The sequence below is a fragment of the Vicugna pacos genome, chromosome 36, assembly GCF_048564905.1.
Source record: "Vicugna pacos chromosome 36, VicPac4, whole genome shotgun sequence".
Classification (NCBI taxonomy): domain Eukaryota; kingdom Metazoa; phylum Chordata; class Mammalia; order Artiodactyla; family Camelidae; genus Vicugna; species Vicugna pacos.
In genome coordinates, this window is record NC_133022.1 from 2,277,850 (window position 1) to 2,349,938 (window position 72,089).

Below are 72,089 nucleotides of genomic sequence, written 5' to 3' on the forward strand. Positions count from 1 at the left end.
ATTTAGGCTGTTTCCATGTCTTGGCTATTGTAAATACTGCTGCTATGAACACTGGGGTGCAGGTGTCATCCTGAAGTAGGGTTCCTTCTGAATACATGCCCAGGAGTGAGATTCCTGGGTCATATGGTAAATTTATTTCTAGTCTTTTGAGGAATCTCCACACTGTTTTCCACAGTGGCTGCACCAAACTGCATTCCCACCAGCAGTGTAGGAGGGTAACCCTTTCTCCACAGCCTCTCCAGCATTTGTCATTTGTGGATTTTTGAATGACGGCCATTCTGACTGGTGTGAGGTGATACCTCATTGTAGTTTTGATTTGCATTTCTCTGATAATTAGTGACATTGAGCATTTTTTCATGTGCCTATTGATCATTTGTATGTCTTCCTTGGAGCATTGCTTGTTTAGGTCTTCTGCCCATTTTTGGATTGGGTTGTTTATTTTTTTCTTATTGAGTCGTATGAGCTGCTTATATATTTTGGAGATCAAGCCTTTGTCGGTTTCACTTGCAAAAATTTTCTCCCATTCTGTAGGTTTTCTTCTTGTTTTATTTCTGGTTTCCTTTGCTGTGCAGAAGCTTGTAAGTTTCATTAGGTCCCATTTGTTTATTCTTGCTTTTATTTCTTCTAGGAGAAAATTTTTGAAATGTATGTCAGATAATATTTTGCCTGTATTTTCCTCTAGGAGGTTTATTGTATCTTGCCTTATGTTTATGTCTTTAATCCATTTTGAGTTGATTTTTGTATATGGTGTAAGGGTGTGTTCTAGCTTCATTGTTTTACATGCTGCTGTCCAGTTTTCCCAACACCATTTGCTGAAGAGACTGTCTTTATTCCATTGTATATTCTTGCCTCCTTTGTCGAAGATGAGTTGACCAAAAGTTTGTGGGTTCATTTCTGGGCTCTCTATTCTGTTCCATTGGTCTATATGTCTGTTTTGGTACCAATACCATGCTGTCTTGATGACTGTAGCTCTATGGTATTGTCTGAAGTCTGGGAGAGTAATTCCTCCAGCCTCTATCTTTCTCTTCAGTAATGCGTTGGCAATTCTAGGTCTTTGATGGTTCCATATAAATTTTATTATGATTTTACAATGATTTAAGGTATCTATTTTGTTGATGTCTTGAGTTACATTTCTGTGAGTGGAATTCACCATGAGAGGGACAAGGATGAGAGAAGCAAAGGAGAAGAAAGGTTCAGACAAATGTTTTCTGTGTGCACAGGGGGTGGGGGTGGCAGGTAACTATGTTTATATATTTCACATAGTTTGAAGCCATGTTTTTGAAAACTGTGGTCTTTAACAATGAGAGTTAGTTCCAGAAATCTAGAACTCTAGAGCTGTGAAGCTAGAAGTCTTAACAAGTTCTCTTCTCCTCTAAGAAAGGAGGAAAAATCACCTGACTTAAACGTGAACAAAAGAAAAGGTGACAGTCAGATTCCACAAACACTTTAAGAAAAATATGCAAATGGTAAGGAGTCCATGAAACGAGGATGCCAACCAGAAAGACGAGCCCTGAGCGCAGTTACAATCTGCAGCCTAATATTTCAAAATGAGCTAAACCTAATTATGGGAGCAATGAAATTTATGTAAGCAAGGCACACATTCGAATCACAAATAGGTACTGAGAAATAAAGTGATTGGAGAAAAGGGAGGTTGAAAGAGAGAGGGGTGACAGAACTTGGAAAGAGTTACTATATGAAATAAATAAAAGCTATTTGTGTGAAGAAGATGGAAGTAGAAGGTGCGAAAGAGAGAATTAACACTGGGAATAATGTCACAAGGGAAACCAAATAATTAAAAATGCAATTTGACAGAACGTGAGAGCCGTGCGAGACGGCCATGTGTGAGAGGACACACCAAAAAGGGAAACCAAAGCAACAGAATGGACTATCATCCAAGAAATAATTCCTGAAATAAAGTCAGCTTTGGATTCCGTATTGAAAGAGGACACTGCATTCTTAGGAAAATCCTCTCCAAGTGGCCAATGCTGAAACATATTTCAGTAAAACTTCTGATTCTAAATAAGAAAAGATTTTTTAAAAACTCTCTGTGCATCGAAGAAAAAGGACTAAGTTGCCTTTAATTCGAGACCAGGTGTTTCATCATCCAGACCAGGAGACTTTTGAGAGTAGACGGTGTGTTATTAACAATTGTGATGGGACACATTACAAACCAGGAGTTTTTTAGGGGAAAGGGACATTTGATCCTTCTGTTTAGAAAGGAAAGAAAATCAAATTGACGTCAGACTTTCGACAGCTGCAGACACAACAGGGTAGCAGATTTAAGTTCATCAAGGAAAGAAAATGGGAACCAAAGATTTTATAAATGTGGCTAATCCATCAGATGGCCAGGAAGACCGTAGTGAAAATGCAGGAATTCATGTTGTCATGCTGTCCCACACTCCCAGAGTCACCTGTCCTCAGGACCATGTTATCCACTGTACATTCAGCGCCACTCTGTCCAGAAATGGTTTTGGGGCAACATTAGTGGCATCGTTTGGTGCAGCCTAGAATCCACAGATTTAAGGACAGGTGCAGGGATCCAGCTCCCCATGGAGGGGTCCATATGGTCTGGGAGAAGGCTAGAGACATGGTGGTTCTGTGCTGCAGACATAGATCATGCAGACCAGGTGAGTATCTTTGCTGAATGTGCATCTTACTCTCAAATTCCGTATTTTGACGTCTTTGAGGATCATTTTTTTGTGAACATAGTGGCTCCTGCTCAGATGCTAACACAGCTTCCTTAGTCTGTTGCTAACACTTTGATAATGTCCTCGTTAATATAAACCTTTATTGTGACTCATAAAATTACTGAGAGTCAATATTTATTTAGCCATCTTACTGCGGTCATGCGTTCCACAAAGCAACGATCTGTTGCGTAAAGAAATATTTATTTTATTATGCTCTGAATGAGTTTTCCTCTTAATTTCTCTTAGTGTCTCTGTGACCAACTTTATGATCAGGTGATTGCAAAGTCAGTCATCCCATTGCTCACAACTCTTTAAGAACTGAAATAACATATGTCATCTTCCTGTCGCTGGAGCGCTGCCCGGACCTGAACAGGTATAAAGGCTGAGTTTTAAAAACCACAATTAAAATATTTCATCACCTCACGAGGCTGAACAGTTCCCTTTCTCCATGAGTGCTTTCCACACTGCGTCTTTTTTGCCATCTTCCACGACTCTGCTTAAGCACACTAACGCGTACGATGATTCGAATAATCGTTCATTTAGAGGTGAAATTATGCTTAAAATAACCAAAGTAAACAGATTTACACTACATTTAAAAATGCATCTGTGCAATTTACATCAGCTCAGCTCGTTTGAGCTTCATTATAAAAAATTATCTTGACTCAGTAGAGAATAAAAAGTGAGACTGTAAAATTTGTGGCTATTTCTTGATGGTAATTTTTTTTCGTCAATTATTTTCAAATACTCCTCTGTCTTCTTCATTCTTATAATTTTCTTATGAAGTTAAAGTATTTATAAAGACTATTTTTTATAACTTGTACATTATAAATAAATGAAAAATAAATTAAGAAGTACAGTTTTGTGAAAATGCCATATTGTAGAAACTGATATCCATTTGTGTTTCTTTATCGGAGGATCTTGTGCATGTCGCACTGCCCTTGTGTTTTGTGCATCTTTTTAACAGCCTTATTGAGATAACGATTCACATAACCAACTATCCCCTCATCTAAGGCCAACAGTTCAATTGATTTTAGTGCATTCACAGGGCTGCACAATCATTGCGGAAATCAATTTGAGAAACATTTCATCACCTTTAAAAAGAAACCCCATAGCTAAGAAATCAATCATTCCTTATTCTCCAGGCTCCCAGAGGGAAAGGCAATGTGATGACAGGGGCACAGGTTGGAATGACATCAGGAAGGGCCAGCAGTCGAGGACTATGTTCCACATGTAGGATTGTTAAGGACAAGGGAATAAATCCTCCCCTAAAGCTTCCAGAAAAAAATGCAGCCCAGCTGACCCCTGGGGGTTAGCCCGTTGAGATTCACGTCAGACTTCTGACCTACAGAACTGGAAGATGATACATTTATTTGGTGTTTAAGCCACAGCATTTGCAGTAACTTGTTACAGCAGGAATAGAAAAACTGCTACGCTGGTGTATTAGGAACAAAATCGATTTTTGTGTATTGCTCCTGTATCTTGCAACCTTCCGGTGCTCGCTTATTCATTCCAATAGATTTTTTAGTGAATTCCTTAGAATTTTCTGTATGCAAGATAATATCACCTTCCGGTAGACATAGTTATAGTCTGCCTTTCCAGTCTGGATACTGTTTCCTTTTTTTTAATCTGTAATTATCCTGTCTAAACCCTCCAGTATAATTTTGAATAGAAGTGGCAAGGATGAATTATTCACCTCATTCCTGTTCTTAGGGACAAGATGATGCTAACTTTGGATTTTCGAAAATGCTCTGTATCAGATCAAGGAAGTTCCCTTCTGTACCTAGTTTTTTTTATCATGATGAGGTGGGAAGCCCCAGGAAAAGACCAGCAGGACCCCCCAGGCATGGCCCCTACTTTCCTGCCAGCGCCATCCGTCCCCTGGCCCGGGGGCATTATCTCACTTTTGTTTCTGTAAAACGGCTTGCTTCTAGGAGAATGAAACTTACCCCTAAGATCCTATTGGTTCCCTGAGCTTACTCCTGATTGATCCATTTGTAACACCTACTCTGCATATGGCACAAACCTAGCTCACTCCTGATTGGTCCATTTGTATCACTCCTGATTGGTCCATTTGTATCACTCCTGATTGGTCTATTTCTAACACCTCATTTGCATAAAGCTCATTCCTGATTGGTCCACTTTGTTACACCTTATTTGCATACGATGTTGCAAAATGTTCCAAACTCTTGACTGGTAGCCTATAAAAGCCTGTGTAAACCCCCAGACGGGGTCCAAAGCTTGGAGTGTTAATTCCTCTGGGCTTGCTGGTGTGATAAACCTGAGTTCTCCAACCCTCCGAGTGCTGCTTGGTCTCTTGCCAGGACCCAGATTGCTGTCACACTGAGCTGTCACACACTTTGCTGTAACAATGAAAGAGTTATCGGATTTTGCCAAATGTCCTTTCCTGTCTATTGAGAGGATCGTTTGGTTTCGCCCTGTGTTGTGGGGATGACCAGGATTTGTTGGAATCAGGTATGGTAGGACTGGCAGACATGGAAATGACTGTCATAAAATAATAAGTTTACTTATGGTTTCTGCAGGTTTAGGATGGGCTAATTTGGATCATTTCAGCAGAGTCTAGGGCATGGGGACTGACCCTTGCCGTCTGGAAGCTGGTCCTGGGGTGATTAGTAGCCCTTAGTGTGACAGGCAGATGGAGGTGTCTGGGGTGTCGGCTTTGGTTTGGCTGGTTGGCATATGGAAGGTGCACTTATGGGCAAGCTGTTTGCTGTCTCTAGAAACTGGCTCACCCTGGGAGGGGCAGTCCCTCTAGGGTCAGCCTGGCCCCAGATGTCAAAGCATCTGAAAACAGAAGAATAAAAAGGCATGCTTAGTACAACAGGATTCAATTGAAATGATCTATTGCATTAATTGATGTTTAGATATTAAACCACCTTTGTATCCCTGGATAAATTCCATTTTATCATGACATAGAATCCTTCATGTGTTGGTAATTTGATTTGCAAGTATTGTGTTAAGAATTTCTGTGTCTATATTTATAAAAGATGTCAGTCCATCACTTTGTTTCTTTTTTTTTTTTTTCCTTCTTATGCCTTTGTCTGGTTTAGGGTAAGGATAACCTCACAGAATGAGTTGGGAAGTGTTCCCTCCTCTACAATTTGGGGGTGTGGGAGACACTGTGAAGGACTCGTATCAGTTCTGTCAATGTTTCATAGAATTGATCCGGGAAATCACCTGAGTCTAAGCTTTTCTTTATGGGACGTTTTAAATTAACAGTTCACTCTTCTTTCTTGTTATAGGTCCACTGAGGTTTTCCTGTGCATTCGTGAGTCAATTTCAGTAGTTTGTTTTGTTTAGGAGTTTTGTTTTGTTTTGTTTTCATTCTAAAATAGTTGGAGCCAATTTTTAAATGCATAACTTTAGGGACTTTGTGAATTTAGTAATAGATATAGAGATAGATAGGTAGGATGGGCGGATAGAATGGATGGATGGATAGATAGGTAGATAGATGATAGATAGATAGATGATAGATAGATAGATAGATAGATAGATAGATAGATAGATAGATAGGATGGATGAATGATAGAATGATGGATGGATGATAGATGGATAGATAGATAGATAGATAGATAGGATGGATGAATGATAGAATGATGGATGGATGATAGATGGATGGATAGATAGATAGATAGATAGATAGATAGATAGAATGGATGAATGATAGAATGATGGATGGATGGATAGATGGATAGATAGATAGATAGATAGATAGATAGATAGATAGATAGATAGATAGATAGATTGGATGGATGGATAGATAGGTAGATAGATGATAGATAGATAGATAGATAGATAGATAGATAGATAGATAGATAGATAGAATGGATGAATGATAGAATGATGGATGGATGGATAGATGGATAGATAGATAGATAGATAGATAGATAGATAGATAGATAGATAGAATGGATGAATGATAGAATGATGGATGGATGGATAGATGGATAGATAGATACATAGATAGATAGATAGATAGATAGATAGATAGATAGATAGATAGATAGATAGAATGGATGAATGATAGAATGATGGATGGATGGATAGATGGATAGATAGATAGATAGATAGATAGATAGATAGATAGATAGATAGATAGATAGAATGGATGAATGATAGAATGATGGATGGATGGATAGATGGATAGATAGATAGATAGATAGATAGATAGATAGATAGATAGATAGATAGATAGATAGAATGGATGGATGGATAGATAGGTAGATAGATGATAGATAGATAGATAGATAGATAGATAGATAGATAGATAGATAGATAGAATGGATGAATGATAGAATGATGGATGGATGGATAGATGGATAGATAGACAGATAGATAGATAGATAGATAGATAGATAGATAGATAGATAGATAGATAGAATGGATGAATGATAGAATGATGGATGGATGGATGGATAGATAGATAGATAGATAGATAGATAGATAGATAGATAGGATGGATGAATGATAGAATGATGGATGGATGATAGATGGATAGATAGATAGATAGGATGGATGAATGATAGAATGATGGATGGATGATAGATGGATAGATAGATAGATAGATAGATACATAGATAGATAGACAGACAGACAGACAGACAGGCAGGCAGACACGTATATACATTGAGCTGTATCTAGTTTGTTTGATACTATGTCTCCTGCAGGTAAAACTTAGAGGAAGACGAGGCCAAGGGTAGCACTGAGCTTGTGGGCTCCCTCAGAACAGAAATGCAAGCACTTATTAGGTTATTCCCGTACCCAATTGCTCTTTGTAAAAGTCCCAAATGGTCAACTATTGTCCATTTCAGATGGTTCAACTTTGTGAGTTTCCAAAAAAAAAAAAAGCATCTCAATCTTTATCAGTTTAAAACTGACTTCGTCATCTTTCCCTGCATCCTGGCTGCTCTGTTCTATTTCCTGCCTCAATCCGCTAAGGCAGGCAAACATCGCAGCAAAAACAGTGTCACTTCTGCCACCTTAAACCCTCCGCCTGTTTCACCCCCCTGTCCTAAGTCAGTGTTTACTCAGTGTGGACTCTGACCCTTAGTGTGCCCCTATGTGTGAATCCAGTCCCTCTGCATCCCCACGACGTGATTTTTGTTGAAGTTCACACTTTTTCTCACTTGGGTTATTACCCCTGATCACTCCCTCTTCCCCCTCCTAAATCCTCCTCCTACTCTGCTAAAAAAAAAAAAAAAAAAAAAAAGGATTCTCTTTTCTCTTAATATAAAATGTATGGTTTCTTCTGCTGTAAAGGTCTTTCTGTGACCACAGGACAAAGTCCACATTGACTTGCAATGCCCTGCATTCCTCATGAATGCTTTTTGTGAACCTTCAAAGAGATTTCTTCCTGTGCTGTTTTCTATTCTCTGCATCCCAGTGATGACAAGCTACTTCCAGTGACTGACTCCTTTTTTGTACGGCTCCTCTGCCTGCTGCACTTGAATGCTTGGAACCTTCTTCATCCTTTAGAAATCCAGTGAACACGTGCTCATATTTTAATTCTCACCTGAAATGTCTACAACTGTACGTAAGTCTTTCTTGCCGCAAACTACTAAAATTTACCAGTCTCCATCCCACCCTGTACAGATCCTATTATTAAAAATTACACGTTGTTTATGAAAGAATATGAGCACACGCACACGCGCGCGTGCACACACACACACACTATGCTTATTCCTTTATTATTTTATCAGATGATAAGTTTCTTAAAGGCAGTGACATGCCCTGTTGGCAGCGTTATCTCCACTGTTTATTTTTTGTTTGGGCTCATTTGTGTAAGAGCTGCCATAAAAGTAAGAGAAGACAGATCTACATTGATGACGGTGGCCAGCTGGAAGCATTGTTTAACAAGTAAAAAGCTTCAACAAACAAATATGTTGATTTGGACGTGGGTTTCTCAGGACACAGAGAAAGAAGCAAACAGACAATTAGGCATATGCCGTCAGGAAAGGAAGGAGTGATGAGCGTGAAGACACAGGAATATGTCAGTGACAATCGGTGACTCAGGTTATTTATCACGTTAATTCATAGTTTTCACCAGGAGGAGTGGAGTGGGTCAGGGTTTGAAGAGGATCTGTGTTTATTTTGTTCTTAATATGTTCCAGGTACTTTAGGGTTTTTGTTCATTTACATTTAATACAATTCCTATAGGATGGGTAGATTTTTCTCAGTCTAGCTCTAAGGCATAATAATTAATAATAATTCAGGGATTACTTTATTTCAGTATTTTAAAAAAATTTTTTTAATTGCAGTACAGTCAGTTCCAATGTGCCCATTTCTGGTGCACAGCATGATGTCCCAGCCATGCATATATATATACATATATTCGTTTTCAAATTCTTTTTCATTAAAGGTTATTATGAGATATGGAATATAGTTCCCTGTGCTGGACAGAAAAGGATGACTGTGTTTTTTAAACCTTGTCTTGGTCCTCATTTGTGTTTTAATGAGGCTTCTCAGTCATACAACATCTTAAAGCAGAAATTCTTGAAAAGTTTTAAGTAGCACTTTTTTTTTCATATTCCTAAGTTACGAAAGCTCTGAAACATCATGAGAAAAATCAGAATTCATTCAGATGAGTGACTTTCCCAAAGTCAGTGATTTGATCGGAGGAGAAGCCAAGTGCGTCTCATTGCAGATTCTGCGTGACCTGCCCTGCGTGGCCGGCTTCCCCGTGGCTAAGTGGGCAAGATTTCCTCGTGTGTCACAGAAGGAGGGGATTGGGGGGGGTGAGATTCTGTTGAAGTAACCGTCAAGTGTGAACTTGTCACACGGATTGGGTTCACTTAAGATTAACATCACGTCCATATGGTAGAAGCATTTGCATTGATGTGGAGTTGATGATACTGCTTCTACCAGTGGGTGGGCCTGGAGGAACCCTTCAAAGCTTGGTTAGAGTGGACAGTGGTCCTAACAGCATCTCAGAGCTGCCTTCCCAGGTTCCAGGTCAGGTAAGATTCTCCACCTTCGTTGAGTGGAGAAGTAGGATTTAAGCGTCCTCCTTAGACCGAGAGACGCCCTTCTCTCTGTTCCATACTTTTGTCTCCAAAGGACTTTAGGAAGGTTGCACTGGAGTGGTGCAAATCTCATGACAGTTTGCAAGGTGGAGAGGACACCATCCTTGACGTGGAGACCTGAGTGGTCTGGGTCCTCCCGAGTGATAATTACCACACGTCCTTGAGGCTTTTCAACTCTCTCTCTTGGTTTGACGTCTTCATCTCAAAATCAGTGAGAGTTCATGCCCACTTGATCGATTTCTCAGGATAGCTGTGAAGATTAAATGGGAAGTTACACGTAAGCATCTTGTCAACCAAAATGGGAAATCACCATTAGGTGTTACTTTATCAAATAGCTGAATAGAAGAAAACAAATTTCGCTAAAACCAAAGTCAGTCGCACAGCATGGAAGAAGCTGCAGCTGTAACATTATTATCAGAAAAAGAAGACACGAAATACGTTCTCTAGATTAGATGTAAATCATTTTTTAAACCCCTTAATCCATCCCTATTTTAAATAACTGAGTCATTTTTAAAATGATTGTTCATTGTTGAGACTGTGAAAAATACAAAAAGTTTACATAAGAAAAAAACACCTATATTTAAATGCTAAGGCTACGCACAATTTATACGAGTATGTTTTTCACATCTACGTACTCAATATTCAGCTTTTTTTCTGGTCTTTTGAACATATGTTTATGTGCCTTCAAAATCCTTAATGGATCCATAAAAGTCTTATGATGTATGTTTTATTTCTTTTCTCATGCTTTCTGTTTGATACCAGCCCCCTCTCACCTGAGCGGGCATCGCTGTTGGACAACTCCACGCGGCCTCAGCTCCCTGGTTTCCATCCATCCCAATCTCTCCTCTTCTCCTGGCTCCTCATTATTCACTGGTGAAGAAATGCATTCCTGTTAAGTCCCCAGCTCCTGCCTGGATTCTCTGTTGACTTAAATAGGAGATTAAAACCAGTGGGAAAATGTCTCCACCAACACACACACACACACACACACACACACACACACACCCCTTGTTCAGCCTCAGGTGCCCACTGCCCTCTCCCAGGTGTCCACATGCTTCAGCGGAGGGTCCATTTTGCTCGGTCCCCTTCTTCATCCTTGGACTTGCATTTCCCTTGGATGTGGGAAGACCGGACTTGGGACTCTGGGCATCCAAAGGCAGGAAGGGTACAGCTGTCTCATTTTAGAACCATTCAGGGTAGAAGACAGTGAGACCAACATCCTGCCTGTTTCCAGGACTAGAAACTTGCTTTCTGAGACTCCAGTGTCTTAGCCGACTGCATTTTTTTCCTCCCTCCTTCTTCACCAGGCCTTTGTTTGATGGAAATCGTCTCCAGACTCTGGAGCTAAGTATACTGGTAATCTTTGCATTCTTTGTTGTTGTAACATCACAGTGTTTTTCTATCCCTTTGTTACAGAAACCTGAATCCCGTTGAAGGACCAGGTGACACTTGGAGGGTTAGAGAACTCAGGTTTATCATGCCGGTGGGCCCAGAGGAGTTAACACTCCAAGCTCTGGACCCCATCTGTAGGTTTACGCAGGCTTTCATTAGAGCTTAGATTTTGATTACATTTGTGCTGTATGCAAATGAGGTGTTAGAAATGGACCAATCAAGAGTGAGCTTTTGGCAACCAATGAAATCTTAGGGATAAACGCAAATGAGGTGTTAGAAATGGACCAATCAGGAGTGAGATTTCAGGAACCAGTGGAATTTTAGGAGTAAGTTTCATTTTCCTAGAAGCAAGCCATTTTACAGAAGCACAAAAGCAAGAAGGCAGTGGCCCTGCCTGGGAGGTCTTGCTGGTCCCTGTGTGGGTTTTGCCCCTTCACCTTCACGGGTTGAAATACATTTTGAGAACCCGTGGCTAGCCACATACATTTTACCCTGGAGTCTAAGTCACTTCACGTCTGGAGGAAAAAAAATCTTGACTTTGTCTGAGAGAGAAGGTAAACATATTTGTGCACATATTAATGGCAAAATGAGTAATTTCTTATAATTGTTTTTGCCATGTCACAAGGATACATTAGTATTCTGGGGCTGATATAAAAGTCCCACAGACTGAGTGGCTTTAAGCAAAATAAATTAATTTTCTGACAATTCTACTGGCTAGAAGTCCAAGATCAAGGTGTTTTCCTGAGGCCACGCTTCTTGGCTTGCAGATGGAGATCTTTTCTTGTCTACACAGAGAAGCATGTTCTAATCTACTCTTTTTATAAGGACGCCAGGCGTATTGGACTACAGCCCACCCATATGAACTCAGTTTAACTTAGTTTAATGTAGTAACTTCTTTAAAGACCTTATACCCCCACATTTGGTTACATCCTGAGGTCCTGAGGCTTAAGACTTCAGCCTATAAATTTAGAGGGGACACAGTTTAGCCCATAACAGACAGAATGATCACATATAGAACTACATATGATTACCAAATAGTATTATATTATCTGCTTTAAACCGCCATTAATTTATTTTAAATGTAAATTCATACATCAGACTGTAATTCTTATTAATTCACGTAATATTTAAGCTATGCACGCAAGTGCTGTGGTTGAAGTTCATAGTAACAGAATGACCATTTGTTGCCAAGTCAAAATAAAATAAATCTGTACCAGGAAAAAAAAAAAAGTCTTCTAGTGGGTTTCATAAAAATTGCTTTAAAATTTCCCTCATGTGTTTGAAACGTGGACAGATAAAATACTTTTAAGGAAATGTCTGTAATTTTTGTACTAACAGGCTTCAGTGTTCTGCCTGTTCAGGAAATGCAAGAAAATCTGAAGCAATAGAGTTTCAAAATCAAAGTTATTCTTCCATCATTATCAGCATTGAATGGTCCCTCGCCAACAATGTACCAGGACATTTTAAAAAGCTTTGCAAACAGTAATAAGAAATGAATTCTTTTTATCCCTGCACAAAGAAAATCCACCAAAAGAAGTTTAAATATTCAAACTAATATATATATAACAATCCTGACTTTTACAATAACTCTCTTTATTTCAAGAGCTTATTAAGAACAAATCTATTTGTAGTTTAGGAATAAAGTTCTGGTGTAGGGGGTGGATATAGCTCAGTGGTAGAATATGCACTGAGCATGCATGAGGTCCTGGGTTCAATCCCCAGTGCCTCCATTAAGTAAATAAATAAACCTAATTACCTCCCCCTGCAGAAAAACAAAAACAAAAAAGTTCAGCCAATTTTTCGAATTTGAAAATAAAATATGCCCTTTAAAGGCATGTAAAAGCTTTCCAATATGTGATTTTTTTTAAATTATAGATTCTTTAATATTTATTAGATGAATGACATGTGTCTAATATACCTATATGCAACTATACTGAGCAGATCAGAAATATTTCAAAATACATAAGCATTTATGGTTAAAGGTTAAAATGTATTTCTTTCTGCTAAACTGTGCTTTGCAACACAGGGGTGAAAAGTTGAAATTTATCCTATTTGCAATCAATATAGTCTATTATTCAGTCACAGTATTAATTGCTGTCACTGAAAATTTGAAATATTTAATTTTGTGTATGGCCTGATATGAACAAAATGGGTGTATGTGCTGTTTTCTGTTATGATATCTGCCCCAACCATCTGTGCCTCCTTTTGTTGTGCTGGTTGAGAAGGTTGAAGAAAAGGGAATATTGTAACAGCAAAGCAGAAAACGTTCAAAATGGCACCTTTTTTAATATATTCCACATATGAGTGATATCATGTTGTACTTTTCTTTCTCTTTCTGGCTTACTTCACTTTGAATGACAATCTCCAGGTCCATCCATGTTGCTGCAAATGGCATTAATTTATCCTTTTTAATGGCTGAGTAGTATTCCATTGTGTATGCATATAGCGCAACTTCTTTATCCAGTCATCTGTTGATCTGTGCCCCAGAAATTGACACATTGTAACTGACCATACTTCAATTTACAAAAGGCGTTCATTGAAAGTAGACAGTAAAATTTGACTAAATGCTTTCAAAGAAGAAACGGAGTCATGTTCCCTTACATTTTCCATTACTTACACCTTTGATCAGGTCAGAAAACACATAATATAAATCCAGTGCCTTAACAGAGCTTCCCTTTTGTTTCCTCAGACCAGCTTTCTGCCTTCACCCCTCATTCTTGAACCAGCACATCTTCCTACCCAGTTTCTTCCACATTCACAGCATAATATTCGTAACACCTCCTAATGTATGTTTTCTTTATTGCACCCTTCTCTTCCCTGCTGAAAAAATTTATGACTCCTCTCAATGAATTATTTTTATTAATAAGACCAAACAAAAATTTTAACCTAGGTGTGATCCAAACCCAGGTCTACCTAACCCCAGATTCCTTGATTTTTTTTTAACCCTATGTTTATGTCAGTGTTTCTCAGTTCTAAGTAATGTATGGGAGATTTTTACATGAAACACTGAATTATTGTGAAACCTATTTAAGTCACCTATTGTGATTTAAATTATCTTTATTTTGATGTTACTTGAATATCTAGGATATTAAACTGAGTGTGAATTTCTCATGCCTAGAATTTCTATGCGTCGATAAAACCAAAACAAATTTGTAAAGTAAATGCAAACAAAATGAAAATCATACTAAATCAAAAAAACAAAGATGCTTAAAATCACCATGGCAACCCCCATTTTCCTTAAAATACTAGGAAATGAAATATGATATATTTCAAGGAAAAAGAAGATATGTAAAAAAGTCAATGTAAAAGGGGAAAACTATTATTAAAAGCAAGTGGTTTGACCGTTGGCTTGGGAAAATCAACTAGCAAATTACTTAAAATATTAAGAGCCCAACCAGGGGGCAAGGAAAAGGGAAAGTTTGAAAAATGAATGGGTTTCACCATAGATCAGAAATGACTAGTTTGAATAATTACCATAAGAAGAAAATGCCATACATAATGGAAACAAATATTGTAATTGAACTGGATGTTAACTTTGTTTTTTAGGATTTTTTAAGGGAGGATGTAATTAGGTTTGTTTATTTATTTAATGGAAGTACCGGGGGTTGAACCCAGTACCGCTTGAGCTCTACCCTCCTCGCTCCTGGATGTTAACTTGAAATGCATCAGCTTTTGTGGAGAGAAATATTTTAAAGGAATAATGTACTTAAGGGATCATCTGCATAAATGTTTCCTATTTCTATGCATGTTTACAGCTGGAAAACAAAATGCAAACACTCAATTCTCCCAAAATTAATCTACAAATTCAATTCAATAGCAGTGAAGATTTCAACAGGATTTTTGATAAAAGATGCAAACTGATTCTAAATTGATAGAGAAGATTATATATGAAACATAACATATACATTCATATAGGTAAAATGAGTGTGGGTAAAATATAAATTAATAGAGAAACATAGATTAGTTACATAGTACATAAATATAGGACCTCCAAGATAGGGAAAATTATTCTGAAATCGAAAAAGGAAAGCCTTAATGAAAAACAATTAGTGATTTAGCTAAATTAAGAAATTCATGTAACAAATGACTTCACAAATCCAAAACAAGTGAAACATTTTGAGATCTACATTTAAAATATACAATAGGTGTTAAATATTTAGTGATAAATATTCAGATTATATAAATGATTTCTATAAACTAATATCAAAGACGGAGCTACAAAATATGGGATATGAATACATAGAAAACCATGTATTAAGAAGTTTATAAATAGAATTAATATTAATACGGTTTAATTTTAATGGAAAATTATCTCAACCACTCTTGAAACCGAAGACAAAGAAATCCGACCGACAATGAAATGAAACGTTATTTTCCATTGATAAAAACAGGACAACTTAAAGTTTGATAATAAGTTTTGATTTATGCAATAGTAAATTGCCTCTCTGAAGAGCCATTTGGAATGAGAGTATAGATGAGTTTGCCCCACAATTGAATTTCTAGCTATCCATCCTACAGAAAGTCACACGACCATGCAGAGAAACAGAAACAGGAACATCCACTGAAGAGTTCCAATAGCAAAGAAGGTAACTTACAAAAAGTGAATGGCGTCAGAAATCCAAAATAGTTTGGAATATATTCCCACAGTTGAAAAAAAAAAAAGATACCTTGATCCTTGATCCATATAACTCTGGATAACGCATCAAGATACATCACGAAACAAAACGAATAATACAACACAAGCTATAAGACATGATTTTAAAAAACCCTTAAACACAATGCCATGTGCTTCGCACAAGTACGCGTATGTATAGAAATAGGGCTGAAAATATCGCTTGATTGATTTGTATGATCAAACTCAGAGCATAGACATGAGGCTGGAAGCCCAAAAAGATTTCATCATCTTCTATTGCGAGTTTTATGTTTGCTTTGCGGTGTTTTTTTCTTTTGTTTCTGCTTTATGTCCTTAAAAAGTAATTTAAAAATGAACGTTTGTAACCTGGATTTAACTTCACACACTGCATGGGGCTGAAACCAAACTTAGCTCCTCTATTGTTGTATTCTTAGTATTGCCTCCAGTTTAAGTAAGATTCCCTGGCTTGGGAATATACCGAGGAGGCGACACAGAAGTATACCGTTGGCGACACACCTACCTGGTTAGGGCAGGCAGACTGGCCCCGTGAAGTGAGCTTGACCAGAGATGGGAGCAAAGGATGCCAGACACACAGCCTTGTCAGGGACAGGGTTTCCCACTGCCCCTGGCTGGTACCAGCACCGCTTCCTCCCCCAGGCTGCACAAGGAAGCCGGGGTTGCGTCCTGTCTGTGTGTCGTGGACACAGAAAACCCTTGCTCCACGCTCCCTATGAGATGCTGCAGGGTTGGTACTTCGTCAGTGATCGGCGATGGCTGGCCAAGCTTTTCTCCTGAACTCCCACCCAGGAACCTTGAGCTCCAGCAGCCAGGCGCCTGCTCGCAGATCCCATCCAGAGCATCCTTCTGTCCGCTTTCTTTCAAACACAAGCAACTTGTCCACATTGTTTTACGTAAATAGTAACACAACGAAAAGTATATCCTTCTTAATAACTAAATTATAACAGGACTAAAATTAAAGTTTGAAAAACAAAGGGGACACATTTGAATACGAATGAAATGCCCTGATAACTCAAAGACGATTTTGATAGAGTCACACCACGTAGGTTTATTGGCCAAATTAATCAACCTTGAAAAGATACTGACTGGCCTCAAATATATATATATAAATTAAAAATAGTTCTTAGAAAAATGTCATTAATTTCTTCCACTTTTGCATGTATTTTTCCTTCTTGTGCTTTTTGGAAATTTTACGATGTTTTGCATTTCCAGAGCACTTGACAGGTGCTTATGAGGGATGGAACTTTGTTTATAGATGCTTTCTAGTGTTAGAGAAGACAATTATCTGGTTCTGTGTTTAATGGAGCCCATGGTTAGTTTGGGACAGAAAGATTATATAATTAGTATTCTCTGTTCTTATCATCTGGACAGTCCACTATATTTTTATATAAATATAAAGTATGTTTATATATACATATATAAAATCCAGATCACCTGTATAACTTGGAAAAATTAAAGAAAAAATCCAATTTGTTATAAACTGCATTGTTTTGGTAAAAGCACTGTAATTGACTGAGAGCATATGTTTGTTTCAAATACACATATTGGATGTGTTATGCAAATAAAAATAATCATCTAATCAAATGTCACTGTGGAATAGGATATGTATGTCTGCAAAAGAAAATTATGAAGCAAAAGCAAACAAATAGAGAAATATTCTTGACCAATTCTGAATTCCCAAATTCTTCTGTTGAATGTTTACGACTATGACTGACATGTTAATTTCCGAATGCGTTAGCCAAATTATCTAAGGTGCGAAAATTTGTATTATGCAAAATTTGTCATATAATTATGCTACCTTTGTAAAAGTCAAAATAATTCTTCGACTCAGCCATCACACTTCATTGAATCTAGCAATGATAATGATAAAGTGAAGTTACTGCACGCCGTAAGATCTTAACCCATTACCTCTTACAGGCATTGGCAGAATCAAGAATGATATATTCAAAGGTTTTAAAAGTTTTCCACTTACTGAAACATCAGAGTGAATACAAAGCCAAAATCAATTTTTGCTTCTAAATGTAAAAAAAAAAGTCATAGAACAGTATGATACAAATCTTAGAATCAGAACGTTAAACAATGTTCTTCATGTAACAGAAAATTTGCTGACTGTACAAAGTAACGTTTCATAGTGCGTTGAACTCTGATGGTAAAATGCGTAATTGAGTGTCCCCAGGGGACAGCTGGGACACACCACCTTGCGTCCTGGGGTTCAAATTTCTAACATTAACCTTAACTGTGAAGCTTGGGCTGTGGCACTGGAGCAATCACAGCTGTTAGGATCCAGGCAGCTTGAATTTAACGTTGAGTTGTGCCTCGAGGCAAGGTATGCAAGAATTTCCAAGTAGGATCTGATTGTCAAGCAAAGCCGTTTCCTCCCGCAGGGAATTCTGAAGCTCGGATTTTTCCAGGATCCCCATGAGTTCTTTCCAAGGAATGTCACGGTATCTTGAAGCCACACCACAATGTCCAGGAGAACTTTGTTGCATTTTTGTGAATCTAGTTTCTAAATAATATTAGATCGATTTGTAGGACTCTATAATTGATGGAAATGCTTATGCTTCGTTCTTTTTTTTTTTTCTGTTCTCTTTTAACTTTGTCGTTCTCATTGTCTTTTTTTTCTTTCAACTTTAAGCTTTTTAATAGTACATGGTCTCATTCGTGGTTTGGGAAATTAATACTTCACTGACCTCTGCTTTATGATGAAGACGGAAGATCTAAGAAATCTAGATTCGCTTGACGACTTCTTGTCTTAAATGTTAAAAACATATGCAGGCCTGCATGTAAAAGAGCTAATTTAGTTAATCCAATCAACTTCATAATGCAAGCCCGACTATCATTAATGCCATTTCCTCCCATTTGTTTAATGGATTATCTAATTGGTTTAATATAAAAAAATACAAAAGCATCACAGTCAGATGTTGGAGGATTTTTATGGAGAACGTGGGACAGAAAACAAACAACCCAGACTTCCACAACGACAACGCTGGGGCAGGATGCGACTCGTAAACTTTAACTAAATGTAATTTCGACAGAACCAAGTGACGCCATGTAAATATCTGGTTTCTTTCCGAGTTACCACGTGGTCCCCATACGTGGGCGCATCTTAAACTCATCTTCACCCAACGCACAGGAATTTAAGGAAATCCAGCCCCAGATTATGTGACAAGACACTGTCACACCGGATGCCTTTGCCCCATGTCTCTCCTTCCTTTGATCCGTCACCAAATTACTGCTCCATTTTGCACACTCGACTCTTGGGAAAAATGCCCCGCACACACGTGTCCATGCTGCTGGACAGTCCCCTCCACCCTCTTCCTTCCTCCTTTTTCTCCCCTTCTCTTCCCTAATTCTTTGATTTTGAACATGAAAATAGTTACCAATGCAGGTTACATTTTAAGCTTTCCAAGAATAAACATCATAAGCAGAAAGGGAGAAAAAAAAACACGTTTCTATATTCTGACAAAGCAGAGATAACGTCTCTTGCATCTTTGGAGCTGAAATGCAATCTGTTGTTTTGTTTCACTTTGGTTCGTGGGGGGAAGAAAAAGAAGGCAGGTAGGAGACTTTCTGGGTCTTTATACTATGTCTTCCGTCTCACCTATGGTTTAAACATAACCATTGCAAAAAGCGTGCGACTCTGATCTTTTCTTTGAAATTGTTTGTTCAAACAGGAATTCTTGGTCTTCAACAAAACAACTCTGCACAACTTAATTTTGCTCTTATTTATAATCCTACCTACATATATTTTGTAGCTTTTCTTTCCCTATAATCTCAGTTTTTCCTAGACCACAATTTATTTTTAAGTTAGTTTTTGCATTTTGTATTTGATTTTAGTTTCCTAATGGACACCTTATGTACTTCACAAATAATTATCGATCTGTATTTTTTGAATACTCTGAAGACTTATTCAGGGTTTGCAATGTGGGAAAACAACAGAATTATGTCTTCCCCTCATTTCATACCATAAGATCGTCTGAAATTTTGGTTCTACAGTGTTTGTGTTCGTGTCAGTCATTTGTACAGCACGTTTCTTTCACTTTACTTTTATTTACAACAACAAAAAAATGAAAGGCGAGAAAATTGCACAATATTTGCTAAACTTACATAGAAGCAATATATTACATCTTCGCCCTATGATCTATTTTTCATTTTGTTCTCATTCCATAAGCCTTTTGCTTCCTTCAGACCTCACTGCTTCTCCCAGGCTAACAAACAGGATTTTGTACGGGGCCCTGAGACCTCAGGCTCTCTTAATTAGCAGCTGCTTGTGGAAGAAACTCAGAACAGACAGAACAGAAGAGGGGAAACCCTGGTTGAGTCTGATGGATGAAATAGAATTTTAAGTAATGAAAGCACATTGAAGGACATAATTTAATAGACTTAAAAAACGAAACGTTATACCCAGGAGCAAAACTTTTCTTCTGCATGTAACAACCATAAAATATTTGTGCTTGAATTCCCTCTGGAAGCAGATCTTGAACCTCAAGGAATTTTTTTCCCTAATTAATCATCATGATATTTAAATTTGTAAATTTATGCATACAATTTTAGGAGATATATAAACCTACATTTCTTTCTTTCTTTCTTTCTTTTGGTTAAAAGAATCTTGCATTTTCATATCTTCCTTTGCACAAAGAAGGAGATATCATGATGCTGTCTTGATTTGAAATAATGGATCTGTATGACTATTGTCACATTAACTGTGATAGACGGAATGAACAGCTCCAGAAACATCTATTCTTTTGGACCACTGAGTGGAATAATATTAAAGTATCTGGCTTTTTATTGGCCTTTGATTCCACAGAAAGTAATCCTTATCTGCAGACTGGTACATATGGAGTTTATACCCTGGGGATAGTCCATGGCCAAGCCAGGTGAACACTTCTGCTCGTATAAAACACGGCTAGTGTTCTGGAATTGTCGTCCTTTCTTCATCATTTGATTCTAAATTACCTAAACATCTTTTGAAGGAGCCGAAGGCCACCACAACGTTAAAAAATAGACCCTGTATGCAATTTTAAATGCAAATCATAAAGAAGCCCCAAGACACGTGAGCCCACGACGCCTACACACTTGCAATTTTGTGCACAAGTTTTTGTCCTATGCTGTGGCACTTTTTAAATGACAGTATTTTTATAAAGAAGATTCAAGTCAGCTGAGCATGAGGACAAACAAATGACCAGATAGGTCTCCGGTTTCCAGACTCCGAGAACATCTCCGTGTTGTGCAGCCTTGGAGTCAAAGCCCCGTTATGCTTTTAAAATGTTTACTTCTGGTCTTTGTGTACAAGTTATTTCTTTCTGGGTGTGAAAAGGGTAAAATTCAGGTGTTCTGGAGATGGAAAGGCTTTCTTAATATCCCTCATCTCCGTAAGTTTTCACAAAAAAGGACCCTGAAAACGAATATATGTATGTTTCTGCGAGCCTGGGACGTGGTGCTGTGCAACAGAAATTGAGACATTGTGACTGACTGCACGTCAATTAAAAGAAAAAATAAAAGGAAACTGTAAGCAAATCACTTTGTGATTCCGTTGCCTATACAGTGCGTAACATCTAACGCACTGTTTTTCATTACGTAACAAAAGGTCAGTTGAGATACACTTTTCAAAGAGAATTCTTTTGAAGAATCACAGCCAGCCACATCTGTACTCACATACAATCTAAAATTTACTTCCCCACGTATTTCCCTTTGGAGACCAGCAGCAAGAGAATGGTTTGAACAATTCAGGTTGACCCCCTGTATAGCTAATTTTATGGAAATGAGTTTTGATTTCTTGCCGGCGCCTTATAGTCATGATTTTTAACATAAATCACCCGATAAAAACACGCTTACATAAGTAGTAAGTATGCATGGCAATTATAAGCTATTTTATGTAATATAAATCATTATGAATTATTAACCCTCCCCCTTTGGGAGGACTGTATGCTAAAGAAGTACTGTTGAATTTCTGTCACTCACAATACAAATAACATCACCAAATGAGGTCACCTTTTACCCATTGTTTGCTTAGGAGTTTGGAAACAAATGAACTCCCTATGTTTAGCTAGTTTTTCAGATCAGCGTGTTACAGATTTTGAGTTTAGACCTCATTGATAAACTTCCCGAGCCTTTTTAAGTCATTCTCAGCGCTCAGTAGAGAAAGAGGAAATGACCGATTTCTTGATAAAAAATTATGTTATCACACACACGTGTATGTACCGGATGTGTATCAACATGCTTAAAAATGTTCACGGATTTGACTCAATAATTTAATGCCTGAGAACCCACCTAAAGGCATAATCAAATATGTACATGATGATTTATGAGTTCAGGATGTATTAGATGTTATTTAAAGAGGTTAAAATTATAAAGTAAAATCAAAATCCAATTAGGAGAATTGTTCATTCAATTCTGTGCTAACAGTGTAAAATATGTCATCATTATACATTTAAGGAGAAGGAGAAATTCTGATACTGTGAGGCTGACTGAACAAAGCAGAATAGAGATATAAAATTATAATGCAAGATGTTTTCAACTTCATGAGAACCGTGTATATTTTAAAGGAAAGAAAAACTGAAAATCTCTATATCAAAATGTCCCCAGAAATTCTCTGAAGTGAAGGGCTTTTGGATAACATCGCTGGCTTATTAAATGCTTCCTTATCTTCCAAATTTTCTAAAATAAATGTGCAATACCTTTCATCACAGTACATTAAAAAAAACAGTATATTAAAATGATCATTTTGCAAGCGCCCAAGAAAAAGAAGATTATGTGGAGTGTCTAGAAGGAAGATGCTTTTCTGTTTTTATTTACAAGTGTCCTTCCAGTCAGCACAGACTGAAAGAATAAAAACAAAACATTTGACAATTGTCTCGTGCATTAAATGATTACACTCCTACAGAGAGGTAGAGGTAGAACATTTATTTATGAATTTTGACTACATTGTACAAAATGCCCACTTGCTAAAACCTTTCCTGGGCGCCGTACAAAAAAGTTCAAAACAGAAAGATCCATCATCATCAGGAAAATTACCAAGAAGACAAGACCTAGGATTTCCACGTTACCATTTGGGCAGCTGATCAGAGGGGGCAAATAGAGCTCAAATATCATGGTTTTGGATGGGAGATTAAAAGTGATTTTTGTGATGTCAGTAACAACAGAAAGAATGAGAATGTCTTGCCTTGGTTGCCCGCAACTACAGAAAGGTGCTTTCCTGCATACAAACTGATTTTTTTTTTAAGTTAAGCAGATATGAAGCATTTTGATAGGTTTTATCTTATAACCCAAAGCTCCCTCTAGGTTACTGGGTTTTGTTCCTGTATCCAAGTCGAGAAAGCTTCTCTCAACACAGAGGATGCTACACAAAAGAATATGTGGAAAACGAAGCAATATAATACACCGCAACTTATACTGGAACCTTGATGGCTGAAAATAACAAACAAACAAAAAACTGACGTTTCCTATAATTTAAAGGAGTCCAGGACACTCACAGAAATTCAAAAACGTTTTGAAAATGAAGTCTTCTCTTCAGTTTCTGTTTCCACGTATTCTCTAAAAAAAAATAACCAAAGATGGAAATACAATAAAAATACACAGCCTCCTCATTGAAATTACATAGTCAGCGGTGTCAGCAAGATACTGAAGGAGGAAGCTTAGTTTTTTAGAGTTGGCATGTTTCTAAAATGTGGTTTAGAAAGAAAGGCGTTTAATTTAATTCAGGAGTTTAGAAAAAAAATCTCACGTGGAAATTTCCACTGATGTCTTTGAAAGATATGTCATCTTCAGCTTGAAGCAAAATTTATTTGAGATACTTTATATGTAAAAATATTTGATATGTTTAGAATATTTTTAAATATATACATTTGTCTGTAGTTAATTTTACTTGTATAATAGTTAATTTTACTTGTATAAGTTGTATATATGCGCATATATATTTGTATTCATTTCTGAATGAATCTAAATATAAATATTTCTATATGCAAATGCATATACATCTACCTAGATTTCAAAAAAACTTTTTAATGTATTCCTTTTCATATTCTTTTTCATTATAGGCCATTACAATGTATTGAAAACAGTTCCCTGAAGTATGTAGGACCTTTTCGTTTATCTTTTTTATATATAGCAAATTAGTATTTACAAATCCCAAATTCCTAATTTATCCCTCCCCATCTCGTTTCTCCTCTTTCAACCCTAAGTTTTCTAGGTCTGTGGGGCTGTCTCTGTTTTGTAAATAAGTTCTCTTGTGTCCTTCAAAACATTTTTCTTAATTAAAATATTCTAAGCCGTAGAGTTTAATAATTAGGAATAAATAAAAATGGTTTCTCCCACAAAAGGTTGCCATTTCCCTGCTAACAATGCCTTCTTCAATTTTCTCTAAATCTTGCTAGGAAAAATTAGTGCTATGAGCTAAGTGTTCTGAAACTTGGCTTGTAACGTTACACAGACTTCGATGTTACTCTAGAAAATCAGCTGAAGCTATAATGAGCCCGAATCCGCCTGTTATTTTTGACTAATGACACTTTTTGGAGCAAATAAATAAAGCCCCAAAGCAATTCTTGGAGTAGACACAGTCACCCATTAAATTATTTTAAGAGGAAACCAGTCAATGTGGCTATCGACTATTCGCGTGAAATTTCCCGTAGTTTTCATCACGAGAAAGTTGCCTATTTCAAACCTTTACTTCAAGACCAGAGGTTTCATTAACTTCTCGTTTTCCCTCAGTAAGTTGGAAAGCAGGAAACAGAATTGACTACGGCTCCCTGAGCAGTGAGGGTATGTGAAAATGTAGACATTAAGAAAGCACTATTCAAATTGGTAATATAATTCCTATTTGTGATTTTGTAAGTTTATCACACAGAAATAGACAAAAGGGTGGGTCGAAATCTGCATCCTGTTGGTAACGCATGATGCCGGGCAGCACCAAGATTACACCATAATTCTCTTGAATTAAATTGCCATCTGATTTTGTTGCATGACACCCTCAGCTCCTGTAACTTAACTACAGGTGACAAATTTTGTGCTCAGTCTGTTTCATTCTAAAAAAACAATATACAGCCAAGTGATTACGCAGGACATTTTCATCTAAACTGCTCTCTCTCTCTGTGCCATCTCTCAGGACTACCTACCTCCTTTCCTACTCCGTATGTCTGAAATCATTTTAGAAATTGTCTTCCGGGCAATAAGAATAAAAAAAAAAAAAAAAGGAAAGAAGGTCCCTGAGCTGCAGTGTTTAACATATAAATATGCCATTTATAAGCAACAGAGTTTTGCACTATGAAATTTCAAGGTGGGTAATGGTTGATGAGAAGCGAGAAACATTAAAGCTGAGAGACTCAAATGCTTTGAGGGACATTGTATTCCGGAATGTTCTGCCTCAGAGAACACTGTTTCTGAAAAATTACTTTCAAGGAAAGGGGCTATTTTGGCTGCGTGTGACATGATGGCATTTCCAGTACGGATATCCAGGGGGGGTCCTCTGTAATGTCAGAGAGACGGAAGCAAGGTTCCGTGAATCTCTCAGAAGACTGAAGAATGTGTGTATCCGGCCAAATTATATGTACGAATATGACCAAATACTTGGAAATCGTCTAACGCCCTGAGAAAAATAATAGTTTTCTGAGAGCAAAGAATTTCAACACAGGGTATACCAGACGAAGGAAATGTAGGACACAGTTAATCTACTGAATTTGAATTTAAACTACGCTGCAAACCAAATTTTATAGGTAAAACCTTCTTTATTTGTGTTTCCATTAAAAAATAAAAATCGCATTTGATTTTCAGAATGTGGATAAATCATCATGCGATAGTAATGATCTTGTTAAATGACTAATTAAACAACCTCCTTCAAATGTCTTCAAGTTTTTATTGGTTTTTGTTGTTGGTGGTGGTGGTGTTTTTTTGGTTTGGAAATGATTTTTTGGATCGAACACAAAAAACATAGGCAGCTAAAACAACAATAAACGAATGAGAGCACCTCACACCAAAAAGTTTCTGCACAGCAAAGAAACAGGAAAAGGCAACCTATGGAATGGGAGAAGATATTTGCAAAAAATATATATCCAATAAAGGGTTAACAAAATCCAAAATATATAAGCAACTCATAAAACCCCATGGCAATAAACCAAATTCCTCAATTAAAATTGAGCAAAGGACCTGAATTGATGTTTCGACATCTTTTGAGAGAAGATGTGCAAATGGTAGACGGGTACATGGAAACGTTCTGAACGTCACTAACCATCATGGAAATGCAAGTCAAAACCGCGATCCCCTCACACCTGCTAGAATGGCTGAAACCAAAAAGGCAAGGGGATAAGAGGCGCCCGTGAGAATGTGGAGAAAGGAAATGTTTGTGCGCCGTTGGAAGGAATGGAAATTGGTACAGTCGCTATGGAAAACAGTCTGATGGTTCTCCAAAAAATCAAAAACAGAATTACCATACCATCCAGCAATTCTGGGTATTGATCCAAAGGAAATAAAACAGCTCATTCTAAGAAATGACTCCACTCTGATGTTCATGGCAGCGTCATCTACAATGGTCGAGGCGTGGAAACAAACCAACTGTCCATCAAGAAATGAATGGATATACAAAATGTGTACACATACACATACACAACGGACCACCATCCAGCCCTATAAGTGAAGGAAAGTCTGCCATTTGTAGGAACATGAATGAAACGGCAAAGTGTTACACGAAGCAAAACACACTGCACAGATAAAGGCAAATGCTGCATGAGACTGCATGTATGTGGAATCTAAAAAAAAGAGAGTCAAACTCAGAAAGAAAAGGTAGAAAGGTGGTTGATAGGAGCTAAGTTTGGGGAAAATGGGGAGATGTCGGTCACAGGGTACCAACTTCAGCCAAAAGATGAACAAGTTCTGGGGAATCTAACGCAGCACATGGTTAATTATGGCTAAAAATATTGTTATTGTATATTTGAAATTAGACCAAGAAAACAGATCTTACGTGTTGTCACCAAAAATGAAAAAAAAAATTTAAAGGTAATTATATGAGGTCATGAATGTGTTAATTAATTTGACCGTGGTAATCATTTCAACATGTACATGTGTGTCAAATCATCATGTTGTATATCTTAAATATGTTTTAATCCTGTCAATCATACTTCAATAAAGCTGGAAAAAATTATATCAAATATACAAAGGGGTACGCACAACTCCGCTCTTGATTCCAGTGTGTGTGTTTTCCCCACCGCCATGCAATTCTCTGGCGGCCCTACAATTCAGCTCCATTTCGACACTTCCTACCTGGGACAGCATCAGATCCCACAGGTTGAGGGCTCAGTCCCACAAGACTGTCCCCCACATCCAATGACAATTGCAAGTCCACTTGGATCGGTTCCCCAGTATCAGGTTCATTATTCTCAATTTAAGTACATTCTACTCTGTTGGCAATTTACTCAATTTTCTTTTCTTAAGGCTAACAGCCACTGTTGGAGCAGGCAGGTGGCTAGAAGTGAGCGGAGAAAGGGGGACGCAGGCCACATGGCAGGAAGTGGGCAGAAAGGAGAGGGGAATGCAGGAAACCACACATCATGTGAGCACCAGGGGTCCCTGAGAGAAAGAAGAGCAGGAACCTCTGGGCTGATAAGGGGTCACACCTTTTGGGGTGATGAGCAGCCTGGAGGCCGGCAAAGAAAGGTGGGAAAAGGCAGGATTTTCCAGTGTCCAAATGTAACCTTTTGCTCATTCTGTCCTCATTTCAATAAAATTAGCCTTGCAGATCAGAAGTCCCCATCATGCACCGACGCCATGACGCTTCCAATTCAGACTAAGTAAGGACAAAAACCCCTCCTCCCTTCAGGAAAGTGGAGCTGGGATGAAAATCAGGGAATGTGACCCCAAACTCTTCCCTCCCCAGTGAATATTCCGCCCATTCGTTTTGACTCTTTATGTAACAAACTTGCCAAAGAAACACAGGGTAGCTGCTCACCTGAGTCTGCCCACCCTCCCCTTGATAGCGTACCATCCACCCCCTGATAAATCCTCGCTTTCCTTTCTTAACCTCCGTGTCTCATCTCTGAATTCTTTCTGGGACAACACGAGAAGCTAACCACGCACATCAGAACCATTCTTCAGGAAATGTGTGGCTTTTAAACAGAACTGCTTTTTCTATCTGTTATTGTCTGCTTTCCTGGTGTCTCAGTTCACCAAATATATATAATTTTTTATTTTTCACATCCTCTTCTAAATACTGAGACTACCTTTGCTAAGCTGATCATCAGAGCATTCTTTTGAGCCAGGCATTAATGCTACCTTTGGCAGGTAATAAAACACAGACTCAGACGGTTCGAGGAATTGCTCTGAATTACTTTATTTGTAAGTGGGGAGGTCAGAAGTCCAGAGCGAGTCTGCTGGATCCAAACCCTGCCTCCCCCATTAGCCATAATACAAATGTTCAGTGGGATATGGTCGAGACGTTCCTTCCCAAATGTGTTTTTTTCCCATTCATTAAGCTCACAGCATTTAAATTTATTTTCGTCCTTTGAGTCCTGTCTTCCTCAGTTCATCCCCCAAATGTCAGTAGAAACAAAATTCTTTCCTAAGCATGTGAAAATCAGTATTCTGCCTGATACATATATATATATTTTATATATTATATGTAAATATAATAATATATAATATAATATATATAAATATAATACATATAATATATAAATATAATGTACATGCAATATAATATATAAATATAATATAAAATATATAAATATAATATATTTAATATAATATATAAATATAATGTATATGCAATATAATATATAAATATAATATAACAATATATAATATGTAAATATAATATATAATATATTTAATATAATATATAAATATTATACATAATATATATTTGATATAAAATATAATATTATATATAATGTAATATAATATAATATATATTTAATTTATATATATATATATATTTTTTTTTTTTTTCCCCTCGGAGGCAGCACATTTTTCCTCTCCATCCTTCAGCCCCAACCGGACTGGTTGGTCCTCACTCCTGATTCCCAGCTGTTAAGAGAGTCGTCCTCCATCACCCACTGGGCTCCCACCTGCCTCTCCCCACTTTGGAATCACCGTGATCCACGACTCCCAAACCAAACTTAAAAGACTCACTGAGCATGAGGCCATTGGAGACAAATGCTTTGAGCTCTTTTATTGCTAAAAATGTCTTTGTATTAATTTCACACTTGACCCACAGTCGGGCCATAAACACCACGTTAAAGCTTTTTTTTTTTTCCCCTGTGATTTAAACACACGCCTGCATTGTCTCCACTGCCTCCTTTGTTTTTCTGCTTCCTGCTGTGCTGTGTGGTCCAGGAGTTTCCGTGTTTCTGTCTGCATCTTCCATGCCGGGTGCTCCTGGATTACCCAGGGCCCCCGTAAGAGTGAGTTTCTAACAAGGCTGCTTGGAAATTTTCCTGCGGGCAGAGCTGGTGTCCAGAGCTTCGTCCCGAGGCCACCTGGAGGGAGGGCCTCATTTCGGGGCATCTGGGGGCCTTGCTTTGGGGCTGAGGCGATTAGGAGCACAGGTGGAGCAGGAGGAGGACGGAAGGATGCGGGGCTCACAGGTCCCTGTGCTGAGCCGTGTCCTGTCTGCCCAGTGCCTTTCTGAGTTTAACCCGTTGACTGTCCATTTTCTGATTATGAAAGTGCGTCAGGGGATATAAACTGAGGCCCCACATCCAAAGATGGCCAATCCCCGAGTCTTTCTAGAACTGTTTTCCTGCATTTCAGTCTCCCCTACCCTCAGGCACAGGGTGTGGCAGCGAATTGTTTGCTATTCTGTTTCCACTGACTTACCTGCTCTGTAGATTGCAGGGTTTTGCTGACATCTCTTTTCTCTTCCAGCTTTCTCTCCTCCTTGCTTCTGTCTTTGCATTTCATTTTGATTTTTCTGATCGTGTTTTATGGAAGAGGAGGAGGAATAAATACGAGTATTCAGACCACCACATTTTACCTACGTCCTGCTCCCCCGTGTCTTTTTTCCCATCTTGCTGTGAAGCGAAATCAGAAAATAATTAGGAATATGTCCAAGGTCGTCTTTGAATGGTCCGGGAGGTAACCTACCCACTCTCTACTGTCCAGGGTGTAAATGAAGACTAGAGTTGGGGTCAGAAGTCCTACAAGGTTTTGGACAAAGGTAGAGTCATTATTGTAATGGTGATCAGAATTTCCTCACCTCTGGGCATCCAGCCTTTACTGGCCCTTGTCATTACCTGTAATGACCTCAATCCTGATGCCTCCTGTGACTCCATGTTCACTTTTCCATCGTCCTCAAATGTTTCCCTTCGCAGCTCATCTCTCAGGTTAAACAATCTAAAGCTTGTCCATTTCCCATCACTCTCTGCCCTGCTTCCTTCCTTCCTTCCTTCCTTCCTTCCTCCCTCTCTTTCTTCCTTCCTTCTTCTCTTTCTTTCCTTCTTTCCTTCTTTCTTTCTTTCTTCTTTCTTTCTTTTCTTTCTTAGAATTGTCACTGTGTTTCTTCCAACGTGTTTCTTCCTTCTAGAATGCATAGGGGTTTTTTTGATTTGGGGGTAGTTTTATTTTTGTAATTGAAGTACAGTCAGTTACAATATGTCCATTTCTGGTGTGCAGCACAGTGTCCCAGTCATGTATATACATACATATATTCATTTTCATATTCTTTTTCATTAAAGGTTATTATAAGATATTGAACATAGTTCCCTGTGCTACACAGAAGAAATTTGGATTTTTAAAACTATTTTTATATATAGCCGTTAACCCTTGCAAAGTTCAAACTCCCAAATTTATCCCTTCCCACCCCCTTTCCCCCAGTAGCCAACCATAAGATTGTTTATATGCAAGTCTGTTTCTGTTTTGTAGATGAGGTCATTAGTGTCCTTTTTTTTTCTTTTCTTTTCTTTTCTTTGGATTCCACATTTACTCAGCGATAAAAAAGAATAAAATAATGCCATTTGCAGCAACATTGATGGACCTGGAGATTGTCATTCTAAGTGAAGTGAGCCAGAAAGAGAAAGAAAAATTATATCTTTGCAATACTTATCAACAGTGAAATTGTTTTCTGTTTCCATCTATCTACCGACCTACCCTTGTAGCTATGTTTTGCCTGTTTCCCCTCTTTCTGTCGAGGATTTCAGTTCCACAGGAAAATGGGTCTTTCTGCCTCGTTCACTGCTTTCTATCAAAAGGCACGGTAAGCATTTTGGTGAAAAAAGCAATGCATTTTGCGGGATAAAAGTTACAACTGTGCTGGGGAAGGCATAGCTCAGTGGTAGAGTGTGCATGCTTAGCATACACAGGATCCTGGGTTCAATCCCCAGGACCTCCATTAAAAATAATATAAATAAATAGATAAATAGATAAATAAACAAATAAATAAACCCTAATTAACTGCTAAAATTTTTTTAAAAAAGAAATAAAGTTACAGCCATACCAATGAGCAACTGGAGTCTCTCCTTGACAAATCAGAAATTACTGAAGTGCTAACTATGAAATAAATATATATATATAATAATATATACAGACACACTATTGATTTTTTTCCCCAATCATTGTTAAAGATATTTTTTTAAGACCGATGCTGGGTTTGAACAACTGTTTTCCATTTTCCGACGGCATCTGAGTGAACGTGAGCCAAGCATCAAGTACGAAATTTTTTTTAAAACTTGTGAAATTTTACTTGCGTCCGTTTCCTTTCCTTCTTTCCTGTCTGTATTTATGTTCCTGGCATCTCTTAGAGCTTGGAAAACCTTTCCTTCTCGCAGGGTCAGCGTGAGAACTTTGTTCCCACCTACGTGTAATTGTCAAAATGGCAATTTGGTCTTCTTGGCACATTATTCCTTGAACACCACCCTAAAACCCATTCAAAATCTGCAGCTGGGAGCTAGTTTCTTTCAAGCAAAGTAAAGCCTTCTGCCCCTTTTCAGACCTTTACCTGCCTTATCATTCTGTTCCGCAGCTCCAGAGATGGATGGCATAACTTCATGCACCATCTTCCTCCTCCTTGAGTTCTTTCCTAACACGATCCTGTATTAAAACTACTGGTAACCCCAAAATTCAGCAAGCAGAGGGTTAGAGAATTTTGCAGAGAACAGGAAACTAAACTCTCCAGAAGTCCTTAAACAGGCATAGAGTTTATAACATGAACTCCAAAAATGTAGCAGGCAAGATATCAGAGCAAACCCTTCCTGGGTGGGGAGGGCACAGCTCAAGCGGTAGAGCACGTGCTTAGCATGCATGAGGTCCTGGGTTTGATCCCCAGTCCCTCCTTAATAAGAGAACTTCATTACCTTCCCCCAAAAACTAAAAAAAAGGTTTTTAATTTTATGAAAAGAGCAAACCCTTCGGATCAAGGACACAATAATCCAGACACAATATTTGCAACACTTCATTTTAAATGCATAGGAATTAAGAAAACCTTCTGAAGCCATAATTGGCCAAAGCCCATGCATTGTAAAAACTGAAGAAGTATTGAAGGAAATGTGTGTTGGGGAGGAAAAAGGTGGTCCGTGGGCAGATAAATATACAAGATCTTATGGTAGCTCACAGAGAAAAAAAATGTGACAATGAATATATATATGTTCACGTATAACTGAAAAATTGTGCTCTACACTGGAATTTGACACAACATTGTAAAATGATTATAAATCAATAAAAAAAAATGTTAAAAAAAGAGAAGTTCCCAAACTCACCAAGGATGCTGCAAAACTAACAAACATGAAGATAAACAAAAGCCAAAATCCCCATATGTTCCAAACCATAAACTGCCCTTTTCTTAGGGGAATGAAGTTAACACTGTGTGGACCTGAAAACATCACATTTAAAATTTAATTTAAAGTGACCCCTAGTTGGTAGTGAATTTAATATTATTTGGAAGAAAGAATTTGAAACGCAGGCTTTAAAGAATTTGCACTGGTAAAATGAAATAAACGTGATCTCAGAATCAGAAACGAAAAAACACAGAAGGACATAAACCACCGTGAGTGAGACAGATCAGTACGTGCCAGACTTAACTTTTCAGTGACCTTTGAATGATGCATTAGAGAACATACAATACGATACCATAACATGGTTTTAAAAACAAAAGGCTGAGACTAAAAATGAAAAGGCGCGTTGGGAAGTGAGTTTCACGGAATGCCCGGAAACATACTAAGTGGGTAAACGGCGTGTGAGATGAGGTTGGAGAGAGCACTGCTTAATTGGAAGACAGATTGGAAGAAATTGCTTGAAAAACAGCCCCAAAATAAAGCAATGGACGTGGACGCCAGAGGTTACAGAACATGGGTGAGGAAATAAATGGTTCAAACAAACTTCTGAGCAGATTCAAAAGGAGACAGTAGAGACAGTAGGCAGGGGTGGGGTATGATTCTGAGAGATAATAAGTTTGAATTTTCTGGAACTAATGGATACACAGAATCACTTCTTTGATTCATGAAGAATAAAGAACAGAGTAAAACCACAGAAGAGGAAAGAATGATGTTTTCCAAATTCCTGTACATGAGATCGGCAGTTAGACCAACGCCTGGCTTATCAACAAACCAAGGGAAGCCAGAGACAAGGAAATTATCTATTTTCCAAATTCCTGGAGCTTCACACGTGGCTGCCGACTGGCCCTGGTTCAGTAAAATATCCTAAGATGCTTTGTATGAGTTCATCAGGAAACACCTGCTGGAGTGTTCAGGGCAGGACGGAGGTGACCTTGACGCCGGATCATTGTAAACACATTGAAGAAACGTGAGAACAGCTCAGTGTGAGGATAAAGATGAGATGATAAATGAGGGACATCCAAAGATAATCCCAGAAATTCAAGACTTTCAGAATGGTTGAATCATTGGCAGGAGACAGGCTGTGTCACTGCTGGAGAAAATGAGAGACACCCTCGAAACAGAGCATAAAAGATAGATTCTCATGTATATATACAAGATCTTGGGGTAGCTCACGGTGGAAAGGAATGTGACAATGAATATATGTATGTTCACATATGACTGAAAAAATGTGCTGGGCACTGGAAGTTGATATAAAATTGTAAACTGACTATAACCCAATTAAAAAAAACTGTAATAAATAAGTTTAAGAAAATAATGAACAAACTTACTGTAAAAAAAAAAAAAAAGAGAGAGATTCTTGATAAAACTACACGTGGTTCCAGAAGATTTTCTAGAAAGGAGCACTTTAGGTAGAACCTTTACTATTGAATTTGCTGCCAAACCAACCGTTTTAAGTGATTTTGTTTCACAAAGAGGCATTTTGTAGCATTTCTGTGTGATAAGATTTGGACATGCTCTGGGATTCCCAAATTTCATCTTTGTTATGTGATTTTTTATGCCGATTTTACAGTCCAGTTAATATGGCTACAAACGTATAACCCTGTAAGTAGAAATTCTGTTGATTTTATGTCACATGTGTGTAATATTTACCCACATTTACCACATCATTTCCATGACCTAGACCAACAGACAGCACTTCTCCCATGAACTATATAGAATTTGTGTTTCTGATCTTGCTTTTGGACAAATGATCAATTCTCTGTACGACACCTGCCCTGACCATCCAATTTTAATGATTTCTCCCTGTTTTACTATTTTATAACAGCCTGTCCATTTCTTCATGATAACAAAATATCCCTAATTCTTTCCTCCCATCCCATGTAGCATTAATGTTATTTATCTGAATTATAATGAACTATAATCATTGAATACATTGGTGCCGCCATCATTTTGAATGAACCGTTATCTGTTGGATGAACTAGAAATAGGAAAAACAAAAGGTTTTATTTTACCTTCACTAATTTTTTTCTCTCCCTTCCTTTATATAGATCCAAGTTTCTGAGTTTATATCTTTTTCTTTTCTCTCCCAAAAACATCTTCTAATGTTTCTTTCAAGGCAGGTCTACTGGCAACAAACTCCCTCCGTTTTCGTTTTTCTGAGAAAATCTTTCTTTTTCCTCACTCTTGATGGATAACTTGGCAGGGAACAGAATTCTAGGCTGGTGGGCTTTTTTCTCTCAAAATTTTTAATTTTTCACTCTATTCTTTTCTGACTTGGATAGTTTCTGAGAAGTCCGGTGTAATTCTTATCTTGGCTCGTCTCTAGGTAAGATGTTTTTATTCTTCTATTTCTTTGAAGAATTTTTTTCTATCCCTTAGATTTTCTGCAGGTTGAATATGGTAAGCCTAGGTATAGTTTTTTTTTTTTTTGGCATTTTTCTGTTTTGTGTCCTCTGAGCTTTGTAGATCTGCTGTTCAGTGTCTGACGTTGATTTGCAAAATTCTCCATCACGATTGAAATACTTCTTCTGTCCTCTCTCTCTCTTCCTTCTCTGGGATTCCCATCACTCTGTGTTCCACCTTTTGTCATTGGCCCACAGTTCTTGGATATTCTGTTCCTTTTATTTTTTTCAATTTTTTCTTCTCTTAGCTTTTCAGATTTGGAAGTTTCTCTAAGTCACAGTTTCTTTCCTCAGTCACATCCAGTCTAGAATGAGGCCATCAAAAGCATTCTTCAATTTCTGTTACAGTGTTTTTCATCTCTAGCATTTCTCCGTGTCTTTCGCAGGATTTCCATCTCTCTGCCTGCCCAGGGGAGCATCTGCTTTTGTCTGCAGTCTACTTTATCCAGAAGCATCGCTGTCATGTCCATCCCTGTGGTCTCACATCACCGGTCTTAGAATTCCAACCCCCGTGTCATGTCTGAGTTTGGATCTGATGCTCTGTCTGTCTCTTCAAGCTGTACCTTTTGCCTTTTAGTGTGCCCTGTCATTTTTTTGTTGTTGTTGAAAGTCAGACATGGTACTCCTGGTGCCATTTTGTGCGGAAGTTTCCGCTCACGGGTTTCTGTTCTGGTAAGCTGTGATTTTTTTTCACATCTGTCTGTCTGTCTGTAATTTGGGGGACCACAGTTTTCCCTGCAGCCTCACATTTCTGCTGTATCTAAAAAGAGCTCTTTATTTTCAGCTCATATAGCATTTTTCTTGTGACTAGCATCTCCAGGGTGACAACCTCCACGCTCATGACACGCTGGACCGAGAAGAGAATCACACGCCCTTCGATGCACACAGCTTATAAACCATTCTTGTGACTTTATTTGCTACCTGCCTCCTATGAAACTTGGAAAGATAAAAACTGCGATCCTCATCCTCAGCAACTTAACCCTGTAACAACCTCAGCTTCTAGAATGTTGTAGGACAGCTCCATATTTCAGCTGTAATAAAAAAAAATGCTTTAAAACCTGGATCCTGGATCTAATTAGTCACTCCAGCCGATAATATGCTACTACATTTTTGGTGATTATTTCTGCTTGAAAATTCTCTACGGAGCTGCAGCTTTTAAAATGCTAACTAAAATTGAGTAAGTTGCATTTGTGCCGAGATAGACTTTCATTACCGGTTTATGCTCATGTGAACAGTACGATGAAGTCATTTTTGAAATGCATGTGCAGAAACCACTGTCTCGTGGATGATGTTTACTTGTAAAAGCGCCAGGCAATGGGTTGTGATCATTGCCTTAAGGTTTACAGTGGATCTGGCTGCTGTTAACATTAATGAGAATCGCTCTGCTGCCCGTGTGCATAAAGCACTAAAATCCTGTCCCCAGGCTACGTCCCTTTTGGGTTTCAATGGCTACTATGTGTCATTAAGCCATAATGGTGAACATAATTACTCAGAAATTACATTTCACCTTTTCCTCCTGCAAATCTCAAATCAGATTGCAAACAATTCATTGTGCTGATAACACTTCTGCAAGGTACTTTTGAAAACCACTATGTGAAGATAGCCTGCACCATTTCCTTTTTTTTTTTTTTTATTGAGTTATAGTCAGTTTACAATGTTGTGTCAATTTCTGGTGCGCACACAATGCTTCCGTCACACATGAATATGCATGTGTTCATTTGCATATTCGGTACCATGTCTGAAGTGCCGTTTTGGCTGAGGAAAAATGTGAGTTCTTACAAATTCACAATATACTGTAGTAGGAAATAAAAGAAGATTTCCAATATAATTGGACAAAAAAATTGGCAGATACAGCGAACTCTTAAAAACTCCACCAAGACACATGACTTAATAACTGCAGAGAAAAATATTCCAGCAGAGTATGGGTTTCAGTCTGATCATCAGCAGACACACTTTTCCCAAATGAGTTAAGAAGCAATATTGGGAGAGGATGAAACTCTCTTCCCCTCATCTCTCCTGGCTCTGGTGGGGTCAGGTAGGACCCAAGTCACACGGGAAAGACAGAGGACATAATCTGGGTGGCTTGAACCTGGCACAGGAAAATTACAGAGCAAGCAGGTGGGGAGAAGCCACTGGGCCTGTGGGCCAGGAATTAACCGGACGTGGTGAACGGAAACTGGATTTTCAAGCACGGAGAGCAGAGAACAAACTTGCCAGTGGTGTTTGCCAGGCACTGGTCCAGGCAGTGGGGATATCGGTGGTGGCCAAATCGGACCTCTGTTCTCACGACCTTGACATCCTCGTGTGAAGAGACAGAAAGCAAATGGGCACATCTGGCCCGAGGACCTCGTTCTACACTTGAACACTGAAAACCTTCAAAGCTTCTGTTTTGCTGTAGCTACGTTCACAGCTATTCACCACCTTCGAAGTCAACCGGAAGAATTTGAGCATATTTATAAATAACAATATTCAAACTAGTATTACATGTTAACTTGGAAAATACGTGTTTCAGTGAAAAGTCGTTCTGGTTTTGAAAAGTAAAATGCAGAGAGGGGCATTGTTTTATGCTTTTACAAATGTCTGTAATGTTTGCTTTCATAGAACATTGCTGGGTTCTGCACTGCATTAAATGCCAGGGTATGTTGTTCTGAGTGAGGTGCGTGAATACACACATATATACTTATATATACATTTATGTATTATGTGTGTATATATATACACTTACATATAAGTATATGTATTTACATAATTTCACATAAATATATTTATATAAATACATAAATACATGTACATATGTAAATATATATACACACATATAAATATATACATATATAAAAATAGAGACATATACATATATAAATATATATACACATAATACATGTATATATATATACATAATACATATATATATAAATATACATATATAAAAATACATATACATATATACATATAAATATATAAATATATATATATACATGATACATATATAAATATATACAAATATATACATATATAAATATATAAAAATATATACACAATACATATATAAATAAATATACATATATAAAATATATACACATATACATACATAATAATATATACACATAATACATATATATAAATATATATACACATAATACATATATAAATATGTATACACATATATACAAATATATAAAAATATATATACATAATACATATATAAATACATATACATATATACATATAAATATATAAAAAGATATATACATAATACATATATAAATATATATACATAATACATATATAAATATATACAAATATATACATATATAAATATATAAAAATATATACACAATACATATATAAATAAATATACATATATAAAATATATACACATATACATATACAATAATATATACACATAATACATATATAAATATATATACACATAATACATATATAAATATATATACACATATATACATATAAATATATAAAATATATATACATAATACATATATAAATAAATATACATATATAAAATATATACACATATACATATATAATAATATATACACATAATACATATATAAATATATATACACATATATACAAATATATAAAGATATATATACATAATACAAATATAAATACATATACATATATAAATATATATACACATAATACATATATAAATATATATACACATATATAATATTTAAGCCATATATGTATATGGCTTAAATTAATATATATAATTTAAAAGACTTTAAGTATTGGGAAGCTGTCAATGGCAACAGACAGAATTTTCTGCAAATCTGACTTTCACCTCAAAGCTTTGATTTAATTACTGGCAACCAAATACCATCAGTTGCGTGACAGGCTGCGTGCATTTTCAAGAACAGACTTACGTCTTCAGCCTTTTTCTTTCCATTAAAGATGGTTCTACATAAAGAGGTGTTCAGTTCAGTTCACAGCCCAGTTTCGCGAGGGCTCCTCCTCAAGGACGCTGTCGCACTGTGGCACGCGACCCTCTTCGTCCGTCCGGGCTGCTGTGACCAAAACACCATGGACCACACAGAGCCAAGATCAGGGTGCCGCAGACTCCTGTCTGATGGGGACCCGCTCTCTGGCTCTAAGATGTGCTTTCCAGCTGTGTCCCCACGGGCGGGAAGGGGTGAGCTAGCTCTCTGGGGCTCTTTCAAAGGCCACATCACCTCCTAGCACCACCACCTTAGGGGCTGGGGTTTTCTCATACGATGTGGGCAGGTGAGTGGGGAACACTGATGCCCAGACCATAACAGCCTGAGCTCACTTAATGCAGACTTACTTCATTACACAGTATATTTAAAAGCATGCATTAAAGGCTCAAGGTACAGTATAATTAACACTTTCCCGCTTCATCAGCAGACATTCTGAGTGATACCGGCTTGCTTTTTTTTTTTTTACTGCAAGTGTGCCACAATGAAGAATTCAATGACATAGTATGTTCCCACTGCCTTGACTTATGTGAAGTCAACAGTGCTGCCTACAACTGCTTTTGCACCATCTGTGCAAACACAACACATTTGCATTTTGCAAATAATATCTTAGTCTTATTCTAAAAATATTTTTATCTCATGAACCATCTGATTGGGTCATGCTGGGTGCATGGACTAGACTTTGGGAACCACTGAAGTAAACAATTAAATTATCTCACAGGAAATGTAAGCTCTGTATTGGCAAGAAAATATATGATGGGAATGATCGGTGATTGGTCTGAATTAGGACAGTGACACACCCTTAAAACCACGCAAATTAACTGTGAGATGAGGCTCACTGGAAAATATACAGGCAGAAAAGATAATATGGAGGAAGGTGTGCTTGGAGCTTCAGGGGGGCTGCGGGGGAGCTGCCCGGATGCACATGGAAAGGAATCCAGCCGCAGAATTTGGCCCTGTGATCCCACACATAACCATCTCTCTGCATCTCAGTAACTTGTACCTAATTCTCATCAAATTTAATCTACTGTATAAATCAATATTTTAATGAGTATCTTTATCCTTTAAGGGTTTTTTCCCCATTACATTTTCTCTTCCGTCCCCGTTATGAAACAGAAAGATCCAATTGTTGGAAAAAGAATTTGCCTCCAATCTTTTGACTGCTTGGTTGTTCTCTAAGCTCTAATTTGCTGTTTCTTGAAAAATACCCTTTCTTAAGATTGACTTTTTGATAAAGCACTGATCTTAGGTGTTGAGCAGCCGGAGAAGAAGAAATGAAATATATTGGCTGACATAAATCAATAAGATTTTGCGGTCTTTTTTTTTTAATGCCCTTAAAACTTTAGTCCTCAAAATTGATGGAAACAAGCCATTTAGTGAGTGAGTCACTAATAAAATCAGTTAGAGATGCAGATATTCAATCTCATAAAATGATTGCAACATTTGAAGCTTATCCTTGGTAAATTCCACCCCTGCCTTTCTGACATTACATGTTGATTCCAAAGCCCACTTCTCGAAGGTATGTGATCAATACTTTATTTCAAAGGCGTGAATAAAGAAGCTACTCTATGAATTAAGAAAATCAAATATAATTTTCCGTGATTTAAAATCAAGGGGAAAATAGATCACACTTTAGAAGATTGTATGTTGAACTAAGTTTGCATGCAATGTATCATAGCAAGCATCAAATATGAACCACTCTAATGCAGTCGAGACTTCAGGGCCCATGAAATTATTTTTTTTAAAAAGCACAGAAATAAATGAACATAAGTGGAAAGACTAATTATATAACATGGACGATATACACACACACACAAACACACACACACACAAAGATTGAACGATGCTTCAGAGAAAAAATACAGACTTAGACAAACAGCAACTTACAAAAGTTTAGTGTCCGTTTTTTTCAGCTACAAATAAAAATGCATAGAAATTTGGGGGGCTAGGATGGTTAGGAGATTCTTGAGGATGGCTGGGGGGTGAAGCATACCTACGAACTCACAGACACACAAAAATCCCATGGAATGGTGCTCGCAATGTTCTGGTCACACAATGAGCAAAGAGATACGTGCTTATAGGATGGCTGTGATGCAAAACTTGTAGTTAAAAAAAATTAGCTTTTACAACTATTTAATAGAAAACTTTCCCCAAGTCAAAAGCAACTCATTTTTTGTTTTGTTTTTGTTTGTTTGATGATAGCAATTTGTGTATGTTTTTCTTTTTTCCCAGGCAGGAGAAGTAATTAGGTTTATTTATTTATTTTGATGGAGGTATTGGGGAATGAACCCAGGACCTCGTGCATGCTCGGCATGCACTCTACCACTGAGCTATACGTTCCCCCTTAATAGCAATTTTTATTGTGACATGATACACATAACCTAAGATTACCATTTTAACGTGTAGAATTCAGTGGCATTTGGTACATTCACAATGTGGCACAAGCATCTCCACTGTCCAGGTTCAAGATGTTTTTTCATCATCTGAAAGGCCGCCCTTGCCAGTCAGCTGTCACTTCCCGCCACCCCTGCCCCCAGCCCCTGTCAACCTCCAATCTGCTTTCTGTCTGTATGGCTTTCCTGTCCTGGACACTCATATAAATAGAATCATATAATAAAGGCAACTTCTGTGTTTGGCTCCCTACACTCAGCATCGTGTTTTGCAGGTTCATCCACGTTGTGACCTGTGTCCGGACATCATGTCTTCTTAATGACTGTATAATACTCCATGGTATGAACAAGCCACACTTTTTTTTTAATGGACACATAGTCAGTTACAATGTGTCAATGTCTGGTGTCCAGCACCATGTCCCAGTCATGTATGTACATACATATATATTTTTTCATATTCTTTTTCATTAAAGGTTATTACAAGATATTGAATACTTCCCTGTGCGCTACAGAATAAATTTTCTTTTTTAATCTATTTTTATTTATAGTAGCTAATATTTGCAAACTCCCAAATTCATCCCCTCCTACCCCCTCTCCCCAGTAACCATAAGATTGTTTACTAAGTCTGTGAGTCTGTTTCTGTTTCATAGATGAGTTCATAGTATCTTTTTCTTGTTTTTAAATTCCATATATGAGTGATATTATATGGTATTTTTTGTTCTATTTCTGACTCACTTCACTTAGAGTGATGATCTCTAGGTCCATCCATGTTGCTGCAAATGGCATTATTTCATTCTTTTTCATGGCTGTGTAGTATTCCATTGTATAAATATACCACAGCTTCTTTATCCAGTCATCTGTCAATGGACATTTAGGCTGTTTCCATGTCTTGGCTGTTGTAAATAGTGCTGCTATGAACATTCTTATACAAGTTTTTATTTCCACACTTGTTTTCAATTCTTTCAAGTGGAAACCATGGGTTACAATAAAAAGACATAAGTACATACCATAAAATAGTAGAAAAGGCATAGAACTAGCAGACCTGGATTCTGGTCCTGACCACAGCACTTACCAGTTACAAAGTGAAGCTAAGAGATCTAACACCTCTGGACTTCTGTTGGCCCTTGTATAAAATGAGTACTTTATTAGCTTTGCTTCACATCATGTATTGTCATGAAGCACTAAGAAAGGATTGTCAAAGCATCTGAAAAATCACAATGCATTTTACTACCCGTAAGCATGATTCAAAACTAACAGTGGTCATTATAATTATTATTACAGCGGGTCCTGGGAGGCCCAGCCCTACATGTCTTTTAACACAGGAAGCCATGCATTACGCTGCTGATTCTCTGAAGAAATATTTGCATGGTCAGAGTGCACCCCAGTTTGGTGTTTCCTCAATACGTTAACCATAGAATTACCAAGAGCAGCTTATTAAAAATTATAAACCCATCTGAAGAGTGGTGTATGTTTATAAGGTCCAAATACAGCGTTTTCATGTATCAGGCAATATCCGAAAGTGTGTGTCTCAATGTAACCAAATACGTTCTTTGAAACAGTTTAGAAATGTCAGTGCAACACACAAAGAAATGTTGTTTCATTAATACAGTGTTTTCATGTATCAGGCAATATCCAAAAGTGTGTATCTCAATGTAACCAAATACGTTCTTTGAAACAGTTTAGAAATGTCAGTGCAACACACAAAGAAATGTTGTTTCATTATACAGTGTTTTCATGTGTCAGGCAATATCCGACAGTGTGTGTCTCAATGTAATCAAATACGTTCTTTGAAACAGTTTAGAAATGTCAGTGCAACACACAAAGAAATGTTGTTTCATTATAATAGGGGGTTACATGGTTTTATAGTTTCTTTTTGCTAAGAGTGATAACCGTCAACGGCCCCCACGTACATCATCTCACTGAATCTTCATGTCACTCGAGGAGTCAGCAAAGGATGCTAAAAGCCCCAACCACATCATTTTCTTGATGTTTTAGGAATAATAGCATTGGTGTAAGCTGAGCAAAAGACTGACCTGTTCCAGCAGGGCAGAAATTTAGCTTGCAAAGGGGTGGGTAGAGGGGGACAGGGAACAGGTGTAGAAAACTCTTTCCATTTGCTTTGTCCTGTTCAAAGGAGGGTCACGGAAGGAAGGGCTGAATGAGAGTCCCTTGGTTTTCAACTTCCCTGGCGCCCCGAGCACCAGAAGCCGGATGCCTTTCCATCAAAACGAAAATTACAGCCCTGAGTGGCGTTGCCATCAGGGAAAAGCAAATGTTGTGATTTCTGCTCTGAAATCAAATTTAACCGGGATGATTCAATAAAGCGATGGTATCATTATGAACGTCGCGCCTTTTCTTCAGGTTTGATTAGCTTAGACACCTGACTTGAGAAATGACGGCTGTTTGATAACTTCAAAGCACGCTTGGCACCTTTGATTAAACATTTATGTTAAATGCAGATGACTTCAAGTGAAATGTGTTCCAATCAAGGTGCTAACGGGCTGGATAGCATCCTTGTCAGTTTCCGAGTCCTCATCAGTTTCCGAGTCGGGGTGGAAGGCGGGGTCCTCTGAGGCTCAACCACCTCCCATTTCCAGTCCCCATATGGGGCCACATCCAGGGGACCCAGGGACCCCCCGAGAGAAGACACAGTTTGCTGACAGTCTCTTTCAGTAATTTCCAATCTAAAATTTTCATGATTTTTTTTTTGGAGGCAAAAATTGTAACACTAATAGTTTGTCTGATGACTTAAGCCAGGGGCAACGAATGCAGTTTTGAGAGACCGCATGGATGTTATGTCCTGGAACAGGAAAACTGTACCCCATTTTAGGACAGTAAAATTTTCTGCTGACCCGCACCTGGGATACTCTGTTCTGTGAGCATGACTCAGACGTAAGTCGGTTGGAATTAGAGGACAATGGGATGGAGCACAGAGATGCTGATTGAGGAATGCCCAGAAAGACTTAAATAATAAACAACCAAACACTACAAATAAAGAATCTGAAACTCCGTAACTCCGCTCTGCCCACTACTGATGATTAAATTTGATTTTATTTTTTAATGCTTTCATGTAATGCCATATCCTTTATTACGCGTGAACAACACTCCAGGGTGGCAAATCATAAGAAGGGGATGAAGCCTGTAATTTTAATTAACATATTTTTTAATGTTTCTGATTTGTATGCGTTTGATCAAATTTTCATTTACAGTGAGCTGTTTTATTTTTTTTTTCATTCTTATGACATGATCATCTCCTTCTTTAATCAAGTGCTAATATTGAATAAAATGCATTAAATTTTTTCATTGAGTTATAGTCCATTTACAATGCTGTGTCAATTTACAGCGTAGAGCACAATTTTTCAGTCATACATGAACATGCATATATTCATTGTCTCATTTTTTTTCGCCGTGAGCTACCGCAAGATCCTGTATGTATTTCCCTGTGCTGTACAGTATAATCTTGTTTATCTGTTCTATATACACCTGTCAGTATCTGCAAATCTCGAACTCCCAGTCTGTCCCTTCCCACCCCCTCCGCCTCTGGCGACCACAAGTTTGTATTCTGTGTCTATGAGTCTGTTTCTGTTTTGTATTTATGCTCATTTATTAAAAATGCATTAAATTCTCAGTGTGACTTGTCAGGCCATTTTTTTCCCCGTAAGAGTTTGCAAAATGGAAAAGAAAACTCGAAAACTCACAGGCAGGTCCCGTTTTTGTCAACAGGTAAAAGCAAGTACCTTGGTGACGGGCTGGCTTTAAAACTGTCACTGCGCCCTTCCTCGGATCTCCCCGTGGCCACAGCCAGCGATGATGCCACACGCCTCCCTCCTCCTGACACCCCCACTGCCCCATCTGGGCTCTGGATGAGCACAGACACTCAGGGAGATTCACGGTTTGGGGGACAGGCCTAGGACCCTCGCCTATAAACTAGGCTGAGAAATACATTTATAATGAAAAGAGACACCATCTGGAAATTTTTTTTTCTTTCCTTTGGCCAAAAAAAAGATAACATTATGTGCTTGCTTCAAAGCAAACGGAGGTTCTAACTGATCTTGACTCTGGTGCCTGACACGCACAGAGTCACTCTGTGTCTTCTATTAGCGAAACTCATTAAGCACCCGCTCACCCACTGACACGTCCATTCACTCAGCCAACAGGACATTAAGCACATAGTTAACGAAGTCACATCAGTGCCCCCAGCCCGAGATCGCAGCGAGCAGGGGTCGTGTTTAACTTGCTTTGTACTCCCTGGACTTAGCCGGCGCTCAATAAATGCTCTTTGCCTTATACGGCAGCTAATCAACGTGGCCTTACATTTAAGAAAAACAATTATTACTGGGCTGCAGACATGAGCTTCCTCTGCTCTGTGTGCCTTTCACAGCTGCAGAATCGGAAAGGAAAGAGAAGTCAATGGATCGCCACATCCCAGCCTGTCCTCGGTGTTCATCCCGCGAAACCCTCCTGCAGAATTTGTCACATTTCCGATTCTCCATACTTTTCCAGAAGCAAGACGGAGCGGGAGGGGAGGCTAAAATGTGAAATGCAGAGTAGATCAGTGATCAGGGGACCTGGCACACCAGGGATTTCCAAATGCCCTTCAACCAAAATGAAAATTACAACCCTGCACGGCACTGCCATCAGAGAAAAGCAAATGTTGTGATTTCTGCTCTGAAATCAGATTTCACTGGAATGATTCAATAAAGTGATGGCATCATTGTGAACAGGTGGGCATTAACCACGTTACTATTACCGCTTTGTAATCATTAAAGATGCCACAGACGTGCACAACTCCTCACCTTTTTGCCGTGGGGCTATTGGTAATTAAGATGTGCTTTTGTTTACATTTTCCCTTGTCAGACGGATGCTCGGCTTTCAAGAGCAAGTGACATGTCCCTCCCTTTGATCCCTTCACTGACCCCGTTTATGGGGAAGATGACTGGTTCCTGCCCCAGTTGTGTCGCTTCCAACGGAAATGATGCTAAACCTGCAATATGAGAAGCGAGGTATAAAGCGATGTACTTTGACTTTCCAGGTTTGCCTTTCTCTCTACATGACCTTTATTTTTTATTTTTTTTTATTTATTTTATTTTTTTTTTTAGCATGAGCTTTCATTCCTGGAGGGAGTTAAGTGTGGAAAGGAAGGGTGTCGTGGCAGGCTCGCTCTCCCCAGTTGCCAAGCTAAAAATACATTTTTTTTTAATTTTAATAAAACCAAAAAGGATCAGAATTGTGCTTGGTGTTCACAGTACATAATGCTACACAGCCAGTGTGTAAATAAGAAACACACAGAAATTGAATCTCTAAATCTTGTCCCTTTAGGCTCCTTTCTAATCTCATATGAGTCAGTATTTATATATAAACAGAACACTCCCTGTGTACCTATGCTTTTGAAAAGTAATATTATAACATAAATCTGTTTCACATTGTAAGAGAAAAGAACCAATCTGACCCCGGGTGAGACCTGTTCCTTTGGCTTCAACCCTGTGCCCTGTTTTCTGGGCTCAGTCCTGCTGGCTCTGCACCTTTTGTGAAACAACGTTGCCTTTAGCCTGAAATGCACAGGGGAGCCCATTGTCAAGGCTCTGACCTTTAAGGATATTAACATCTTCGCACTAATATAAAGGTAACAAGTTGCAGAATAGAGAATAACCTTTGTTTTGCTGGAGGTTTGCAGGGGCACCATGACCTGGCCCCGGGGGACAGCTGCAAGAACAAAGGATTCCTGCACCAAGAAGTTTGCAACAACCAACCACACCCCCGCCTCTTTTTTTTTTTTTTTTTTTTTTGTATAAAAGGGGCCTGAATTCTGACTTGGGGAACATGGTTCTCCAACACATTCGTCCCCGATCCTCTTGGTCTGCTGGCTTTCCGAATAAAGTCATAATTCCTTGCCCCAACACCTCATCTCCCGACTTATTGCCCTGTTGTGCAGCGAGCAGAACCAGTGTGTACTTGGTAACAATATCTATTTTCCAAATGAGCATTATGCTGTGAACATTTTCTCCTGTCAGTGAGTATGACTCTATGAGGCACATTTTTGTGACTTCATTGGGTGATGGTCTGGGCTCCAGATGGACCATGCATATAAGATTGGATGTAACAATAGGGCTTGCGACCCTGTTGGTTGGCAAGTCATCCCCATGGCTAAGCAGGTAGCAGTCCCTTGCACTGGCAGTGAAAATTCTCGTAAATACAGAAAAAAATGTGATAAACACTTAAAATGGTATATTCTTCTCTCTATGGGTATATATATATAATTTATAATGTAAATATACATGATCTTATTTAGATTATACATATAAAGTTGTTAGCATCTTTTTGCTATCATAAATGATGCTAAAACATGTATCTCTACACAAAATTATGGGAAATTGCTGGGAGAGGAATTATGCAAAATTTTAAGGTTTGTCCACATATATTCCCGAACGTCTCTTTAAAGAGGTTTCCACCGTTTTCAGCCCAGTTACTCCTTCACTGTCTAGCCAGGACCCTTTGCCATTTTTTTTTTTTTCAGAAAGTGGCCTGTTTTGCAGGGTAAAGTGAACAGTGGGGGAAACAGGGCTCATCTTTTCCTTTTAAATTAAAATCCTTCTCATTGCTCCAGAGCGCAAGTGTCTTGCTTGCCATTTCATTTGGGAAAGGGGAGGTGAATTTGTTACTAACCCCTGATGAGATTTTTTTTTTTAAACTGTGGGGGTTCATTATCCGTCCACAGTGTATCTGGCACATAATTTATCTGTGCTGATCAGAAGAGGAAAGGTGTGTTTATGCACCACGATTTTAAAAATACGTTACCTCACCTCATTTTAAATTCCTTCCCTAATGTTGATTTCATTCTCAACAAGCAGGATTCCTTCTTCACGTAGCATCTTTGCGCAGAAATCTTCCTTGATGTAAGTCAAGACTGGTGCTTTCAGAAGCAATTTAAACACATGTCCAGATTATTCGGAGATGAAGCAAGGAAGGAAATGTCTGCGTGTAGATCGGGTGCCGTGTGTCAGATCAAAGAGTCAGAGAGGAGTGAGTTAAAACCAAAGGACCTCGCCGCAGTGTCAATGGTACATCCTGCGCTTGTCGAGGTTGTGGCTTTAGCAGGAAAAGCGCTATCATTTTCTTCCCCAATAATCCACGCCACCCTCCTTGATGGATTCCCCATTTCGAAGCTTCCCCACTTTTAAACCAGATGTCCAGTTATTCATTTAAGAACAAAGGAGTTGACAAGGCTTATTCTTATCAACCGACAAAAGGGTGTACATTTTAGAATGAAATGGACTTTCATTGGAGCGACTCATCTCTGCTGCATCATGCATGCCCGAGGTTACAACTACAGATGCTCATGTGTGTGGCATATTCTCGTGAGTCAGAAAACTGGCTCCCCTCCCCTTTTCATTCTGCCTCGTCCTCTCCCTTCCTCCTTCTTTTCCTGCCTCTTTTCCACTTATATGAAGGGCCCGTGCAAGTGTTGGACGCGTGCGTTGCATCTGTTGCCAATTCGGAGGCAATGAACGTTGGGGATGACCTTGTCCTGGCTTTATCCCAACTTAAACATAATAACCAGTGAAGCGAGAGCTGTTGTTCAGGGCCCTTTGATGCTGAGGGGAGGTAACCACATGTTTTCAGCTATTCTGGATTCAGGGCTGTGTTTATTTCGCCTCCCCACGTACACTTGCCACGTGTGAAAAAGACTGATAATTTTACACTGATCCTTGCATCGGAGAACGGCTAGTAATAGACCACTGTTTTATTCAGTAAGTAGCATGTAAGTCTTCATGTAACCTGAAAAGCAAGAGATCATTATGTAAAAATAAAGAAGTGAAGAGGAGTGAGCTGCGTCCATCAGTGGGGCTGGGGAGGGTACCCATTCATTCAGTGACACAGCACCTTACTGTGTACAAAACGCTGTCCATCTTCATCGCAGATTTTGAAGAGTGGGTCTAGTGGAAAATGCAAACGTTTGAAAAATCTGGTGGAACACACTACCATTTGCAATGTGTCGCGTTTGATCTAAGGGGCCAAACAGAACTTAAAGTGTAAAGATATGACTATAACTGAATAAAAAAATGTTAAAAAAAAACTTAATGCTGTCAAATGGCATTTTAAAAAATTCAAAAATTAAAAATCAATTGCAGGTACCATGAAAAAAAACGTAAAGATATGTTATTGGAGGGACAGGGTCCAATAAAATAATTTACTCAGTCAAATTAATCTAAATGAAGTCACCTGAAGGCAAACCATTAAGTCCTGGAATTTATCTATTTCCTACTTATTAAGGAGTGGACAACTTCTGACCCAAGAAACTGTAATATAATTATTAGCATCTGGGGCTGTCTGCCTTTGGGCTATTATAAAATCAAATCTATTTGGAATAATAATCATCAAATAATTAAAATATTTCTGAAGAACTGGGAAATATTTTAAGGCATAAGATACTGGTTTGCAAATACACAGTAAAAATGCAGTTTCTGAAGTCATTTTTAAACTAATATTTAAAATTTAGTATAATATAAAAGAAGACTTTTTTTAAATTTTATTTTATTGAGTTAAGGTCAGTTTACAATGTTGGCTCAATTTTCAGCATAGAGCACAATTTTTCAGTTATACATGAACATAGATATATTCATTGTCACATTTTTTTTTCACCATGAGCTACCACAAGATCTTGTATATACTTCCCTGTGCTGTACAGTATAATCTTGTTTATCTATTCTATATACACCTGTCAGTGTCTACAGATTTCAAACTCCCAGTCTGTCCCTTCCCACCCACCCCCATCTCCCAGCAACCACAAGTCTGTATTCTATGTCTGTAAGTCTGTTTCTGTTTTATATTTAAGTTCACTTGTCTCTGAAAAGAAGACATTGAAATACTAAGTCATTTACTTATTTATGCATTCAAAACAATGTTTGTTGGGTACTAAAGAAAGTGTGGTAAATAAAGCATAGGGCTCTCGGATTTAGAATTGAGATGGTAATGAAACATAATGTGCTATAAACAGTAACGTTGCGGAGGAGATGTGTATGGTGTTTCAGGCTTGTCTATGTGACCTCCTACTCCTGGGCATGGGGTTACCAGACAGCTCACACTTAGCTCATGGAGTAAATCTTGAAGTTTCATGCTGGAAAGTCATAGACCCATCGCAATATTTGTCACTAATTCCTCCCAGTCAAGCCAACATTGTAACTAACAGTCCATATTCCATCAGAGGGAACAAGAGAATTGCCAAAATTTGCAGATACTAACTACTAGATATAAAATAGATACACAAGTTTCTATTGTATAGAGCAGGGAATGCTGTTCAATATCTTGTAGTCACTTACAGTGAAAAAGAATATGAAAATGAACACATGTACATTCATGCAGGACTGAAGCATCGTGCTGTGCACCAGAAGTTGACACAGCATTGTAAATCGAGTATACAAAAAAAAAGAAAGAAAGAAAGAAATGGAACAAACCTGGAACCCTACCTGGCAACTGAGCGGTGGTCATAATGGGAATTTCCAGCCACAGATCTGGCCGTGATCTCGCGGGCCCTTGGGATCCTATGAGTTGCATCATTTGTCCATTAACTTTGGGAAAGCCTCCAGGTGACTTTTAGGTATGAGACAGATCTAAATGTATGTCACCCCAGATGCCACAAGGGCACATCAGTTTGCAGAATCCCAGCTGAGGCTTAAGTTCTGTCAAATGGATGCTACTAAATGATTTAAGAGCAAAGAAGGTCTATGGTGTGTCTGAGAGGTAGACGCAATGACCAATATGAAGTCCCATCGCCCCCAAAAAATCAGAGAGCAGAATGTCAATCAAGGTAACTTTAGAAACAGACCCTGGACCAGGCGTCCTTGACCGTACCCAGCAAAACTCACGGAGACTTTACCTGAGTCTCTTTCCTCAAGCTCCCTCAACAGAAAATGCTGTTCTGGGACAGCCTACCACAACCATTTTATTTCCGAAGGTGGACCTTGTCAGGGGTTAGATTCTGAAGAACGATTTAGCTAAAGAAAGCTTCCTCCAGTTACATCAGACAGCAAGTCAAAAGCTCTTCCTGAAATGTTTGCCAGTTGTTCGTTGTCTCCCTGCTGAGGTAGATCATTAGTTTTCTTATCACCAATGTTTTTTCTCCATCTAACAGAGTGAGTGTGTGTGTGTGTGTGTGTGTGTGGTGTCAGCAAACCTTATCGGTTAAACAACTTTACTCTCAAATTAGGCAAGTTCCAAATATCATACAGACTCACAGAAGAGCGAAATGATTTCCTGGCCCAGAAGACTCCGTGTGTTGTTTCCATGAGTAGCGGCTAAGCGAGTTCATGGAGATCTATTAGTTGGAGATTAGGCGGGCACTTCTGTAGTACAAAGTCAGGCCAGGACCTTCCTTGAATGGCAGGGAGTTTGTGAATAAACCCATTTTCAGAAATACCCTTGGATTAAAAGTCATCACACCCACTCCTGGGCATATGTCCAGAAGGAACCCCAATTCAAAAAGACACCTGCACCCCAATGTTCACAGCAGCACTATTTACAACAGCCAAGACATGGAAACAGCCTAAATGTCCATCGACAGATGACTGGATAAAGAAGAGGTGATATATTTATACAATGGAATGCTACTCAGCCATGAAAAATGACAGCATAATGCCATTTGCAGCAACATGGATGTCCCTGGAGAATGTCATTCTAAGTGAAGGAAGCCAGAAAGAGGAAGAAAAATACCATATGAGGTTGCTCATATGTGGAATCTAAAAAAAAAGACAAATGAACTTTTATGTGAAATAGAAACAGACTCACAGACATAGAATACAGACTTGTGGTTGCCAGCGGGGAGGAAGGTGGGAAAGCACAGACTGGGAGTTCAAGATTTGCAGATACTGACTGGTATACATAATATAGATAAATAAGTTTATACTGTAGAGCACAGGGAAATATATTCAATATCTTGTAGTAGCTCACAGTGAAAAAGAATATGAAAATGAATATAAGTATATTCATGTATGACTGAAGCATCGTGCTGTGCACCAGAAATTGACACAACATTGTAAACTGACCATAATGAATAAATCAATAAATCAAAAAAAGCATTTCTCAGGGAAAAGATAGTCCTCACAGATCATAAATTCCCTGGATCAATTCAAATATGTGAAGTTAATGTGAATCATTAGAAATGACCATCGGCTCTTTACTGTCTGTTGGTGACTTATTAATTAGAAAGACCAGCTTCAGGAGGAAGTTTAAAGTATACTTTCTCCTTCTTCAGATGGTCACTAGAGCAAGGTTTTCAAAAATATTATAACCCTTGATATTATGATTGAGCACCCAATACAACCAATTTGCAAAAAAATTTTGACACGAATTAAAACCGACTTAAGTTTGACACGACATTGTAAATTGACTATAACTCAATTAAAAAAAAAACAGACTTAACTTACTAAGATGAAAGGCAAAAATTCCATTTGTTTCTTACCTGGAAGTACCATCAGTTTTTAGGAGAGCATTAAAAAATCTTAGGTATGGCACCAATATTCTAAAAGTTAAATGTGTTTGTAGAAAATGTACCACTAACATGAAGAGTAAAAGTTAAGGAAAAAACAACACATAATTATCTTGGAAAATAAAGGACACCAGTAAAAGTGAATAATTAGGTACTGTGTTTAGTCTCGCTCGGATTATCGAAGAGATATTTTAGCTGTCAATAGCTCAATGATATTGTGAAATAACAAATTTAATTATGTGTATTTGGTATGACAGTTCAAATAATATAAACATTGGTGGAGTTAATACAATTCTCTCAAGTGATCCTTACTGGAGATAAACTAATGGGGAATAATCGTTTCTTATACTCATGAGATTAAATTCTGCGTGTCCTAAACCTATTGCAAAAAGCCGTTATGTTTTATTTCCATGTGTAGTTCGAATCAAATAAACTAGTGGATAAATAACGAATGCTTCCTGTAAATAATGAAAGGTGTTTATTCGGCTAGCATCACATTTCCTCTTTGAGAGCGATTCTTTGTGTTGGATTTATACCCTATTACGTTGCATCTAAAGACAAGAAAGTGCCACCAAAGATGTAGCCATTAAAAGTAATTCAAAGGTGGTTTTGTCAAATATGTATAAACTTGTATATTTCCCTCTTTAATATATTAATAAACTCGATACCTCTAAGAGAAAATGCAAAAATGCCATGTGTTTCTTACCTGGAAGTGCCATCAATTTTTAAGAGCATTAAAAACAGTTTAAAATATTTATATACACATAAATACAGGAATGAATCTGAAGATCAGTGCGTAGCCTTGGGGATGCACTTATAATTAATATATTGCAAAGAAAACCAAAAATCATTCTATAGAAGTTCGCTGTATCTTTGTTTTTATTTCATCTGTGAGCAAAAGAATTCAACCCCATGGATTCTCCTCCAAATCAACTCCTCTACATATATTAGTTTTATCATATTAAAGCATGATAAAAAAATACTATTTGATAAAGGAGGCAAATCAAACACATCCTTGGTTTTAGGGAGGGAGATGGAAACAGCTGAAAAAAAAAACAAAACCACTGATTTGAAAAGGCACCTGCACCCCAGTGTCCACAGCGGCACCATTTACAACAGCCAAGACATGGAAACAGCCTAAATGTCCATCGACAGATGACTGGATGAAGGTCTTAATTTTAAAATGAACAGCCTAGTTGGTGAGGAAGACGCAGTTGGTTGTCTGCTCAAGGGCTGTTTGCTCCTGTTTGCAGTAACTGAGCCCTGATGTGGTCCAGCCTCCTCTGAGCATCACGCCCTTCCTCTGTGGGAACCCAGCTCCCACCCCAGACCCAGGAGCCGCACAGGGTCACCAGCCTGGGCTTCTGTGATGGCACCTGGCCCCTCCCCTGGGTGTGTGGTTTCAGCCTGGGCGTGAAACAAACCTCGCCCAGCAGGTGTGAAGTGTGCAGAAGGGAGCCTGGGAAGGTCTTGTCTCTTTCTTGATGACACCCGTAAGGTGGGAATGTTCTGTCTTCTGACAATTCGGATGCAAGCAGCGGTACCAGCAGGTGTACCGCTTCCCCCTGCTGCTGAGAAGGTGACTGGGGCTCAGAGCCATCCCACCTGCTTCTACAATTTTACAATCAATGTTTTAATTCATCGTGATTCATTACCTTTACAATTACACAACATCTACCTCTCACCTTCATACTTAATTTTATACTAATTTATTTCTTTGTATCGTTTTGATAAGTCCTTCTGTTGCAATCTGTTGTTTGTAGGCAAAACCACCCTCGGACCGTGTCAGGACGTCAGATGCAGCACAGTGAGGCTGCAAAAGCAGCTCAAGGAAAGATCATCAAGAAGGCAGAAGCCAGACCTAGGAGTGAGCCTGAGTTGGGACACAGTCAGGGGCCACTGATGCGAGCAGGGGTGCGACAAAGTCAGAGCTGTACCTCAAAGGATTAATTCAGAAGTCACGTGCGGGAAGGATTTGAGGCTCAGAACATTTCACCACTGGGAAGGCGTTGTTGAATATTCATAAAAATGAGTTTATCGCTCCCGCATAAATAATTTTTAAACAGAGAGTAAAACACAGTTTGTGTTACCATGGAAGTGACAAAGCCCAGAAAAGATCATGACAAGCACAGAGGACAGTGCTATTGTGATTTAAATTAGTGTGAAGCGTTCTAGAATTTAAGTGCATTTTCAGGCAGAGTGTTTTGAACCCACGAGGAAAAGAGGATAATTATTTGATAGTTCTTCCTAAGAAAGAAAATCACCCAAGAGTCTTTTTTTTTTTTTTGCACGTGAGACTTATAAAGCTGAAGAAGTTCAAGTTCAAGTTCAAGTTTGCATGGTCAGAAGGCTGGCAGGGGTTGGACAAAGAGCAGCAGCCGATCCACGAATCGAGATCCACTGGGAGCCCAGTTCTGGCGCTGCGATTAGCAACATCATGGTTATAATTCTGATGGTGGTGATGACCATCAAACGTGTTGGCCCGATTCAGTGCAAAGCCTGCACATGACACGCGGGGACACATGGCCTTCATCCTTTACTATCATTCACGTCTCCAAGTGATGACGAAGGGTGAGAAAGAAGACACTGCCGAATTTGGAGGCGTGAGAAACCCCTGAAAAGTGGAAAGGTGGGAGGGGGAAGCTATAAAAGATGGAAATGTTTAAATCATAATTATGCCAAATTTTTCAGAAGTATGAATTAATAGAGTTTGAGGAAGGTGCTAGGTATATGGATGTTCATCTAAAAAAGATAAATATTTTAGACTTTGGGGAGGGTACAGCTCAAGTGGTAGACTGCACGCTTAGCATGCACGACATCCTGGGTTCAATCCCCAGTGCCTCCTCTAAAAATAAACAAACCTAATTAGCTACCCCTGGCCAAAATAAAATAATTACATAATACACCAAAAAATAAAACCCCACATAAATAAATATATAGTAATTAGTATCTGCAAGTCCAAACTCCCAATTTATAAAAAAAGGAAAAAAAAACATTTCAGAGTTAAAAATTTCAAAAGTTTTGAACCATCACTTAACAGGGAAGTTACTCTCTATAAAAAGGACCGGGGAGATGTGAAAGCTAAAAAAAAAATTTGTCTCAAATAAACTGAGTGCACATAATAAATGATACATTAAGTCAGTGTGGTGGGGACTGGGAGGGGCATTGGGAGTGGATGGAGAAGGGAAAGCACACGGAAAAACAAATCAAATGTTTCTGGACATGGCTATGGTGCTCGGGCAGGGAGGTTCTCAGACTCGTTCATCACTGTCTTGGGTGTAGACTCCAGCGCGTATGACCACGTGCAGATCTGCCCAAACTGGGCAGCAAACCATGAACTGGACGAATTGTAAACTGAGATGGAGGCTCCATCAACACAAGGCTTTCTCTGCCCTCCCCAGGCCACTTGGGTTTGCTTGCTCCAGAAGCTGCAGCTCAGGGCCACCAGCCCCTCCACCATCTCAGCAGAGCTCGCATCCCCCAGGCACGTGTGGACCACGCTACCCTCTGGCTTTTAGCAACGGCTCACTTGCCTTATTTTGCCCTCAGACCCCAGTGCACCCGTCCTCAGTCTCCATTGCTGATCCACACTCTGCATTGCAATGAGGTTTGTCTTCCAAAAATTTCACAAAGCCCCTACGGATGCCCTGTGGGAACTCCTTAAATCTCTTCCTTCTTCTCTCACGCTTTCTTCTGCTGGATGCCGCTCTCCAGTCATTGTCCACATGGAGGCTCACGGGCCCCTAGTGTGGAAAGCCGTCCTTGCCCATCACAGCTTCCGAGAGCACCTTGAACTTGGATACATTTCCTGGGGCCGCTGCAAGATTGGAGCCCACCCTTATCGCTTCATGTTTACCTAATTGCCTCTTAAAAGGGTCTGTCTCCAAATACAGCCACATCCTGAGGTGCTGGTTGGGTTAGAGCTTCAGCAGATGAATTTTGGATGAACACAACCAACCCTTAACAAAATTCAACCCCGCAGGTCTTCCCAGAACTGCAGTTAAGTCCTGAACTTCCCTGCCTTTTCCCCGACAATGGCGCTCAATGCTGAATCGGACACCTGCCCCGTAGAAGGGGTCAGGTTCGCTGGTTTCCTGTTGAACGAAGGGGTCGTGGTCAGGAGAAGCAGAGATACAGCGAACTTGGGGCAACTCTCCCTGCACTTGACTGGAGGGTCCCAAACACAGATCCACCAAACAAAACGCCTCTCATCCACGTAGCTTTGAGGTGATGCATCCTCGTCCCATGAACAGTGACTGAGAAGGGGGCACCCCCCCAACCATGGGGCAGAAGAGCCAAAGGATTGAAAGGGAAAGTGTTCAGAATCTCAAAACCCATTTGATGTCTGCGTGACGCCGATGACCCGGCTGCCACTCCCTCCTGGGTTTAAGTCAATGTGGTGGGGATTGGGTCGGGGGTGCGCTGGGAGTGGATGGAGAAGGAAAAACACACCTTGAAAAAAATTAAACATTTTTGAACATAGAAGCTGCTAAAAACAAAGAATGCAAACAATCAATAGCCAGTCTTCTAGTTCAAGTTCTCATCATTGAATCTAACAGCATCAACGCAAACACGGGTCCAAGACTCGGAGCCCATCTCTTCATTTTGTTCTCCTGCACCCTTTGCTGAACACGACACGCTTCCTGACACTGAGCCTGTTGTCCAAAGCCAGGTTCCTAGACCTCACAAAGCAGTTACAGAAAATAAATTTGACACGATGTCCCACTTCATTATAACACACAATCACTGCTCTTCAGAAAAAAGAAACAGAAAGTTTACAGAAGTAAATAAAAGCGGAAAATGCCACCATTCCGAGAAACATCCACCACCAGCACATTTTCCCGTGTATCTAATTTTCTATGCATGTGTTAAAATATACAAGCATGTTTTATGCAAACGTGCATATTAAACAAAAACACACACTCTACGTAATGATTTTTTTCCAGTGCTATAACTTTACTGTCATCCTTCTAATTTTGAGATAAGCTTTGCATCTTTCAGGTTTCAATTTTTGTATCTGCGTCTTTTATCCACAGAGAATTGGTTTGGGCACAGAAATACTTTCCTTTCCCTTTAAAATTAAAAAAAAAAAAAAGAAGCATGACTCATTAAAAATTTCATGTGATTCAGTGAACTTTTGAGTAGATGAGATAATGATCCATTGTTGCTTGTCTCCCACCCCCAAAACCCACCCCTCAGACACGACCAGAGTTTCCATTTTTCATGTAGATTTCCAGGCATTCTTTGCACTTACCATTAATAAGATATTTATCTCCTTTTTTGGGCAAATTTGTCCAATAACTTATACCACCACTTGCTTTATCATATTTAACACTTGAGAGTCATTTCATGTTACTAAAGTAATTTATATCATTTTCCTTAAAGTTGCATAATATTCCACCGTTTAAATGCATGCTCCACAATGCACTTAAACAGTGCAGCTGTGGATTCATATTTAATTTGTTTCTATTTTTTTAAATTGCAAATAGTGTTATAACCAATGTGCCGGTGCTCACTTTATTTTACACAAGTTGTGGTGCATGCAGATTTAAATTCTAAAAGTTAAATACCAATTACATTTTATAGAGCCTTCCAGACTAGTTCTGGAAAGTTTGTATCAATCTGCATTCCCACCAACAATGTATGACAGTAGTCTTTTCTTGCCATCTCATCCCCCACATAGTATATTTTAAAGCCTTAATTTTCCCAAATAATGACTGAGAAAAGCATCCAATTTTATTAATTTGCATTCCCATACTATCCTGTCTATGAGATTTTTCCTTTTCATATTTGTATAACTTATTTATATTTCAATTTATTTTTTAAATACTTTATTGATTTATTATTGTATCTTTTTAAAATTGTTTTAATTGGCAAGGGGAGGTCATTAAGTTTTATTTTGTTTTTAGAGGAGGGACTGGGGATTGAACCCAGGACCTGGTGCATGCTAAACATGCCTTTTAACATTTCATGTTCTTTAAATCGTGCTTTTAATTGCTTGAAGTTTTTATGTTTGTTTTGCCTCTTGTTGAAGATTGAAATCCTTTCCCGGCTTTATTGAGGGCAAATACTTTCACCAGACTTTTACCTCTCTTTAAGTTTTATTTGCAATTAATTTGACTTTTTCTGTAGTCCAACTTCTCAGTTTCACAACGTGCTCAGGTGGTCCCAGTCTGCATGAGACACGAACACATCCCTACATACATCTATCCAGCATTCTCAAATTGTATAATTTAAGTTTAGATGTTTCATCAGGTAGAACTGAGCCGGGTGTGAGTCAGTGGTCACACATGGACCTGTGATCAGGGAAGCTTCATATTTCTGGTCCCCTTTCCTTTACGATTCTGCACCCGGCAGACACTTTTTCTCCACCAGCTTCCCCAGTGACCTACACAATGCTGAATCCAGTGGTTGTGCTTCGATTCTCCACATTCAACCTCATCACAATGTTTGGTCCTGACATCCGCCCCTTTTTCTGGCAACACCTTCTTCTCTTAGTATCTGGATCTTCCCTCGTCTGATTCTCTGCATCTCCTTGGCCCAACCTCTATCTATATTTGAACGCCCAGGGCTCAGTGCTCGAAGACATTCTCTTCCTACGTGATTTCATCAAGCAAATGTCTCAGTCTTGGCCTGCCTAAAATTATATTTATTTTGCTCTCAGGTTCAGATGGTATTTTTCTCTACGCAAATGCATCTCCCTCAAGCTAGACCACAATGCGGATTCTGGAGCCGGGCTGTCTGGGTTTGAATCCCTTTCTACACCCCTGACCAGCTGTGCAAACTTAGGCCAGTTACGTAACATTTTTGTGTCTCAACTTTCTTCTCTGAAAAATGAGGATCATCATATGTTGCCACCCCATCAGGTTAAGAAGATTCAAAGCGGAAATATACACAGAGAACTTGGACCCAAACCTGTACCAAATATGTCAACCTTATTATTATTTGATAATATTCTGCATTTGAATTAGCATTAGATGGTAGAGCACAGGGAACTATATTCAATATCTTGTAATAACCTTTAATGAAAAAGCATATGAAAATGAATATATGTATGTATGTGCATGGCGGAGACACTGTGCTGTGCACCGGAAATGGACACATGGTAACTGACTACACTTCAATTAAAAAATAAAAAAAAAAAAGAATTGGCATTAGATTAGACTCCATTCTACATCTTGCTATTTTGTAACCTTTTCAAGACTTTCCACTCTGAAAAGGTTTAGGATCTTCTCTGAAAGGATGGAAATTTTGCAAGGACAGCAGTAGATATGAATCTTCTTTCTCCCTCCACGCTTGGTTATCCCTTCAATCGGAGAGGCATATGTCTCCTCAATTTTCAGAATGTTTCAACAAGCAATTCCTTGAGTTTTTTGTGTGTGTTTTTGCTCATTCTCATGGCTCTTTCTACAAAACCCTTACTACATAGAAATTGAAATTTCACCATCGATGTTCCACGTCACTCATCTAAATTTTCAGTTTCTGCCTCTTTGTCTTTTTTTACACTATGTTCTCGGACATCTTTCAGCCGAGTTATCCAAATCACTAGATCGCCATCAACGCAAGGGCTACCTTTGAATTGTATCCTTTTGACACTTGCAATTTTCTAAATAACTCAGGTTGCTTCTTCGCATATCATCAGGCTCATTTATCCTATAAAATAACACGCTTCAGGGATACAAATCATGGTTTCATGAACGTCTTCTCTTTTCTGTTGTCAAAGGTAAAATGTACCAGACAATTAAGGAGATGATTTAATTCAGGCTATCAGAAGAGGGAAAATGTTCATAAAAAAGGACTGACCCAGAGGAAAGGAAGAGGGGCTGGGGTTTTGAAAAGGCAGGTAAACAACTGGCTCTTAAGGAAGGACAGAGGCCCAACATATATCAGAATATAAGGTGGTCCTTTGAGGTTAGCCATTTCCCAGGATCCAAAGTCTCGGGGGATTTCTCAACCTTTGCAGCTTCCCATGAGCAAGGGTGTCCGCTAATACTCAACACTGTCACTGCACTGTCTTTCGTTTTTCTCATCTAATGGTTGAATTTAGCACCTTGCTCGAAAGCTATTGAGTGACCACAAATGTATAGCAGTTCTTTGCTTTATGTCCACGTGTGTATGTGTGCGAAATGTGAGGATGCTGACAACATTATGTATTCCAGCTGTTTTCATTCATCACATAAGCCATCCCTGAGGCTACCACACTTTTTAACACAGATGATCCAGCAAGCTAGGGTTTACGAACCAACGCATACATCGCTATTATCACCCACTTAGAGATTTCTTAACTTTGCCATGGTTCCTCTCGCTGAACCCATTCTGGTGTTTCTTTAACCGACGCCAGTCAACTAGCAGCCCAGTTGGTCACATAAATAGTGAAGAAAGCCATGCACAGAGCCTCGTCCATTGACATTCATCAAGTCATTTGCAGAAAGTCAGCTGTGCAACGAGTGGTCTGGTTTGATTTCCAGATCATTTTAATATGCAAATGAAGAGTACTTGGGGTTCCCAGGGATGCGTGCCTCATTCTTTCCCCCGCCTCTGTGGTCTCAGAATATAGGTTACAGACGTCTCCCAGTGAAGCTCATCTCATCACGGTTTTAAGGGACAGATTTGTCTAAAGCCACGGTGACCAGAAGCACACACCGTGTGTTCATGTTCATCCATGGGTGTCTCAGTGATCAGTCTCTGTCAGGTGAGTTTCAAACTCAGGTGAGATCAAACTCAGTCGTGAGTTTCAGAAATGAACACTGTTCTCACCGGTCCGCCGTCTATCTGAGAACCACCAGGGTCAGAACATCCACGTTTATATTCAGTCGTGGCCATCCGGCAATCCTGTTAAAAGCAACCTAAAGCCCCAAAGAAAATACAGAGGAGACTTGTTTGAAGGCATCGGAGGGGTATCGAAGCAACTGGTATCACAAAGTACAAAATCCCAGAGAAAGGAGACCCCCTCGGAGGGGGACAGACATTCCTTCAGACCATTTGCCAATTATAGCCCAACAGCAAAAAAAAAAAAACTGAAATCCATGCAGCAAACAAGTACAAGAATCAAAGAAATCTGAAAGGCTTTTTTTGTTTGTTTGTTTTTTAACAGTCTTATAGAACTCCAAAGGGAGAGAGAAGAACAAGACCATAGGCCAGAGACCAAAATGGTTGGGAACTCAACACTAATCACAGAATCTCCTTCCCAAGTCTTTCACCAAATTCCAAAGCTTCCTAGAATGGAAGGGTTAGAAGCCAAACAAAAAATGTGACATTCTTAAGATGTGAGAAAACATGGGTCAGCATTCAGGACCCAGCTCCTGTCTCTGAGAAAACAGAATCCTTAATCTCTCAGACCACTCGCCAGGAGATAAACCCCCCAAACCGGGGATGGGGGAAGTCGGAGGGTTACCAGTTAGCCCAGTCTTTATCTGAATGATGGTAATTCACTTCATCCCATCTGTCGTAAGAAAGCACCTTATAAATCTCTGCAATTTTTCTAACACATGCATTGCATTTAGTGAAAGAAATTTTTAAGCCCTTCCAAGAAATAGGATCAAATGAACAAAAAAGAAGTACAAAAATAAATTAAAGGTAGTCTAGTTTCTGCAGTTTTCAAAAAAAGATTTTTAAAACCTGTGTAAGTAGATATTTAAAATAGAAGAAAATTCTAAATGCATTAAAAATATATAGATAGCTAACAAGCTAATGGAGAGAAAATGCTATGTAAAAAAACTTTTGATAATCCAGTAGAAAGAAAGAAGAATGAAAAAAAAAGAAACAGAAGTGGTTAGAATGAGAAATAAATATTAGAAGGGGAAAAACAAATATAATTACATGCATTAAAAGACTCAGACTGTCATACTGAGGCAAAAATAAAGGGCTGCTTACAAGCAACTAAATTTATAAAGATGAAAGTTTAAGTAAAAGTAAATTTAAAATAAAGAAAAAGCTACCATATAAACACTAACCAAAATAAAACTTATGTTGTTCTAAATGAAATAAATATATGTATATAAAAATGTCAATAAATATATGTGTGTGCATATATATAATGAGATGATAACGTAAAACTTGTAGAATGCATTTGCTTAGATCAAAGTTTATAATCTTTAATACAAAATTAGAAACTGAGAAAGGCTATGAATTAATCAGCTAAGTAGCCATCTCAAGAAATTAGAAAAAACGATGAATTCAATCAAGTAAAACAAAGTACAAAGGAGGGAATTTTACAGAATATTTTAAAAAGAAAAAAAAAACACAATACATAAAATCTACAAAACTGAATCTGTTCTTGAATAAGACCCATCGAATTGATAATCTTAAATCTACAGAGTTAATGTGATCCCTATCAAGTTACCCAGGACTTTTTCGCAGAAAAGAGAGCAAATAATCCTAAAATTGATGTGGCATCACAAAAGACTCAGGATGGCCAAAAGAAGTTCTTCTTTGAAGAAAAAGAACAAAGCTGGAGGCATAACCCTCCCAGACTTCAGACAACACTACAGAGCTACAGTAATCAAAACAGCAGGGTATTGGCACAAAAACAGACATACAGATCAATGAAACAGAACAGAGAGCCCAGAAATAAAGCCACACATCTACAGTCAATTAATCTTCAACAAAGGAGGCAAGAACACACAGTGGAGAAAAGGCAGCATCTTTGGCAAGTGGTGCCGGGAAAGCTGGACAGGTGCATTTAAATCCATGACGTTAGACCCCTTCCTCACACCGTACACAAAAATAAACTCAAAATGGCTTAAAGACGTAAATGTAAGACAAGACATTATAAACCTCCTAGAAGAAAACATGGGCAAAATATTCTCTAACACAAATCTTAGCATTTCCTTCTTGGTGATTTCATCCCTCATTCTTGGTGGTTTCGATACCCAGCATCCAGGGCTCTCAGGTCCTTCTCGTATTCCTCTCCTCACCTGAGTTTGTTCTCTGATGTTCAGTCATCCTTCCTGCACTCATGTTTCTTTTTTTTATTATTGTTGTTCTACAATTCCTCCTTAGCTTTACTTCCATGCACCTTACTCCATGAATGCCACCTCCTATTTTTCCAACAACTTCTAGTGCGTTAAACTCAACAGGCTTCCAACCCATAGGAACCACCATGGTACTGATTCTAACATTTTCCTCTGGCCATTACTCTTCTGATGGGGCTGCTACCCTCGTCAACTGGCTTAAATTCCATAGTCAATCATTACACTCATCCTTTGTCACGATTGCTTGGCAAAACTATGACCCAGCTTAATCCAGCCATATGGATTTATATGCTGAATTTATATGCTCCCTTGAATTTATTATATGTTGAATGGCTGGAGAAGAGACAGCCAAAACTAAGTAGTTTTGCACTAAACTCATGATCATCAGATTCAGTTATCAGGCCATAAATCCTTAATACAATTCCTTTTTTTTGCACTATACATGTGTTAAGTTAAACATGCTAGATTTTTGTCACATGCATTTTTTTTTTTTTATCTACTGCTTTGGTCGCATGAGTTTTCCTTTTTAGCCTGTCGATGTGATGGTTCCCCTTACTTGACTTTCAAATATCCAACCAGCATTGCACACCTGGGAGAAATCCCATTTTTCATGGTGCATAATATATTTTGTATCTTGTTGGATTCCATTTTTTTTAATATTTTCTTAAGAAATTTTGCATCTAAGTCCATGAGAGATATTGTTCTGTGGTTTCTTTTCTTATATTTTCCCTCTGGTCTTGCTTGCCACCTGCTTTACCCATCAGATCCCTATCATGTGAATTATATTTATTTTAAACTCCCACTCTGATCATTCCAACCTCCCTACCATAAATGAGTCTGGTTCTGAGTGTGCATCAGATCTTTGCTCCATCTTTTTAAATTGTGGTTTGTTTTGTTTTGTTTTGTTTTGTTTTGTTTTGTTTTGTTTTTTTGTCTTTTAGTGTGCCTTGCAATTTTTTTCTCGATAGCCAGACTTAATATAATGGGCAAAAGGACTGCTGCGAAAGAGCTTTTAGTGATGTGGTGGTGAGGCATGCATGGAAGGGAAGAAGTCTACGTTGTACAATTATGTCTCATCTTTTAGTGAGTCTGTGCCTCTTGACCTTGACCTTCACAAGGGCTTCTCAGATTTTGCCCCCTTAGGTGGGACAGGATGGACACAGTGGGCTGGACTTGATTATTTTCTTTCCTCCAGGGCAAGTAGGTTCTAACAAAACCCCATCGGGTTAGGCTCTGGTTAAATAGGTTCGCTTGAGGGCAGACTCTGTTAAGAACAGGATGCTCTGGCGTATTTCAGCATGGCTCCTTCCGCTCTGTGCCGGAAGCACTGTAGGATTTTTCTCTGCTATTCCCCTGAGAGCCTGGTCCAGCCCCTGGAGGCAAAACTCAAAAAGAGTGGGTTCCCCTGCAGTTTTTAACTCTTCAGACTTTTCCACACTGAGCCTCTAAGCAATTTATCAAAAAAAAAAAAAGTTTAACACTGGTTCCTGTGAAAATTTCTCCTTCTAGTTTGCAGTTCTGTAAGTGTGGTTCTCTGGGTTTGCCTGTTTGTTCCTCCAATTTAGGGGAGGATGGTCTGTCCTGTGACCCCACTTCCCTTACGATTTTTCTGTTTGTTCAGCTTTTTACTTATTAGAACAGAGTGATAACTTCCAAAATCCTTAATGCCAGACTGGAAACTGAAAGGTCTACAGTTCTTTTTGTTTTTGTTTTTGTTTTTTAGGCTTACTCTTCTTTACCGAGAAAGAAGAAAAATACAAATCAAATATTAGTCTTATTATTTCTATACGGCATGATCAATTCTTATGCAGATTAAAACTAAAAGGAGATTTTATTCCCCCTTAATGTCTTTTCTCAAGCCTTAGTTCATACTCAGACTTTATTTCCTGAGCCCCGTTACCACAGGTCAGCCCCACTCTTTTGAAAATAAGGACAGATGACTGCACCCTTGTATGTAGTTAATTACATTATACCCTCATTTCGCTTCAAAATTTTTACCAGGAAGATGAAATCAAATATTCATGTACTCTATAACTGTAACCAGACACCAGTTGTTTGTCCATCAGATAAATAAATGCACTTCTAATTAGATACGGAAAAGAGAAAACTGAAAATGCACCCCAATCTCTTTTGCATTTACTGAAAATTTCTTACGTCTATTTGGAACACATCATTGTTCTGCAAATGAACATCCATCTGTTGTACTTCGGGGAAGATGTGATCCTTTGCTCTTTAGCTCCATTTTTTTCCCATTAGGCCATACAAAGAAAGGAAATGAGTTCTAGACTATACTTTTGATTTATGGCATAGCTGAACACATTTACACAGAGGAAAGTGCTATTTTAATTTTACACACTTCAATAAACACACATACATATGCTCAACCTTTAGATGGAGTCATAAAAGTGATGAACGGTGGGGATTCTGGAAATAGAGTGGAAACGCACATCAACGTTCCACTTTTAATAGTATTGTTCAGAATCCTATTATCCAAAATCAGGGCTAGGCTTCTGGTCTTCTTTTAAGTGCACATTTTTAAAGTTAGTCTTCCAAAACTGTTTACCTGTTACATTGTATCATCTTTTCCCCATTACAACATCTTCATGCTCATCACGCTGGAACAACGTGCACGGGATTCAAAAATGTGTTAGTGGCCCTTCGATCCTGCATCAGTGCCTGTGACATTTTTCCTTATAGTCATAGCTTTGATGTTACCATGACAAAGTGTTCAGAACAGATCCATTTTTTTCCTAAATGCTTCACTTCAGAAAATTCTGATTCTTATTGTCAACAGATTTTGTCAAAGAATATTATGACATCGTCTGTCTCTCAGATTTAACATCTTACTGATTAAGCTAAGGCACAGATCTTGAATGGTAATATCCTTATCAACTCCCCCCCCACCCCTCCCCAGAGTACCAAGATATGTAACTAAGCATGAGACTCTTTAAGGTGCCCACTGTTGAAGTTCTTTTACATTTTAGGCTCATCAGTCTTTCTGCGTTCTTTGACTCAGCACTGTTTTCTTCTCTTATGTCTACAATTTCTGATTCTTCTCTACCTGATATGGTCTTTCTACATCTACCACAGCTGTTGTGGCGTTCTTGTTCATTTGCCGAGTGACTGGTCTATTTGCTTATCTTGTTCATTTCTTTATTTTTACAGACGTTCCCCAATCTAATATCTATTTATTATATTTGTCTTCCATTGCACCCAGCATGTTTCTAAACGCCTCCATTGCACTGGTTAGTTATTCGAAAATAAGGTTTTCTCATTTCAGTTTGTTTTCTTTAAATTAGTGAAAAATCTGCTTGGCTATGGTATTTGGGGAATGTTCGGTCCATTGAAAACTCTGCGTATTTGCACTGAAATCTCAGAAACCATGAATGGGAAGAGACTTCCGGAATAGAAACCAACGTACGTGTCACCTTTCACTCCTACACATCACCTTGGAGAAGGGCCAGCCTGGCTGCTGTGTAGACAGTGAACAGGAGGTCGATGGCAACTGTGTGATTGTCAAGGTCATCAAAGGAGGAGGAGATGCAGACTTGAGCTATGGGTGTGGGGGTAAAACAGGAAAGATGTCTCTAGAAAAATGCAGGGAGAACTGGCAAGACTTGGTGACGGACTGACCTAGGGCTGATGGAGGAAAAAAAACACATGGAGGAAAAAAAAACACGTGGAGAATCTGTTGTTGTATTTCAACATTGGCTACCTTTTTCTAAAATGTGGGAACGTGAAGGCGGAGCAGGTCAGTGAGAGATCAGGGGTTCGTTTCTGAGCATCTTACGCTGGAGCGCATGTTGCAGAACCAGTTGGATGTGTCAAGTCGAGAATAAGGTAGAAGACTCAAGATTTCAAAAATAAATTTTCAGGCAGGAGCCATAAAGCTGGAAGTCATTGGTATATAGATGACCCAATAATGAAAAATAATTGCTAAAAATGATTGATGACTAAGTCACTGGGCTAAGTGTTTCACATGTGTCGTCGCAATGAATAGACACAACACCCTTTACGCTAAATATTATCGACTCCATTTTATAGGTGAAAGATCTGAAATGCAAGGATTTTAAGCAACCCACTAAACAAAGATCATAAGAACAGAATTCAAAACCTTGCTTTCTTCCTGAAGACTCTACACGCATAACCACTATGTTATAGTCATGACAGATCATGAAAAGGAAAAAAATATAGCTCAAGATGTAATGCTAAATAACTTGGCATTTAAAGATAGGTGAATAAAAATAATGGGTAAAGACCACTAAGAATTTTTGATTAGAAATGTAAGGAGAAAGCCAGAGTATCATGTAAACCAAGGAGGGGGGAAAATGAAGAAGAGAATTATTTAGCTGTTTCAAGAGAGCTGTGTGTTAGCACGTGAGGGCGGGACCCCGCATTTAGGGCCAGCACGTCCTTGACGGTTGAGTGTGGACGTGCACGTAGAAGCCAGGATGAAACGGACAAGAGCCAAGAAGATGGAGAGCGGAGTGTCCCGCCCACGGGGACGTATCTTTTCCTCCAAACAGCAACAACAACAACAAAAAAAAACCCTACTTATGCTTAATAATAAGAACAGAACAGAAATGCAAACCCCAGAGCTAAAGCTGTGAGCCTTTTGGTTTCTCAGCCCAGGGGACCAAACATATCCATCCGGGATGGTGATAAAAATGAGGAGCAAGACTGGAAACCAATGAACAAGAAGGCGACAATGAAGGTACGTATGTTCACGTGTAACTGAAAAATTGACACAACACTGTAAACTGACTGTAATTCAATTTTTAAAAATGGTTAAAAAAAACAATATCTTTTAGAAACTTATGGTGAAAAAGAATATGAAAACGAATATATGTATGTTCACGTATGACTGAAGCATTTTGCTGTGCACCAGAAATGGACACAACACTGTAAACTGACTGTAATTCAATAAAAATATATATGAAAAAATTGGTGAAAACAACAAACGACAAAATAGGTCTGTAAACCACAAGAAAAACATGTTTATTGGAATTTAATGCTGAGAAAGGCCACTGAGAGGATGAATCTTTGAAACACGAATGCATTTCAAGTGAAATTCACTTTATGAAACAGTATGACTTTCGAGTAAGTATACTTTGGGTGAGATAAATGAAGACATGATGCCCATTAAAATAAAACACAATTTTGTAACGCGAAAATAGACGTGTTCAATAAGGTAGCAAAAGAAACCTATTGGGTTCTTTATGATACATATAAATATATATGCGTATATATACTCGTATAATTAGACTTATTATTTTTAAGATAAAGAATATTACATTTACTAATTCATTTCATCTGCATAACAATTAATAACGCAAATTTTTGTATTTCTTTTAAAAGACCAGGAATCTGAGGAATGAGCATGGTCAGTGAGTTGCCCAAGGTCACACAGTGGCAAGGTCACATTTGTACCCACACTTGCGTGATCCATGCTCTTGCAATTCCTCTGTCATTTTTCTCTCGTTTCTCCATGGTTCCCCTCCTTAATTTCCGTACTGTCGCCACCCTCTATTTATTAATTATGTTACCTACCCACGTTTGTGTTTATTATCGTCTGATTAATTCATCAAGGAATGAAAGTAGCGTTAATTTCCAATCTATTATGTTTCCCTGAAATTCTTCGTATAGTGTAAGTTTTTAATTTATGTGTTTTATAATGTTACATAAGTAAGTTGTTATTGATGGTTTTGTAGAGGGTTAAAAGTATCAAAAAAAAAGAGAAAAACAGAATGATCCATTTCAAATATCCCAAAATTATTTCTCTTCTGTGAAATGATCAGCCTTCAGAGGTTCTACGTATTCCTTCCAGACCCCTTCCGCACTATATATGTCTTTGCTGTGTATTTGCACATACACATGTCTATATATAAAGACTTTTAAAAAATATATTTCTCTTTATTTTTTTGCCAATGAAAAGTATGTGTAAGGGCTCATTTCATGTTAGAACTACTAAACATACGTCACGCTTTTAAATTGCGGTGTCTCACAATATAGACACACGTTTAATGTTACTCTTTGTACTTCTAATTCTATGTCTTGACGTTTACTTACATACCAACAACGCTGGCTCATTTTTTTTTTTTGGTCTTACTAATCCACAGAAGTTCTGAGTATATTCTGCATGTTAACACTGACTAAAATAAGCTACAATTTCCTTCTCTTCTATCCCAACTTTTCGATTCGTTAATAACATATTTTTCTATTGAAATGTCAATTGTCTTACGGCTTCTGAGCTTTGTCATGTTTAAAATAAGCCTTCCATTCCTCAAGACTGGATCTACATTCTGATGCATTTTCTTATAATATTAAGTGGGGAGGGTATAGCTCAAAGTGGTAGAGCACGTGCTTAGCATGCATTGAGGTCCTGGGTTCAATCCCCAGTACCTCCTCTAAAAAAAAAGGAAATGAATAAATCTACTTACTTCCCCCCCAAAAAAAATTAAGGTCCTTTATATTTTATATATATATATTTTTTTTTTAATGTGGCTTAATATTATAAAAGACTAACAGCTAACTGGGCAAATGAGAAGCTGAGGGCACGTGTTCTAAAATGATGGAAGAAAAGCCAATGAAACAGCCCCTGGAAAATAGATTTAGGATCTGTCATGTCTGCGAAGTGATGGCTGTGTGAAATGTTGGGGTTTCTCTGGCTTGATTTCGATTCCCACATGCAATCTGCGAGGCTAATTTGGCATGCTAGCAGAGTCTGAATGACGAGGCAGTATCAGCATTCCTTTATATCTCTTTCCAAAATGCTGCCTTCCAATGAAGTTAGTGGGAAAAATGTGTGATTTTTTTCCATACAGTGGATATTCCCAGTTGTAGAGTGTTGATCCGCGACAAAATGGGAGGGTCAGTCCTTCAGAAATCCCTGGGCCTCCTGACAATGTGTCATTACCACGAAAGCCAAGTCTAGGTTCAAATGCTCGGATTTATTATTTATTTTTTAACTGCTCCTGCTGGGGCAAATACAGAAATAATTGAAAAAAGGTCTGAGCTGGCACTCAAGAAGAGAGCTACGAGTAATAATATTGCATTTGTTATTTCCAAGCGATTAAAAATTCATGTGGAATCAATAAGAAATACGTTAGTCTTATCAGGGACAATTATTTTCAGTGGCAAGAGAAAAGAGATTAAAACTATAAATTCAAAGCAATTAAGTGAAATTTCCCGTAATCTTAAATTTGAGTCGCAATATTGATAGAAACTCAATTTTTTTTCCAAAGTAATACATTTATCTAGTCCTGTGCCCTGAAAAAACTTAGAAGAAATGACAGCCCTTTAGCAATGAACACCCCATGTGTGGTCTTCAAACACCAACTCTGATAAAAAGAGATCTTGGGGTGACATCATGGTAGCATGAGTTGCTCCTTTTTTTTTCTCCCCTTCGATTTACAAATGGTTGGACATCCATAACAAAACAAAAGCAGCCTACCACGTCACCTGAGAGATCCATCCATCTGTGCAAATGAAAGGGGGTGGACTGGACATCAGAGTAGGCTGCTCGGTGAGGGGAGCGGCAGGGGAGGTGATGGCAGGGTTGTTGGCCAGAGGTGCTGGGTCGGGCAGCGGGACAGAGGAGGTGAGGGGTGGAGGTGGTGAGTAGGGGTCTGTCCATCCACGTGTCTGCAGCTACAGAGACCTGCTCTCTCTGAGGACTCAGTGATGGGGCAGGGAAAGTAGAAGGAAGTAGGCAGACAAACAGATGTGAACAAAGGCTCTCCTCTGTCTTTCCTGGATTCTGGCCCACAGGCCTCTGAGACTCCCCACTTGAAGACCCCCTACCAGCCACGGGACCCCCCAAAGCCCCAAGTGCTAAGCGCACACACACACACACACACATGCATACACATGCCACTACCCTTTTTTGCTTTTGACACCTTTTATTTTTGACACATGCTCCAACGTTAAGCAAAGACAAGCCAGCTCCCGTGAGAAAAACCAAAAACTTATGGATAGTCCAGCCTTCTGGAAAACAAAAGGAAAATTCCTAATTACCAGCCTTTTGAATTGTTAGAATCAAGTAAACCAATATTATCTAAATAAGAAAGGGCTTTGCTGCATCAGATGCAGGGGCATAGGAAAATCATGGTATCACCAAAATAAAACGGCCGTTTTCCAGCAAGCAAATGCAAAGACATGGAATATTGTACCTGAACTGATACAAATTCCAAATTAGCTGTTATGATGGAATTCAGTGAGCTACAGGAAAACGCACGAAGCTCACTACAAAGATCCCAGGAAGAAAAATTAATGAAGAGAAGCAGTACTTTACCAAAGAGACTTGAAATTCTAAAAAAGGAGCCACAGATAAACAGCAGAGCCGAGGAACTCAGTAAATGAG